Here is a 72,089-nt window from a genome sequence, read left to right as displayed (position 1 = left end):
TAGGGGTCACCAAATGAAATTAATAGGCAGCAGGTTTAAAACAAATACAAGGAAGTTCTTCTTCACGCAGCACACAGTCAACTTGTGGAACTCCTTACCTGAGGAGGTTGTGAAGGCTAGGACTAGAACAGCGTTTAAAAGAGAACTGGATAAATTCATGGTGGTTAAGTCCATTAATGGCTATTAGCCAGGATGGGTAAGGAATGGTGTCCCTAGCCTCTGTTTGTCAGAGGATGGAGATGGATGGCAGGAGAGAGATCACTTGAACATTGCCTGTTAAGTTCACTCCCTCTGGGGCACCTGGCATTGGCCACTGTCGGTAGACAGGATACCGGGCTAGATGGACCTTTGGTCTGACCCGGTACAGCCGTTCTTATGTTCTTATGTTCTTATGATTTCAGCTATTTAAATTTGAAATTTCACTATGTTATAATTGTAGGGGTCCTGACCCAAAAAGGTGTTGTGTGTGTGTGTGTGTGGGGGGGGGAATCGCAAGGTTATTGTGTGTGTGTGGGGGGGGGGGGGGATTTCAGTATTACTACCCTTGCTTCTGGACTGGTGCTGGCAGTGCTGCCTTCAGAGCTGGGCAGCTGGAAAGCGGCAGCTGCTGGCTGGGAGCCCAGCTCTGAAGGCAGAGCCACCGCCAGCAGCAGTGCAGAATTAAGGATGTCACGGTATGGTATTGCCACCCTCACTTCTGCATTGCTGCTTGCAGAGCTAGGCCGTCAGTCAGCAGCCACCACGCTCCGGCCGCCCAGCTCTGAAGGCAGTGCAGAATTAAGGGTGGCAATACCACAACTCCCCTAAAATAACCTTGTGACCCCCCCCCGCAACTCCCTTTTGGGTCCGAACCCCCAATTTGAGAAACGCTGGTCACCCCCGTGAAATCTGTATAGCATAGAGTAAAAACACACAAAAGACCAGATTTCACGCTCCATGATGTGTTTTTCATGGCCGTGAATTTGGTAGGACCCTAACAACGACATATTGCACAACTGCTTGAAAGCACAGTACATTAAGCCACACTCTGGGACTTTCACCGTGCTGTAGATTCACACATGGCTTGCTGTGCTCACCGTTCAGACAAGTCCTAATGTGCCTGAAACTCAGGGACTTAAGTAGACTGAAAAAAGCAGGTCAAGGATACCATCAATAGAGATGGGTTAACAAGTGCATTAACCTTGGTCATGGTGTAAAGTGCTCAGACCAATGTTTTATGGGGGAATCAAAGTGCTCAGGTAACTGAGATCAGTGACTGTTTGTTCTTATACAGTTTTTACAACTCCTGCCTGCAAACATACTAATGAAGGCAGTGCCCTCTGAAAGATAGGGTCACAGTACAGAAGAACGGACATACTGGTGATCTAGCCCAGTATCCTGTCTTCCGACAGTGGCTAATGCCAGGTGCTTCAGAAGGAATGAACAGAACAGGTAATTATCAAGTGATTCATTCCCCCATCACCCAAATCCCAGCTTCTGGCAACCAGAGGCTAGGGACACTTCAGAGCATGGTTTTGCATCGCTGCTCATCCTGGCTAATAGCCATTGATGGACCAATCCTCCATGAACTTATCCAGTTCTTTTTTTGAACCCTGTTATAGTCTGGGCCTTCATAACATCCTCTGGTGCAGTAATGGGACTAGGTAACTTAAAGAGGCTGATTGAACATCAGTTAAACTTCAGAATCATTAAAAATAATCTTTGCAGTATGAACATTTCCTGGAAAGTGATAAGTGTTTTGTTTACCTACAGTAATTTTTATAATCTGGAGCGGTGTCAATTTTTTGGGCAGACAGAAATGTAGACAAAGCCAGTCTATGTATTTTGATCCTTCCACCCATCCGAGCCAAATCCTTAAAAACCAACCAACCCACCCACCTACCAGTAGAATATATATTTATTCAATCATTTTTTCTGGTGTTTGCCAAATTATTTATTTGCCAAATACTTTGCCTGTTATTTACCTGGCAACATACTCAAACACATTTAGTCAAATAATGTATTTAATAAAAAAATATTGGCAAAATAATGGGTTCAGCTAATAGTGTTCAATCCGTTCTGCTCTACTTCTCTATGCAGCTCTTCTATTCTAATTTATAGAGCATCTGTTACTGTAGGATCTGGACATTATATTAGTAACATTCATCAAGGTACATGCATTACATGCTATATTTGCTGTACCAGTCTGAGCTCTAAGGAAGCGTGCTGGCCCATTGGGTATTCACACATCTTAGTATGTGTCCTTTTATTTAATGTTAACAATTATCTTTATGACCTTTAAAGGAAATCTATATTTAGGGTTTGAGAAGACACAATTTTGGGGCTGTAAGAGTGTGACTCATCACTGGTTCTCCCCCTTGTGGCCAGGCAGGGTGTTGCAGGGCCTTCCCCTCAGTTGTTTCTGTCAAATTGCCATTCAGGCCTCCTGGTAGCCCACAACTTCTTGTGACATGGCCCTCAAGTCAGGTCATAAATAGTCCCATCCCTTCCTGGGTAAACCAAGAGTCCAACAAATAGTCCACTGACCTCACATTGGGTCCTCAGCCTGACTCTGGACTCACTAATCCTTGCCCCTGGCATCAGGGAATTTTGATAATCCTTACGCGTCATGTGAGGGTATTTCCTCAGTGGGCCAGTAGGAGAACTCAGGCCTTCCCTCTGCTCTGGGCTCTAGTCCAGGGTCCCTTTCATGAGCAGCCAAGGCCTGATTATGCAGATCCCTTGCTCCTTCCTGGACCATTTCCTACCTTGCCCTGTCCTAGGCTTTTCACATATACTCCTGGGTTCTGTAGGACCAATACAACTTCTTGCTGTGCATAGCAAATGGCTTCCTTTGCTCAGCTCTGTACAGTGTCTAGGCAATATCAACTATTATTGTATATAGCCCATCTGCATGAAGTCCTTTTTACTCTCCAGCTTAGTCCTTCAGAGATATGTAATTTCAGATCTTCCAGGTAAGCAACCCCTTCACCTTCAGCTTTCTCCTACCTACTAGCTATTCTTATAGTATTTTTCTTTTAGGGTTGGTACTGTTGTTGTTATTTAGTTGGATTTCAGTGGCAACCATGGGCCCAAACCAAGATCAAGACCCAATTGTATTAGGCACTGTACAAACACATAATTAGAGACAGCTGCCTATCCCAAAGAACTTGGATTTTATGTGGAAAAGACAGATGAAAGGTGGGAGAGGAAACAGAGATGAAGAAACATGCCCATGGATCACATAGCAGCTCAGGGGCAGAGCCAGGAATATACGTCAGGTCTCCTGAATTCCAATCTAGTGTCCTATGCGCTAAACCACACTGCCTCAATGTGCCAGTCTTCTAAGGCCAACTACCTATCCTGGGTGCGACCACAGGGCACACACCCACTACAAGTAGCATGGAGTGCACCTGTTTCTCCTTCTCCAGCATTGGGTAGTTTGTTCCAAACATATTTTGTTTTGTCACTGAGCAAATTTTAATGAATGAATTTTGAACAACTCTAGCATTGGTACATCCCTAACCCTAATGCCACAATACATTAAATTAGGGTTTGCTGTAACTGTCTTCTGACCTGCGAACCATCTACATTGTTAGACTTTCTGTTTACAGCTCATCGCTTAGTTAGTTGTGGATGAAGTGCTGCCACCTATTGGATATAGTAGGAAACAGTTTTCTACAAATTAAAATCACACAGGACTGTATTAAAGCAATCATCTGGTATGAAAATGTTAAGTGCTATAAGTCTAAATCCCCGCACCGACTTCAAACTAGTCAATACCAGCAGAGCTGGGCAGGAAATGGTTTTCCTGTCCCATGAAAATTTTTGAGCTAATGAAAAATGTTGTGAATCAGGATGAAAAGTTTCACCAAAATAAAAATAAAAAAATATATATTGGGCTAATCAAAATACTTTGTTTTGATTTCAACCATTAAAATTTTTAATTTATAAAAAAACCCCAAGTATAATTAGCTTATCTTTTGAAATGAAGTCATTTTGAACTGGAAAACAGGAATATTTTGTTTCAAAAATGTCAAAATAAAACCTTTTCACAATTTCAATTTTTTTTCCCCAAAAAATGTTTGAGTTGAAAAATTGTTGAAACTGACAAGTTGCAATTGTGATAATTCAGCGTTTTCCAAGGGAAAAAATGTTTAATCAAAAAATTCCCCATCAGCTCTAAATACCAAATAATAGACACATGTATGCAGCATCATTTCTGCTGTGTATCAAATTACATTGCTTTTTTTTCTCAGCAAGACGACACACATTTCTTAATACAAGTCAAAATACCTAAACTCCTAAATACTCTTACAACAACTGCATATTTAGGATAAAAATGTAAGATAAAGGCACATTTAGAACTCTATGCAAGAGTCTCTACTGCTCTGGAGTGTGTCTCTGAGTGTCAGATCCAGTGTCACACTAGAGCAGCAATTTACTCCTCAATGGTGTCAGTGATGCAATATCAGAATTTTACTATAGATAAAACTATCTGCATCTCAAAGATCTTTCCAGATATGCAGAGAGGAGCTGCATGTCACAAGAGGGAAACAAGGAATGGAAGAAGGGGTGCAAATGGATACATGGAAATGGGCTGGATTTCTATTGGTGTAAATTAGCATTGGTCCATTAAAGTCAATGGACCTGATTCTCATTGACACTCAGGCTCATTCACACTGCCAGGGCCTTTATAGAAATGAGAATCGGGTCCATTGAATCTATGCTGGTTTACACCAGCAAAGGATCTGGGACAAAAAACCTATACTCTTCACGTAGCTATGCTTTGGATAGGCAAGGAATACAGAATACGCCACCTGTTCTTACTTACTTGCCTATACAGCACCATGCACACAGCTTGCAATATACAAGTAATAATCATTCTGTCTCAACTCATGTGTAGACAATCTGGGAGGCAGGATGCCACATGAGGAGATATTTTACTAAAATAACTCTTGAAATACCTTTGTTAAATATAATTTTCAGTTCAAAGACACGTGCCTTTGAAAATCTCTTGCTTTGACATGTCAGGTGGAGAGACAGTAATGTGTGAAATGGCATGTGCCAACATGTTTGACATTATGCAAATGACACTTTACAACTCAGACATAAAATAACATGATGCTTATTGGGGAGGGGGGAACTGCATTATCTTCAGATAAGTTTGGAAAATAACAAAAGCATTGTCAAGTAACTGCAATCGATTATTAGACAATCACATGGGATGGAGGGTTATCAAATTCAATTTTTGACAATTACCATTGCTTTGCTTTTGAAGGTGGATTTCTCTTTAATATTTCAGATGCTGTTTTTACTATCTGATTAATTTCTTCCCCTTTTAAGATATTTTCTGTTCTTACTTCCCTCCTGACTTTAATAACCCACTTTATTGTTTTCATGGTGACCAGTTAAATCTTCTCATGTGGCATATTCTGATGAAGGCATTTTAAAATATTATTATTATTTTGATCCTTTTGTGTACATCTAGTATTTTTTTTCCAGGTAGCTGCTCTGTTTGTTCTTCTTTGTTTCCTGCTGAGTTCCAAAGTACCTTTATTTTACAGGTGGTTATTATTATTTTTTTTTTGTATAGTCTTCTCCATAGATACCATCTAGCAAGCTGGTAAATTATTTTTTGTAACCCTGAGTTTATATGATTGACACGATTTCTCTATTTTACTATACAAATACAGCTGGATTGTTGAAAGTTCAGGTGCAGGACATAAGAGAACATGAATAAAGTCACGCTAGACACTTATAATAGTGGAAATCTGAGCTCTTTGCTCCAGTTGAAAATACAGAAGAAAGGAAAAGATTAAATACAAAGGACCTGATTCTACTCCTATTTATACAGCTGAAACTCTGTTGACTTCAGTGGAGTTCGTCCCGGTTTATGCCTATGTGTGTGAGATCAGAATCTGACCCTTTATCTTTTATACAGACTGTGGGTTTGATTCTAATCTATTGAACGGGAGTAATTCCACCGAAGTCAGTGAAAATATTTTGGTATAAAACTTGTGTGAATGAGATCAGAATCAGGCTCCATGTTCTCAGCACAAGCTATTATCTGTGTGTTAGTGGCGGTGCTAACTTACAGTTTGATTGTCTAGATCACTGGCTCAAGGTTATAAAAGTATCCCACTTTTAACTAACATAGTAACTTCTCTTTCCCTCTTGCTGTTTTTATTAATAATTTCCATACACCCATCTTACACACTCTTTCTTGGCTGCCACTGAGGGCTGATAGCCTTGGCGTTGACTGCTTCTGTCTCAGTGCAATTTAGAAAAGGCAAACCGCTGGAGCAAGAAGCATATTGGAGGCCTCAGTGGCAGAGGGAAGACGTGTGATGGAAAGTAAAGCAAGTGTTCAACGCCGGCGTTGGCTGCTGCACTGGGCAGACTGACTCCTCTTCACACATGGATTTGCCAAGTTAAATACAGTTTAACCTCTTAATCCCCCCATGAAATTGGTGGGTTTACAGCTAAAGTCTGAGAGCTGATGCTGCAATCCTTAGGTAGAACTTCCATCAACTTCAATGGGCATTATTATTGGTATTTAAGAGGACCCAGCTGAGATTGGGGACCCATTGTTTCAGGCACTGGCCAAGCACATAGTAAGAGACATTCCCTTCCCCAAAGATCTCACAATATAAATGGACAAGACAGACCAGAGTGGGAGGGTAAACGGCACAGAGAGGTGCAGTGACAGACAGGAATAGAATTTAGGTTTCCTGAATGCCATATTCACTAGGCCACATTGCTGAACAAGTAATTTAGGGTTCTCTTGCAAGCAGTTAACTTTAAACACTGGGGAAAAATTCTGCCCTCTGTTACAGCAGCATAAGCCTGTAGTAACTCCATTCCTATCATTGCAACAGTGTGAATGGGAGAAAAATTTAGTTCATTATATTAGCACAAAGACTTCAAAATATTTTTGAGAGCTATCCATTCAGTTTCTTATATTAATTAATTCTGATTGTGCTCACACACCTGTAACTGCTTTCCACAAATGCTCTAGTGAAAACCTTTACTAGCAGGAATATTTGCAGCACCAATGGATTATGAGCAAATAGTGGAGAATATTCATGGAAAGTGAATTTTGAAAGTGTTACTGTTAGTATTCACACGAGAAATCTGATTCTAAGCGTTATGCTAATCCAGTCAGAGACCAGAAACATACTATGCAATCTATGTAGCCAATCAAAACTAACAAATACGGGTGAAATTTTGAATATCAAATACATGCAACACAATAATCTACAGAGAAGGATTTGGCAGAATTATTTGGTGAACAACATGGAATAAATAATAAATCTGAGAAAGTTTTAAATTGTTTGCAGATACTGTTGAAAAAGAAAAGAGGTGAAGTTTTTGAAATAGATTATTTGCTGCTAATACATACACATATACACAGATTTGTTTGTGAATCCCTTTGCTATCATAACTGAAAACTTGGCTGTACTGTATCTATGCAGATCACAGTAAACCTGACCAACTGAGTGAGTCTACCTTAAAAAACAACAACAAACCACTGACATAGGCAGACAGGAAATCTTTGGGGCAAAAGTTTGTGTCGCCAAATCTTGTATTTCCTGCATGCATGTAGAACCAAACTGTATTTACATTATAGGATTATAAAATAGGATCACTTACGCTGTCCACTTTGTACTACCATTATAGCTTCATGTTGATATTTCCAACAGAGCAGCTGCTTATTTTATTAGCTACAGAGATTCATTGCACATCTTGAAAATGCCCTTTGCACCATGTCTTCATTATAGGATTCAGTACAGCTGAGCAAATATAACTACTGTAATATGCACTAAATACAAGAAGATAATAACACCAGGATAAACTCTGATTATTTATAGTGTACACAGTGAATGAAAAATATAGAAGTTCTTTGCAAGTAGGAAAAAAGGGAAAATGTATTTAAACTCTACCATGGAGGCCTAGTGAACCTTGTTTAAAGGATTACCATTCCCATAACCTCTAAGTAATAGACTTTAGCAAAGGCCTACATGCAATTCCTTCCTTGGTATATTTCAGGGCTGCTCCTCAGTTGGAATTCTTAAATTGTGGTCAGCTAGGAAAAAACAGCTGTTTATTATTTGTCAATTAGCTTCAAGTAATGCACCCTCCACCCAGAACAGCTTAATTTTTTCCACTTACCCCCATTTGTCTCTTGGATGTTTGAAGCAAAGGTTCATTTTGTCCTGCAGCAGAACAGATTCTGTGCTGCTGCTTTGTATTGTCTCACCTAGTCATAAAAAGTATCCTGACCAGAAGGAAGTGGAAAACAACACGTAAAACAAACGCAGAAGCCCAGGAGGAAAGCTACACCCCAAAGACCGGCACTAATAGGAACCAAGAGAGAGCACTCCTCCTCGTTGCTAACTTTTTCCAGTGGTGCCTCTGCAGTTCTTTTGGAAATTAAATTCTTTATGATGCAATTTCTGTTGTAACTTTTCCTCATTCCCATTACAAACAATTCTGGACAGTTAGTATTGACCCAGAATAAACTCTCTGACGCAAGCTTTTTTTTTTTGTACCCAAATAAGCAAATTAAAGCAAAATATAACTCAGAGGCTGTATCGAAGCCAGCTGACATCTTTAAGAGCATACTCTCAAGGAGGAAGTAATTATTAAAGGTGCATTCTTCCATAATGTTGTATTTGAAAGCCCTACCTGAAAACAGAATGATATTTTAAATATCCATCTACAGGACAGTTTCTTGCTGGACAGAGCAGGTATGGGAGACTATGAAGGCAAGTTATGGCTTGATTTTTAAAAGATTGATGGGCAGGCAGGGAAAATATGCTACACTGGCCTTGCTATTTTTGCCTCCTCAGTATTTCTAGCACCAAAAGGCAACCGCAATAAAGAAGGAGATTTCATGATTTCACCTCTAAAGACGTCCCTTGCTGTGGGATTTTTTGCAGTGCTTAAAGTCACTGGGCGTGATTCTACTCCCTCGTTGATTTTTACACTGGCATAAGCCCTGTTGACTCCAGTGCTGTTTTTCTTGATTTACCCTGGGGTGAGAGGAGAATCAGGTCCATTGTGCATGTGTGTGTACATATTTCCTGAATAGAAACATTAAGTGTTGATATTTAATCTACGTCTGGGAAAAAATACAAATCATTTTCCTTCAGATTAAATAAATGCCTTTGACAGTCAAATTTTTGCCACACACTTGCTCAGATTCAGGAGGAAAACTAAAGGCTGAATCATATTTGATAATGCCCAGAATGGTTGATCCTTTAGTAGGATCTTTTATCTTTAAGGACATAGGGCCAGATTCTCTTCTCACATTGCTATAAATCTGGAGTAACTTCCGTGAAGTCAGTAGAGTGATACTGAAAGTAATTAAGTCATTCACTTACCAGTCTAAATGAAATCAGTGTCACTTATCTATTGCCATATATACTTAGTAGCCAATCCAGACAAAAAGAATTTGGTTATTAAAGTGTTTCTGTACCAGTGTTCAGCCATGGAAAGCAATTCACAATTATAAAGTTATAATTGGTATCCAGTGACTTCTTATTCTTGCATGTCGTAAAGGTACAGTGTCTGCTCCCTGATCACCATGCATAGCACCTTGGTACTGCAGAGGGTTGCTACGTGGTAATGCACAGCAAAGATTTCTTAATGATGACATGAGTAGACAGACAGATTAAATAATTTAGTGCTTGTGAAAGGTGCCAGATTAAGTTCTAGAGAATTAAGTCCTCTGTTGATGCCCAGAATGAGGGCAGCATAGGCAACAGCAGTTCAATATTGTCCACATTGCCCTGCCAATGTGCCTTGCCCTAACCTGGAGTACCGCATCCAGATCTGGGTGCCATACTTAGGAAGGAGGAATCCCATGTACCGCTACAGGCTGGGGACCAACTGGCTAAGCAGCAGTTCTCCAGAAAAGGACCTGGGGATTACAGTGGACGAGAAGCTGGATATGAGTCAGCAGTGTGCCCTTGTTGCCAAGAAGGCCAACGGTATATTGGGCTGTATAAGTAGGAGCATTGCCAGCAGTTGAGGGAAGTGATTATTCCCCTCTATTTGACACTGGTGAGCCACACCTGGAGTATTGTGTCCAGTTTTGGTCCCCGCAGTACAGAAGTGATGTGGACAAATTGGAGAGAGTCCAGCGGAGGGCAACAAAAATTATTAGGGGGCTGGGGCAGATGACTTATGAGGAGAGGCTGAGGGAACTGGGGTTATTTAGTCTCCAGAAGAGAAGAGTGAGGGGAGATTTGATAGTAGCCTTCAACTACCTGAAGGGGGGTTCTAAAGAGGATGGAGCTAGGCTTTTTCTCAGTGGTGGCAGATGACAGAACAAGAAGCAATGGTCTCAAGTTGCAGTGGGGGAGCGTAGCGGGGTGGTTGCCCGCTGCAGCCCTGGAAGGGTTAAAGCCAGCCCTGGGAGAGGGCTGAGACTGCGAAGGAAAGCCTGGGCTGATTAGGGAAGGCAGTAACAGCTGGGGCCATGCCCCAATCAGGCCCAGCTGATCCCTATAAGAGGCTGTGAGCCAGGAGCCCAAACTCTCTCTCTGCTTGTAGAGAGAGAAAGGCCTGGCTGCTAGGGAGCCAAGCAGGGTACTGGGAGTGGAGCAGGGCTGGAGGAACGCTAGAGGAGCCGGGGAGCTCCATCCTGGAAAACGTCCAGGCTGTGGGCCTAGCTGAGGGCCTAAGACAAGTACTGGCTTGACAAAGCCCTGGCTGGGATGATTTAGTTGGTGTTGGTCCTGCTTTGAGCAGGGGATTAGACTAGATGACCTCCTGAGGTCTCTTCCAACCCTAATATTCTATGATTCCACAGCTGGGATTTTCAAAAGAGCCTAAAGGAGTTAGGTGCCCAAATCCCATTGAGTACAATAGGAGATGAGTGCCTAATTTCTTTGTGTTCTTTTGAAAATCCCAACCACCATTTCCTCAGTCTACTTTCTTTCAGACAGCCAACACACTTTTTCGAATGAAGGTGTTAAGTGGACCCATTTCTACTTGGAATGCACCGTCAAGTCTTTTCATCCAGATTACCAAACAGCCGTCACTCAGTTGGTGATGACTTTGGGAGACTACCACCTGGAGTTGGATATGAACTAGTATCCATTGGGAGTCCTGCATGAGCAGCTGAGGGCAGAATTTGGCCTAAGAACTATACTGTGTGATATTACAGCATTATAAAATGAAAGAGCTATGTTCAGTTAGAGACAGTTGTTTGTTTCATTTCTGAAGTTCACAGGGGTAAAACCAGACAGTTGTACCTGGGGGAAGAACATAGCAGCTAACTCTTGATTTCCAAGATTGTTTGGATTCATCCTTTAAGAATTCTCCACCTTTCTCACTGCAACAGGGAACTGGATCACAGCCTACTCTCTCCCCTCATATCATTCACATTTGGAAATACCATCAGAAAACTCTATATACTGGCCTGGTCAATTGCTGTGACACAGCACATGTAGGAACTACTTTTCTTTACTGAGCTGGGATAACAACAGGACATCAATTCACATGCCTTTCAATTACTTTTAATGAGCCTGGTCACTGCAGGTGTGCCGTATATTTCACTCCCAGTCATGGCTCAATTTGATTTGTTACTTCCCTCCCTGATTATAGGGGTAATTCCTTTGCTGCAATAACTCCAGTGAAGTCAATGGAGTTATGCCAGCAGAGAATGATTATATTTGACCTACTGTGTTTTGAATAGACCACGTGTTCCTTGTAATAGAATCTTCTGTTCTTCTGCTTGTTTATTGACACAGAATGGTCATCAGCAAAAAGACACCCACCCGTGCACCAAGACACAGTGGTAGCAGAGATACTTCAGTCCAGGTTTGAACCCGCAAGGTATTAAACAAGGTACAAGCCTGCAAGGTGATGTCAGTATATATCTTTCATAGTAACCCAGATGGAAAGTTGAAGTTGAAATTTATCTAGCTAGTGACTACCTTGGTGCTGTAGTTGATAGAGCAGCACCATGCTGTCCTTAAATGCTTATTCCACATTACTGGAAAAAGGGAGCTTACTTTCTTCTGATCTTAAACTGACACACATTTTATTGATGTTGACCTTATCCCAAGGCAATTTCTGAGGAACTCAGGACTGCCGCAGGCCAGCAACATTTCCAGCCAATGTTTCATTCTCAGGAAATTCCCTGGGCCATGGTCATTACTGATTAGTTATACGTGTGTTACTAACACATCAACTGGTGACCTTATTCATTGTGTGTGGCCCTTTGGGCACCAGGGAATCTGTACGGCTGGAAATGTGGTACTCTGGTAAATTTTGCGTGGGAATTTTGTTGGTGCATTTGGAAGGAGCTTTTTGCTGAAATGGCAACACATTTTTCTTCCATCTGCATGTACTTATCCCAGAATCAGAGAGTCACAGAAGCTGGAGAAGGGAAAAGTTGTGTTAGTTCATCTAGTGCATCCCCAGGGTCAATGCACAATTGTTCCTTGTTACAAATTTTTGAGTGATACGTTCACTCTGGTTTTAAATGTCCTAAATGATGGGGCTAAAAATCAGTACTTGGTCCTACTAGTGAAGGCAGGGGGCTGGACTCGATGACCTTTCAGGGTCTCTTCCAGTTCTAGGAGATAGGATATCTCCATATATTAAATTAAATATTAAAGCCTATTCTACAGCTCAATAGTCCTTGCTCTCTGGAAGTTTCTAATGATATTTGGCTCATTATGCCTACTTGTAGCTATCTTGTCCCCCGCACTGCACCCTTCTGATTAATATAGCTATATTGTTGATGGTCGTACCTTTCAAGCCCAGCATTTAGTACGAGATGGAAAAGGACTACAGGATCATCTGTTCCATTGCTCTGCCAATTCAGGATTAAAAATACCGATTAAGCACTTTACATTCTCACAGAACTGTAGAAAACTAATAAATCCTTACATCATTGCTCTTGGTTGAGTAAGTAGCATCATTACCCAGAAGGGGAAACTGACACACAGAGTTGTAGGGCCAGAATTTCAAATGCTCATCACAAGTCAGCTCCCACTCAAACTTAGGGCCAGATTTTCAACAAGTTCGGTGGTGAGCATTTTTGAAAACCTGGCCCTAAGTGACTAGCCCAAGGTCACCAAATGAATCAGTGAAAGAAATGAGGATTTCCCACTTTGTAGCATACACTTTGTCCACTGATCATGCTGCTTCTAAGACATTATCCCTACTTTCTATTTCTAGTGCAGACTAGATTTAAACGACTCTTCTCTGTATTCCAGCAACAGGAAACAGGCGATTTAGGTTGCAACATATCAGGTTTTAGACTCAGTTTTAGGCCTGTTGACCTTCATCTTCCTTCCCGCTGTCAAGAGATCTCATTTCCTTCACCTTGTCTGCATTGCTGGATAACTTCAGGATCCTGGGCAAGTCTGTTAGGCCCAAATTATGATCTCTGCTTTGTGGCTGGCCAAGAATGGCCTATGTGCATTTTGGGTCACAGTGTGAGGGGAGGGCAGCCTTCTTGGGGCTGCTACTACTGGTCCCAGAATCGCTGAGCTGGTGCAGAAGGGCAAGAAACATCCACCAGGTAAAAGGCTGGTATGTTACTACTTCCCTCCTAACCCAAGTCAGAGTTTGGTCCCGGCTCCTTCCTGGGCTCAAAGTAGCTATGCGGTGCCCCTTACTGAGGGCTTGATCTATCTTAGTCCTTAACCTCTCCTTGTCTCAGGTTCTTCTGTGCAATATAATAACTTTTCCCTACCTCACAGGCAGGGCCAGCTCTGGCTTTTTTGCCACCCCAAGCAACAACAAAAAAAACTGCGGCGGGGCGGAGCGGCGAAGCACACACACAAAACACCTGCGGGGCAGCCGGGGCAGCCGGAGCGGCAAAGCAGGAAGAAAAAAAAAAAACCTGCAGGGCGGCCAGAGCCAGGGTGCAGGGGGACTCTCTGTGCTGCAGACGTGCAGCGGAGTGCGCTCCCTCCCCTCTAGCGGAGGGGAAGGGGGAGGGAGCCGGAGGAAGAGAGAGAAGGGGGCGGCCAGGGTTTCAGCAGGGTGCTCGCCACGCGGCCCCTCCCACTGCACTGCCTGCCAGGAGGGCTCTGTGCCGCTCCGGTCAGCTGGGAGGGAAGGACGCGGGCTGCCCTGTCGAGTTTGCTGCAGGGCGCTCCCCTCCTCCACGCCGCCGCCCCCTACAGGGCGGCCAGAGCGGCAAACCAAAAAGAAAAAACAGGGCGGCCAGAATGCCACCCCTTGGAATCTGCCGCCCCAAGCACGAGCTTGCTCTGCTGGTGCCTGGAGCCGGCCCTGCTCACAGGAGTGCTGTGAGGATGCAGTATGTAGTGTGTAGGAATTCAATATATAGTTTGGGAGCCCTCTAGGGGGTACGTCTACACAGCCCGGAGCAGTGAGCCTCCGAACCTGGGTCAACAGACTCAAGCTTGCAGAGCTCATGGTACCACACTAAAAATAGCTATGTGGACATTGTGGCTGGGCTGAAGTTCGGGCTCTGATCCCTAGGATGGGCAATAGGCTTCAGAGCCCTCGCCACAACTTAAAAGCACTGTCTACCCAGCTAGTTTTGGCGTGGTAGCGTGAGCCCTGCTAATCCATCTGGTGCCCCGGGCTCAGAGGCTTGCTGCTGCTGGCTGTGTAAATGTATGCTAGTGAGCTTTCCTCTCTTCTGTTGCAAAAAGCCATCAGAATCCTGCCAGAGCAGTGCATACGTTGTGCGTTTGTGCATAGTTAATAAACATCATTATATGAAATCCAGCAGTGCCAGTGTGGTTTCTCGTTAGTCTTAATTGTTGTGTAGACAGCAAAGCCACAACACAGTGAGTAATGTTTGTGAAGAACTCTGAGTTCCTCAGCGGAGCAGGGACTCTAGAAATGCAGAGTAATGTCATTGAGCTGGAAATGATGATGTGTGAGAGTCAATAACAACACCACCAGCAGCACTTCTAGCCTTTTCCTGGACCGCTGACAGCTCAATCAAAAGCTGTCAAAGTGCCGATTCATATTTAATTTGTCCACTGAGCACAGAGTGAATGAGTTTCTAATCCTATTTCTTGCAGACGTTAACATACACATTATGATATCCAGAAGTTGTGTTTTATGGAGGGTAAAGCACAGCTATGTATTGTCCAAGGTGGCGTCTGATACATCATAGTACATTTCAGCCCCATCTAATACTGGACTCCTTCGTACTCAGCTCCATTTGGAACCAGAGCCACCTAGGAGTAAAACAGAGGTAAACTTTAAAAGGGTAATTAAAAAAAACGGTGAGGAAAATGGCTAACAGAAGGCTAATGGGCAAATTAAAATATAAATAACCATAGAACCAGCCTGGAGGCTATTCAACAATATTATAAAAGAGGCACAGATGGTTTGCCTACTCATGGGAAGAAATATAGAAATTAACTGATCAGTTCTGCCACCCTTACTCACAGGGGGCCAGTTCAAACCCCACTGATGTCAGTGGGAGTCTTTCTGTTGATTACAAGGAGTTTTGGATCCAGCTCACGCAACAGTATCAGAATCTGGGAGCAGCCCTATTGAAATCACTGCTCCTTTTATGCAAAGGGACCTTAATGCAGCCTTGAATTGATAGCAGAGGATTTATTTGGCTACGGTGGAATCTTTGGCCTGTGAAGAGCCATGTAGCTGGATCTTCGAGACTCCCATAGGACATATAGTGCAGGTGGAGGGGATGGGACACGACTGAAATGTGCTGCACTCCAGTGACTCCTGGCAGGCCTAATGTCCCGTAATAGGGCATTGCAAACTGGTGTAACTTAGAACAGCCTTAAGGCTGCTCTAAATTATATCAAGAGCCAAACAAGGTCACGGCCAGTCCCTAGATTAGGGGGTAAGGAGGAAGAAAATGGTATGACCCCACATTGGGGATGGTGCAGAACAGGGGTACTTGAATCTGCGCCACACCACACAAGTTCTCTTAATAAAGAACCAGTTTAGCTTCCTTTCATGTTACTATCCAACATGCAGTACATGAAACAGTATGGAGTGGTCATTTTCCTGATGGAATCCATTCTAAAGAGCTGTTAAATATTGTCACTTCATCTCAGTATCCAGAGGTCACTGCTCAAATCCAGTGTGTCAGGATATAGGTACTGCAATACTGGGTCCTGCATGAACAAACGGGTTAGTGGTCCTCTATCCAGATCACAGTCTCTCCAGTGGGGGGATGTGAAGAGGGAGAGACCTCAGCTGGTCCTGGTTTCTTTGGTGCAAGGCGGGGAAGAGGTCCCAGCTGGTCTCTTTCACTTGGGCTTCTTCTTAGAGATGGGGAAGAAGAGGCGATTGAAGCTGTCAGTGACTGGCCAGAATAGGAACAGCAGCTCCTCCGGGGATTCCAGCCCCCAGGATCTCCCAGACCTGGCTCCCCACTTCCTGGAACCCTGGGCCACCATCTTCTCATGCTGCCGCCTCTATCTCTTCCGCTTCTGGGCCCGCTCTGGGGAGATAGAGAGGGAAATAACAAAACAAAACACCAAGCACCAACCAATTATAGAGCACTGGGGCAACCTCTGATGGATTTAAGACCACTAGAGAATTAATTACAGAGCACAACTGTAGGTGAAATTTAACTGAGATCAGAGGAAGGCATAAAGTATTGGACACTGGCAAAAATATAGTCTAAACCTTTCACTTATGCAGAGAGGCTATGAACTTATAGGATCCCTTGGGGGAAAGAGACTTAGGAAAAATCTCAGACAGTTCAGTTGAAATGACTGCCCAGTGGGATGCAGCAGCTACAAGAAACTCAGATGCTGAATAACCTAGAAAATAGAACAGGTAATGAGGATTGAATTAAAGGATTCAAAAATTATGAAGGAAATACCAGTACTGCATATTCTCTCATTCCTACCCTCTCCCATAATAGTACTGCTTATAACTACTGAATCCTACCATACAAGGCCCTTGAGATTTCCAGTATTTCCTTGTTTCAGCTGGATTAGAAATACACCAAGGGTAAAGTGCTATAGGTGAGAATGGCACTATAAAGGGAAATAAAAGGGTTCTTAGCTTGTCAGTGCAAATGTCAGTACTGAAATGTACAACTCCCTGGTTTCAGATCAGACAGATATCTAAATACTAGCATTTCCCCCATGATTACTTGTGGGAGCAAAGGGGCACCCATAAAATTGAAATGCAAATTTAGACCCCTTTAAAAATGTAGGCCAATATTTTAAAAAATGGCTGCCTAAAGGTGGGCTCCTAAATCCATATTTGGTAGGGTTACCATATTTTGAGTGTCCAAAAAGAGGACACTCCAAGGGGCCCCGCCCCCAGCCCCGCCCACGCCCCCCGCCCCAACTCCACCCCTTCCCCAAAGTCCCCGCCCCAACTCCGCCCCCTCCCCTGCTTCCCGCGAACATTTGATGGAGGCGCGGCCCAGTCTGGCCCCCCCAAACGAGCGGCTCCCTCCGGCGGCCGGCCCTGGCCCCAGCGTCTCCAGCCTGGCTCGGCTCGCGCTGTGGGGTGCCGGCCCCGGGCCAGCCCCCGGCCGAGCACCCCCGGCCCAGCACTGCCGGCCCCTGGCCCGGCCCCAGCCCGCATCCCAGCGCACTCCCGGCCCCGGCCCCGGCCCCTGGCCCGGGCCCTGGCCCAGCACTGCCGGCCCCAGCTTCCGGCCCAGCACCGCCGGGCCCGGCACGGCCCGGCCCCCGGCCCAGCACTGCGGCCCCCGGCCCGACCCCCAGCCCAGCGTACCGCTGGCCCCGGCCCCCGGCCCAGCACCGCCGGCCCCGGCCCCGGCCCCGGCCCCCGGCTCAGCACCGCCGGCCCCGGCCCGGCCCAGCACCACCGGCCCCGGCCCGGCCCCCGGCCCAGCACCCAGCGGCGCCGGATTTTCCCGGACATGTTCGGCTTTTTGGGATTTCCCCCCGGATGGGGATTTGAGTCCCAAAAAGCCGGACATGTCCGGGAAAATCCGGACGTATGGTAACCCTATATTTGGATACTTAAATAAACTAATGGAAGCTGCTGGGTGGCTCAGCACTATGGAAAAATCAGGATCCCTTTTCCTGAATCAGGAAAATCAGGAGCTAAATATGGATTTAAGGTTGTGATTTTGAAAGAAGCCTAAGGGAGTAAGGACATTTGGAACTGGAAATTCAGTGGGAGCTGGGCACATAAATCCCTTAGGTCCCTTCTAACATCCCAGTTTAAGAAGGTCCTCCTTTTAGAAAATTTAGCCTTAACTGAATTAGATCAATTGCTGATCTGGAAGGTAGAAGGTGTCAGACACCAGAGTTGGATAATTTTGTAACCACTGGCAACAAAATGTAACTATAAAAGCTAAAACAAGGATACTGTAATCTTATGAATCAAGCAATGAACTGATCCTTGCAAGAATAATGGAGAATTATTTTTGCTCCGTGCAGAATATTCCACAATTATGAGATTTAAGGCCTTCCTCTGGTTATTGCTGATGAAAAGGATGATGCCAGGATAGTGGGATAATAGCCTAACCTTCTGATCCAGTCTGGCAAACCCCTATATGTCATTCATCTTTTAATTTCTCTAGGTTCTTCTGCAGTCCTGCATTAATGTGTCACTCCACTAGATGTCAATGTTCCCATTGATATGAACAGGCTTCAGCTGTTGTCATCCCTGTAATGCTGGATTAACTGAAAATCACCATACAAAGTTCAATCAGATTGATTAATATTATCCTTACCTTTCAAGCCGTGAGTTTTAGGAAGAATAAGATGATCTCCTTTGTCATAATTTAGTTCCTTTGTGTAGGCCTCACCATTCAATGCACATACCCCCTAGGCACATTTCTTTAATAAACACTATATAATAAATATGAGGAAGGTCATATAAGGACAGCTTCTATTTGTTCAGTGTATGACTTGTGAAAAAACTCAGTCTTAAACTCCTGGATTTCTACTTCCATCAACTGGTAAGACAGTTTTCCCGGGGGAAATTTACGGGACTGGGATTCTTAACAATGACCACCACGATTTTGGTTGAATTTCTGCATTTGGGTCAAGGAATGTTCCTGAGTTTCCAGATTCATTCCTGGTAATTGTCATGAATGTCTATATGGGTATGTGGCATGTACGTAAGTGGTCACTGGCAGTGGATCAGAATTGGGAGAGGATGCTAGCTTTCTGACTGGCTGACTAAACGTATTGGATATGATGTAAACCAAATATGAGCATTTACCCCTTTTGGTCTATCAAGGATCTTTCATTTTTTTCTTTCCTTCAGGTACAGTACAGTGAGGTAGGGTCTCTATCTCTCATCTATCATTACTGCCCGTCCCCATATTATATGAGAGCCTTCCATGTCAACACAATTAACAGTAGCTAAGTTTCTAGTGGACCCCACGGGTTATAATAAACATACCTTTAAAACAGGAAAACACATTAATTGTAATGGTTTGTGGCCCACAAAGTATTTGGGCAAAGATAAGAATGGATATTGAAAGAATAATTTGATGGAGTTTGCAGACCTATATAGGGTAAAGACTTTCCATTTTACTGTAACAATCTCTAGATAATTGATTAATGATATACAAAGGAAGCATACACTTAAAGCTGAAAAGGCCTGAGAGGTGGATTTGGGTATTCTGGGTACATTTGAACTTTTGACAAAAAATAAGGGAGATATATGGTATTTTTGTATAGATAATCCCAGGTTAGAGACATAGGAATATAAGAATTGCTATACTAATTGTCCATCGAGTCCAGTATCTTGTCTCCAACAATGGGCAGTACCAGCTGTTCCAGAGGAAGTTATAAAATTCCCATGTTTATCCAACATCAAGTACTTTAGGGCAGTTTTTTCCTAACTCCAGGCACTTGCTGTTTTATTGAGGATTGCTATTCCATAAACATTTTATTCCCAGTTAACTATAACTAGATAGTCTTGTTGACATAAACACTGAATCCTTCTAAGCTTTTAATTTTTATGATATCTTATGGTAATGTGTTCCACAGGTGAATTATGTGCTGTGGGAAAATGAAGACTTCCTTTCCTCAATTCTGAAAGTTGTTGTCTTAATTTCATTAACTGTCCTCTTGATGCATTATCAGATAATAAATCTTTTCTTGTCTCTATTCCATTTATTTTTGTATGAAGCTATCCTGTCATCTCTAATTGAGCTCCTTATACTAAATATTATTTGATCTGTCGACTTATGGAAAACCTCTTGCATTTTATTAATTTTTGTTACCCTTCTCAGAAGCTTTCCCATTCTTGTTTTATGATTTTTGAGATGGGGTCACCAGATCTGAACACAAAGGGAGAATGTATGATAGCCAAAAGGGCAAATGTGATCCATGGATGTCGAAACAGGGGAATCCTGAGTAGGAATAGAGAGGTTATATTACTGCTGTATTTGGCACTGGTGTGACCACTGCTGGAATACTGTCTAGTTCTGGTGTCCACCATTCAAGAAAGATATTGCAAAACTGGAGAAGGTTCAGAGAACAGCCAGAAGAATGATTAAAGGATTGGAAAATATATACCTTGTAGTGACTGGGGGGCTCCTTGAGTCTAGCTATTTAGCTTATCATAGAGACTGTTAAGGGATGACCTGGTCACAGTCAGTAAGGCCCTACGTAGGGAACAGAAAATCGATAGTAGAGGTCTCTTCAATCTAGCAGAAAAAGGTATAATGAGATCTAATGACTGGAAGTTGAAGCTAGACACATTTAGATTACAAATGAGGCCTATATTTTTAACAGTGAAAGTAATTAACCATTGGAACAACTTACCAAGAGATGTGGTGGATTCCCCTTCACTGGAAAATTTTAAATCAAGACTGGAAGTTTTTCTAAAACATGTGGCCCAGTTCAGGGGTTCCCAAAATTTGATACATGTGGTATGAGACTTTGTTGAAAGTAGTACACTGTAACACGATGGTCTGGCCTCTTTAAGGAGTAGTGAGGGCTGGGTCAGCCACCACCGATTCCATGCCATGGCCCATTTAAGGAAACAGGTATTGACAAGAGCAGCAGCCTCGCTGATGAATGGGACTAGGTTTTAATCAGGTACCTACATCCTTAACATGACAAAACCCAGCACTTAGATGACTCCCAGGAAGAGAAAAAGGGCAGAATTAGAAGGGAGCATCAAAATCAGGAGAGAGGCTCCCTGGGATGGGAACCAGAAGGGGGATTGGTGGGTTGTGGAAGCCTACCTGAATCATAGCATAGGCCAGTGAAGGGAGGGCTGGGGGAACTGAAACCAAGGGGAAAGAGTGTATGAGTCCAAGGATCAAGCAAGGCTCCATGGAATGGGACTGGAACCTGGGTAATGGTGAGCTGGGGAAGCCTGCCTGAATCATAACTCAGCCCAGGAAGGAGGGTTTTGGAATCAATGAACCAAGAAGGAGGATTTGAGAGTCCAGGGCAGGAGAAGCTCTGTGGGAAAGACTCTCCAGAAGGGCCAGAGGCTGTAGTGTTCCCTAGCTCAGCAGGAACTGGAGGGGAAGAGTATTGTGTTCACAGCATACACAGGGAGAAGTTAGATAAAAACAAATACGCTCGCTGGAAGGTTGCAACATAACAATCCTTTATTTCTTATAATTCAGAATGATAATGCACAAGAACTCAAAAACGGAGTGAGAGAAAACAGGCTGCTCCCTAATGCAGCAAGGCACAATCCAACCCTCTTTGCTTTAAGCTGGCTCTTTCCAACCTGGCTGTCTGCTGACTGATTAGCATGCTAGCTTGAGCAGACCTGTTGCATTTGTCTGCTCGAGCGGAGAAGCATGCTTCCAGCTGCAATGTGGATGTACCCTGAGAAGAAGTAAAGCCCTTCGCTTTCAGCCAACACTCCTCCAACTTCTCTACCCTTCCCCTCTGAGCCATTCCAGGTGCACACTCTTCACCAGAGGCCCTGCACTCCAGCCAAACCCACACCCTAAGTCTAACCTCAGAGCATGGCCGGAAATGGTTTTCCCATCCCACGATGGTTTTCATGGTTTCAAGAATTTTCCCATTTGGCATCAAGATGAAACTGGGACCTTTTGAAACTTTTAGCAAAAAACCAGATGGAGAGATGCCCATGCAATCCAGAATAGTTAATAGCTAGCAAGTAGGGCACCCAGGGTCAAGCATCTGGTCTTTTACTCAGGCAGAGAAAGCACTTTTATTGAGGTCTCCCACATCCCAAATGAGTACCCTGACCACCAGGCTATTCTGCGATGGGTCTGCCTTTCTTTCTCCTCCTCTCATTTTTACCAGAAATTACATCCTGGCCCCGAGAAACATTTCCTGACAAAAATGTTGTGGAAAATTATACATTCCCATGAAAACGCTGAGTTTTGACAGATTTTCATTAAAAAAAAAAAAGTTTTGTCGCTAAATTAACAACCAGCTCTAAATCTCATGTCCTCTAACCCTCGCACCCAGACTCCCCCATCCAAACTCCCTTCTTATCTAATTTCCTTCCAGCAAATTCAAACTTTATTTTACTATTTGAAGTTAAGCCTATTAAGGCCTAAAATAAATGTGCACAAAAAGGAGAAATTTGCATGTGGTACTTCAATCATCAGGTTTTAAAAAAAGATGGTATGTGAACCAATAAAACATTGGTTCTCAAGTTCTCTAATTCAAGCAGGAATTAAAGCAGGGAAATCCTATGACCTGTGTTATGAAGGAGGTCAGATTAGATGACCACCGTGGTCCCTTCTCATTTTATATTCTATGATTCTATGAAGAATATTTTCAATTTTATTTTCTATGGTGAAATTTTCAAAAATGTTAGCTGATTTGGGAGCCCAAGTCCCATTGAAAGTCAATGGACCTTGTGCGTCTAAGTCATTTAGGCAGTTTTGAAAATCCCACTCTATGCCTTTCTTAATACATTCTAGCATTGTGTCTGCTCTATTTGACCACTAGTGCACATCAAGCAGTCATTTTCACTGAGTTTCCCATGATGCCTGGATATTTTTCCTGAGTGGTAACAGTTATTTTACAATCCATCAGTGTTTATGAGTGCTTCAAACTGACCCTTCTGATGTGCATTACCTTGTACTTGTCTACACTGAATTTTATCTGCCACTGTGTTGCCAGGTTGTATAGCCCTGTTATTCCTCACAATTTTCTCTAATCTTGACTAACTGTATAGTGCTATTCCTCGCCTCTCTGCACTAATATATACTCTATACCCAGGTATTACAAGCATGCCTCTGCTTATTTTCTTACCACAATGTCTCCAAATATAGCAAAAATGACTTTTTATAGCTAAATCCTCTTCTATTGCCAGGCATTCTAGGGCAACTATTTTGGCTTTTAAGCTTCGCAGATTGATATATAGTTTTTAGTTTTTTATTCTTACCAATGTCCCTATTTTTATTTTACTCTTATCTGAAAAACTGTTAGGTTTTAGTGGCCTATTCAGTGGACTTCAGTGACTTCAACCTGTCCTTCTGTCAGTATAGCTGTATTTCTTGCCATATTCCCTATGTGATGAATAGTTTCTTTTGTGCTATTGACATTCTTAGAAGTGAGGTTTGAAATATGGGGAAAAAATAATACAGTTGATTCTATTTGAAAAGATATATATGGAGAGTGGTGCTGCCAACTCATAGGATTTTGTTGAGAGTCTTGCTGTACTTGATATCTTAAAGTCCCAGCTCCTGGAGATAAATGATCTTGTGAGAATTTGTATAAATCTCAGATTTTATTAAAAAAAAAGTTTCTAGCCTTTGTGGTTGCAGAGAGAAGCTTTAAAACATGACCCACGTGCATCCTAAAGGCTAAGACACCAGAAAGCAAATACATCCCCAATTTATTATTTAAAACAAAATATCATGATTTTTCAGGGCCAAACTCATGTTGTCTGAACCAAAACTCCCATTGACTTAATGGGGCCAGGATTTCACTCCGTGTTTAAACAGAGAACTAGGCCATCTGTACCCTAGAAAGAGTTTGCTGGTATATAGACAGACAACCCTCCCAGTGGAGATAAAGCTTATGCAGCCAACACAGTGCTTTTATAAACCGATATACACCTCTACCTCGATATAACGCTGTCCTCGGGAGCCAAAAAATCTTACCACGTTATAGGTGAAACCGCGTTATAGCGAACTTGCTTTGATCCGCCAGATTGCGCAACCCCGCCCGCCCAGAGCGCAGCTTTACCGTGTTATATCAGAATTCGTGTTATATCGGGTCGCGTTATATCGGGGTAGAGATGTAGCATATACCAGCTCCCTGAACAAAATAAGCTATACTAGGAAAAGGACTTTTGTACTGGTATACAGGGCTTTTTATCCGTATAAATATTTTATAAAGAATCACACCCCTAACTAGCATTCTTACACTGTAATCCTGGCCCTAGAGAATGACCTCCTGTCTGAAATTCCCTCACCTTATTAAGTTCTTCCTACAACATATCCTGGCCCTCTCTGGTAACTGGAGAATCAAGAATTCTATGACTATAACTTATCCCCATATGTCCAGTGTAGAACACTTCCAGATAACAGGAAAACAAGGCAGGGTCCAGTCATGTGGAACCTATTTTTATAATAGCTGGGATCAAAGCAGTCACCCTGAGCCAGAAGGTCTGCATCACAAGATACTGGATGATTTTTAATGCCGCCAAATTCCCCATTGAAGGCGTTCATGTTATGTGTGAGTGTAAAGGTGTGGACAGTCCCTGAGCACCTCTTAGGGCCAAGTGTGGTGCTCCAAGTGTGCCCCAACTTAATTTTCCCCAACAGGGGCAGCTATAGTTTCTTTTTAACCACCCAGCCAGGGCCAGGAGAACCCAAAACACTTTACCCAAGCAACATGTCCCCTTTTTAATCAGGTTTCAGAAATAGAAATCATTGAAACAAAAAGTTCATCATGATCCTGGATCCAAAACTTACAATGCACACACGCAAGGGTTAGGTTAGGCTTCTCTCCAGGTGCCGGAGAGAGTAAACACCACCATTCACCCAGGCCCATTTGTCTGCTTTCTACTTCCCGGCTCTCCCCTCAGCTTCCTGTTCCTGTATTTAAATAGCTCAGGGCCTTTTTGGTTATTCCCAGGCTGTTGGCTCCAACCTGCCCTTTAAAGGAGCAGTACACGTTTTTCACCATACACTCTTTCATGGTGAGCTATCATTTGTTGATTTAAGACACGCATTCTTTGCAGGGGAATGAAACATACATCTTTCCTGAGAGTGGGGACTTGCAGAAGAACAATAGGCTCCGGTCAGTTTACAGGTATATTATGGAAATGGAGGTGGAGGGATGATCACATATTTCCAAGCCTAATTATTAATTCTCTATAGTTTCTTATGGAGATCCAGCCTTTCCCCTGTATCTTGTGTCCAAATTTGGATGGCTGTAATAGGGTCCTTGCCAATGCCATAGCAAGGTTTACCAGAGGCCCTTTTGTTAGTGTGCTCTCTCAGGAACTCAAAGTTAGTTTGGGGCTTGCAATGCACCCAGGTCTACTCATTCATTCTGCTTTGGGTTTTGTTTGTGATTTTCTCACTCATTTTTTTTTCTTTAGGATTTTCTGTGATCACTTTCTCTACAGTTTGCTTTTCTCCTGGATCTGACACACTATTTGTTTTCCCCTCACTCTTTATTGCTATTTTCTAATGTCTCAGAGTTTGGGGTTTGCTTTCTATGATGTTTTGTCCTACTCCACTTTGTTTCTCCAACTCAATTGTTCAGTTTTGAGATAATTAGCCTCCCTTCTGCCTGACACAACTGGAACTTGCTTTCTTTCTGACTCTGTGGAATGTACTGGTGGTCTATAATGAAAGATAGTGAAGTTTTTTTTGTTTTTTTTTTCAATTCACCAAAAAATGTAGTTTCTGGTCAGCTGAAACTGTTCATGAATTTGGGTCAAATCAGGTGAATAGTTTCAGCTGAAAAAAATTGGAGTGAAGTTTATTTGAAAAAGTTCAAACATTTAGTTTCAACATTTTTGCAATGAAACATTTTAACTTTTCATTTCAAAACGACACTTCACTCAGAAATTTAGATAGATTTAACTAAAAAACCCAAAAGGATTCAAATCATGAACAAAATGTTTCATTTGATCCAAACAATTTTATATTCTTCAGTTGTTCATTTTGGTGAGAAATGGAAAAATTGTCATTTCGGGTTGAAACAAAATGAAATTTAATTTTTGGATTTCTCAGCATGGCCACTGAATCAAAAAAATCAATTATTCCCCCAGCTCTAGTCTATAAATCTGTGCAACATATGCATGTCTAAGGTGGAACATTTCTCATATCCAGAGAGATGACACCGGCAGGGCAGGTTTACAGAGCTACTGCTTTGAATGTCTGCAAACTCTAGCAGTGCAGAATGATGGATGAAAAGCTTAGCTTGCATAAACTCTGGATCTGCCCTTTTCTGGGACTGGAAATGGCCGTGAGCTGTTTCCTCACAACTTGTCCAAATGCTATAAATGTAATGTGCTGAGATTACATTGGTAGCTCTCCTACAATAATTCAGGTATACTAACTCTGAACAGTAGGCATCCAGGTGGCTGGAAGTTAGGTGAGATATTAAGCCATTCACCTGACTCACTTTTTGTGGAGTGATGATGAATGTTTCAGTATCCATCATTATTTCTAGAAGGTGTCTGGACAATGTGGTACTTCTGGAAAGAATATTTCAGCAATAGATATTTTCTTGTCAGGTTCCATAGTACTGTACCAGTTTCTGGAGGCATTACTTCAGGACATAGTCATTTTATTGAAGCATTACCCATTGGTAGTGGACATGTTGTTATCCACATATTTCCAAGTATAGTTGTCATAAATGAGGCTATATTATTGTATGTATTAGTCTCCTTGCCTGACAAATTGCTATCCTGTTGTAGCTTACTTCCAGCAGTAAGACCCTACAAAGGGCTCAATCCTACAAAGTGCTTAGCACCTGGAAGGAGTCATAGGATCATAGAAGATTAGGGTTGGAAGAGACCTCAGGAAGTCATCTAGCCCAACCCCTGATCAAAGCAGGACCAACCCCAACTAAATCAACTTCCACTGATGTAATATGTATTTATCAATGGGAGTGGAGTGCTGTTAGCCTCTTCCAGGAAGCAATCGTCACCTTGCAGGATCAGGCCTAGCGAGATGAAGCACAAATAATTTGTGTCCCAAAAAGTAACCATTCATTTACACATCCTTACATTTAAAGCATCTGATGGCTACTGTTTATATTTTAACTGTTCCAGGTATCTGACTCCTCTCCTGTGCTTCTAGGTATATGTCACCTCCATTACTGCAGCATCTGAGCACTTGTGGTATGCTGAGGTGGTGAGAATGTTTCTGCAACTAATGCACCAAAGAGAAGTTGGGCTTGCCATCCTTGTCTGATGGAAAGTGAAATCCTCAAGCTTTCTCTTAGTAAAAACCCCTGCTAAAAATCCTTCCCATTCTGATCCTGTATGGAGTTGCTCAAAGTTTACTCTTGCTCCAAGGCACCAAAACTCCAAGGCAAACTCCAGAACTTAAATACCTTCAGCTTTCATAGGAGACCAGATAAACAGGAAAACAATTTCAGCTATTTTTAATTTCCTTATAAATAAAAACAAACACTACTCCATGAGCGATTCCCCAAAGGTCTATATTGATACAGTAGAAGTACACCTTCTTTATTAAGGCACAGTTAAAGCTGTGGATGGAACGTATGAAAAATACCAAGTCAAAATGAAGTGATCTTTGATTTTACATCTGGATTTTTGAGCCCTCAAATAACTGCAGGTGCAATGTTAGAAGTGAAAATAATTATTGACATATCTTGTAGCATTAAGGTGTCAGAATAACTGATTGCATGTATGATCCAGAGACTGTGCGTAGAAGTATAAATGCTAGTAAATATGCCTGAAAAAGCTGTATATTCTTTTTTTTTCGTATTTAGTTATTTTAAATTATCGAATTAAAATCACAGGGGGACATTTCAGATATGCAGAATGTAATTTCCCATACTGTCATTTAGGCAGGACACTGGGTCTAACACTCCTTCTCTAAGTTCCTAAATGACCATGAGCAATCAGGAGGTCAGATTGTCTCATTTGAAAGGCAGCATTCCATGGCTCTTTCCCACCATGTGGTAAGTAGGCTTTTTTTGGAAGTCTCCCATCTCTGTACTTCCCAATCCCTATGCTACTTAGCTTGTGAGAAATACAAGTCTGCTTCTCTTATCTTGCAGGATAGTCATTCGAAGTTTGGAGGTTTCCTTCTTGGGAATTGTTTCCCTGTCTCCCCTCCCCCCCCCCCCCACTTGTTTTTTTCAAATTTCCCCTGGGGCACCTTTTGTACTTTGTGTCGATTACCCTGAAGTGACCTTTTCTGTTTGGGAGCTTCACCTTCTGCTTGATCCAATGAAATGAACAAATATTCAGAGGGCAGCATTTATATAGGTGGGGGTTACATGCAATGGCCAGCAGAATATCAGGCTTGGCTGTACCATTCAAGGGTACCAAGCTGTATCAAACAAGAGTAAAAAAACCAAGGTATATGACCCTAAGGTCTCACAACATGGTTCCCAGCTCTGTTATGGCACGATTTTTCGTAACCTCTGAGGATAGGATAAGAAGCAATGGGATTAAACTGCAGCAAGGGAGTTTAGGTTGGACATTAGGAAAAACTTCCTAACTGTCAGGGTGGTTAAGCACTGGAATAAATTGCCTAGGGAGGTTGTGGATTCTCCATCACAGGAGATTTTTAAGAGCAGGTTAGATAAAAACTGTTAGGAATGGTCTAGATATTTAGTCCTGCCACTTGTGCAGGGGACTGGACTAGATGGCCTCTCGAGGTCCCTTCCAGTTCTATGATTCTATGATTTACAATACACGGGCTCTAAGTTACTGCGTCTTTCTTCATCCCTGAAGTGTGGAAAAATATTTCAATCCATCTCCTTGTGCATCCCATATAGTTAGAGGAAATGTTCTTTAAATTGCAGCAGACGCGGATATGGGATATATAAAATACAGCATTTGTTTTTGTGTCAGACTTGTGCTAAAGAGTGTTACAGGCTGCTGTAATTTCCAATCTGTTAAACTCATGCTGCACTGTAAAATGCCTTGCCAAAAACATAACACTTATTTGGTTTGTCTTCTGTGAATGGGTCATTTAGAACGAAATGCTGCATGAACCCCTCTGCATAGCTATTGTAAATCTCGAACAAAGTACAGTCCCCAAAGTGCCAATACAGTGTCTCAGACCGTCAACAGTCTGACAGCAGATAGATGCTGTTTCTGCTGCTTTCAGTGCCATTCAGAGATCTTTTAGGTGGGGATGAAAATTGCTGCTGGCCAAGAGATCCCCCTCCTTTGTACATACACTGATACCTGTGGGAGTTTCAATTGCCTTAATGCCCTTTGTAACTAAACAGATGAGTAAGCTCATATCAGAAGAATATTGCCCCTAATTTCAGAGATTTTCCAGCAATTTGCTAGCTCAGACCCCTAGTGATAAATCAGTAAGGCCCTATTGGCACATGCAACTTGGAGAATGGAGAAAATGCTTTCTGTACCAAGAAGAAGGATGAGTCAACACATTAATTACTGAGGTAAAGAAGATCAGGGGAATTGGGTGTTCCCCACCCAACTACTTCAGCCTAGCTGGAAAATACAGTACAATACTCACATGCTGGAAGTACAGGATGGTATTATGCCTAAAGCTGAGAGATCATAAGATCTGCATTGTATTGCTTAGTGCCATCAAGTTATTCTGTGAATCCGAGAGTCACTTAACCTCTGTGTGCCTCAGTTTCACCATCTCGACTGAGAGCAGGAGTGTAATGAGGCTTAATAATTAAAGGCTCAACTCCTTAGGTCCTTACTTAATTAAACCAACTTCCGTTCTTTTCAGTGTTCTGCCTGAGTTCTTCAGTGTTCTACCCTTCTGCGAGAAAACCCTCAGGAGGGGACTGAAGTGAATTGGGGAGGTAATCTCGGTGAGGTACCCCTCATGGCATTTTCTTCAAATTCTTCAATAGAACCCAGGTAAGAAGCAGAGGTTTTGGTCCTCTCAAGAGCACAGATCTCAGGGCATCTGTTAGAGAGCGGGGCTATCTTCATGAAGGCCCTTTATCTCCCTGCTGCCTCCTCGTTCCCTGTGGCTCTTTCCTTCTTACTTGTCAACTTCAGCTGAACCAAGCTATCACAGTTGTTTCATCTTCTAAGTGCTCAGACAGCACAATGATGAGGCAGTGCAAGATAGGAAGAGAGGCAGATAGACACCATAGTGTATTAACTGTTGGGAACTGTTGGCTTTTTAATGGACACTATCATCTTGTCACCACTAAACTGCTGATTTTTTTTTTAATATTTACACGGCATCTTCCTCTGACTATCTTGGGAGTTATGGAACCAGGATTTGGGCCAGGATTAAGTCATGGAAATTGCTTCTTTCTTCATTCAAAGGTCTCTAATTTTTGATGGATACAGCCCCAGTTTTAGGGTGACCAGACAGCAAGTGTGAAAAATTGGGATGGGGGTGGGGGGTAATAGGAGCCTATATAAGAAAAAGACCCAAAAATCGGGACTGTCCCTATAAAATCGGGACATCTGGTTACCCTACCCAGTTTTGCCAGTTGTACCCTCCTCCAATTTAACACAATGTGCAAGAATTTCTTGTTTTCTTTTTGTTTACATGTAAACATCACTTGGTATCTGACTAAAAGCCCTTACATCCTCCTTGCATGGTAGTGAGTTATTGGATTTGAGTTGTGCTTAATCAAGATAATCAAAATCTTTGAGACTAGTATCTATTTAGTCCACCACCAAGCAAAGCATTTAAGCATGTGCTTTGCTGGATTGGGGCCTTACTATGGCTTGGTGGTGGTGGTGGATTTAAACATTTGCATTGCCGTAGATTCTAAAGGCTTCAAGTAGGTGCTGTACAAACATCTAATAAATGACAGTTCCTTCCCCAAAAGGCTAACAGTTTAAAAGCAAAGATTAAATAAACAAGCAGGCTGGGATGGGTTGGAGATGGTGTAGCAATTCTAATAGGATGTACAAATTCTTGGTTGGTCAATAGTAGTGATGCAACATGAATAATTATAGAGTAACACTCAAATAGAATATATTCTAGGAGAGGCTGGTAGCACTGCCTGTTATTGAAGTTGCCCAACACTTTCCATTACAGGACTCTATTTTCAGTTGCTTATAAAACTTATAGCTAAAGTTTAGCTATTGAGGTTGTACTTTTCATGCTAGGTGTCTTCCTCAAGATTTTTTTTTTTTTTTCATTTCAGTCAGAACAGTTCAGCCATTTCTGAGAACAAGGCTAGAGAAAAAGACATGATTTTGCTCACGTTAAAAAATTCTGGCAACCATTTTGTTGAAAAGCTGTAGCATCTGCATGCTTTAGAGTAGGGACTTGAAAATGGGCATGGGTGTAGCCTTTACATCGGGGATGTGTCTTTTGCCATCCCTATGAAAAATCTGCCCAAATTTGGCCAGGTTACAAACTTTGGAAAAAATCTCAGTTAGCATATGCTCAATGCATACTTGCTAGCGCTTAACAGTTAAAATCTCCAATGATTCTGTCTTTACTGAGCATGCTTGAGCCTCTCACGGCTCCTCATGCTGGCCAGAGTGCACATGTACCATTCCCACAGAGCAACTGAGCATACTCCATTCCCTCACAGCTCCTACGTATGACCAGACTGCGCATGTGTCACCTCACAGAGTGACTGAGCATGCTCCAGCCCAGGGATAAGGGGGCTTAGAAAGACTTCCCTGTTATAGCTGGTGCAGGGTAGGATTGGGCTGGGCTCCAGAACTTACAGCAGGGAGCCTCTCTCTCCTGTCCTCTCAATGACCAACCCTATCCTAGCACCCAGGCATGGAGGAGGAACCTGCCTGATTCCAATGCAGATGGGATAGATCAGGAGGGAGGGAAAGGAATAGACTGGGACAGGGAGTTTGGTGAGATCGGGAGATAAACTAACTGGTAGTTGAGGAGGGAAACTGTGGCTGGCTGGGCAAGGAGACTGGATCTGGGAGTCAGAGTTTGGGAACTGAGTCGTTGAGAGAGGAGGCTGGGATTGGTTGGGTAAGAAGACTAGGACTAAGAACCAGTATGTGTGGGAGCTGTGGAAAATATAGTATGTGATCATGTTGTTAAAGAGCTTATTCCTTCACCTTTTCACTTCCCTGGTCCTTCTCACATGAACAGAGAACAACAATACCCCAAGTCCGAATGTGCAAACAATTCAATGTTTATTGGGGTGAACTTCCAGCAAGCTTAAATCCAAGTTCCTTTTTCCTTATTTTCAAATCCCAACTTACTTCCTGTTTGCCCCTAATTTATATAGTAATATTCTTAGCTATACCTTACCCAATCATTCTACAGAAATTTACCTAACCAATCCTAACATATTATAACATGATTAGCTAACCAATTATATCCCACCACCTTAATTAGTTTACACCCAGCAAAATTAATTATACAGCAGACAGAAACAATCACAGAACCAGACAGAGACCATGCAAATAAACAATAGCAAAATGGGAACTATAATGACCAAACAATACAGAAGTGAGGATTTCACAACTACATCTATAAAGACATAAGGGTTTCCCAACTATGTCTATTGATAAGTGAGTTCTTACCAAACAGAAAACTATCAAATTAAATTTCCTTTTACGTCTTCTAGGCTCTTCCCTATCTCTGGAGGTGATAGGCATTATCAAGACAGGATTGTATTCCTAACAGCCCAATTGCACCTCATTTCAATGTGACTAGTTTAGAATGTGAGGATGTGACCATACTCTTCCCAGTTTATGGCTGCTCCCACTGCTTAGCCAAAGGCCTTCGCTTAAGAACAGGGCCTCAGACTGTCACAGTGAGAGAAGGCCCTTACACAGATTCTTTCTTTTATACCTCTATAACTAGCTAAATGATAAACATAGACCTAAATTCTTAAAGTATAGGCCTTTACAGACAGGCCTGAAAATCTATATCCTAACACATGTAATAAAAGACTATCATAATGCACAGACTCAAGGGGGCCAAATTAAGATTGCACAGGCAACCGTACATTTCCTAACTTCTTAATAATATTCTTTTAACATATATTTTATGTGTAATACACACACACACACACACACGATGTTTCAGCCTTTAATTACTGGCCAATGCAACAATAGTCAGTGCTTATACAGTATTTTCGACTAATCTTCCAGGAGTGGCTCCCAGTAAAGAGAAGCAGATAAAGAATTCCAAACAAATGAAACATGAATAGCTTGCACTCTTTGGCCTGCAAACTTGTTTTTTTCCAAGAAGCTAATAAAAGCAATAAAAATATCTTCTGGAAAATGTTATAAAGCGTCCAGCTTAGGAAAGATGTAATTAAGGTTTGGTTGGGTTTTTTTTGGCAATTATCTTTCTAATCCTTTGGAAATAAATAACAAAAGATAATTTATTCCATCTTGTAATATGGAGCAATCAAAGGGCCAATTCTGCAATGTACTGAGCGCCCTCAACTCTGGCAGATCTCATTTGGAGCTGCAGGCACTCAGCACATCTTACAGAAGGCATCCAGAACCTCACAGGATTCAGACGTGCATTGTACGTTATCCAAGTGCTCCAGACAGTGCCGTGCATTTGTACTCAGGGCCCCCAGACATGGAGCAGGGCCCCGTTGTGCAAGGCGCTGTAGACACACATAACAAAGAGAGAGTCCCTATCCTGAAGAGCTACTTCTTTTCATTGTCCTGATCTTTAGAGTGGCTCCCACATGCACCGAAAGAGCAACTAGAGTTTCAGAGCAGTAAGCCTGGCTCACGCGGCAGGTCCCCTTGTAAACCATCCAGAAGATCCCCTCCAAATGCAAGAATTATCCCTCCATATACAATGATGTAGGGATATTTAGGATTCAGTAGGTAGCGACAATAGTGCTTTTCTACTTCTCCCAGCCTGTTTGAAGGGATCGAGGGAAAGGAGAGGTCAGCCCCAAAGCCCAAAGCACTTCCCTCAGCAACAGCATTGTATAACTCAGGGGTAGGCAACCTATGGCACGCGTGCCGAAGGCGGCACGCGAGCTGATTTTCAGTGGCACTCAGACTGCCCGGGTCCTAGCCACCAGTCCGGGGGTCTCTGCATTTTAATTTAATTTTAAATTAAGCTTCTTAAACATTTAAAAAGCCTTATTTACTCTACATACAACAATAGTTTAGTTATATATTATAGACTTATAGAAAGAGACCTTCTAAAAACGTTAAAATGTATTACTGGCACGCAAAACCTTAAATCAGAGTGAATAAATGAAGACTCGGCACACCACTTCTGAAAGGTTGCCGACCCCTGGTATAACTGCTGCCAACTCCCCATGCGAACCATCTAGCAGCTGGTGAATGAAATAAGCTCAGCTCAGCTGTATTGCTCTCAGCCAGCAGGGGGAGCCAGAGGGAGGTGGAGCCCTGCTTTCAAAATGCTGCACTCCCACCATCGTGCCTGCATCATGGTGGGGCAGTTAAAGAACTGAATCCAGAAAGGGTGTGAGAGATCTTTCTGTGGGTGGGAACAGGCTCCCGCAATGGGGATGTGAAGTGAGCTCCTGGCATGGAGAGGGCCCCCCCCCCAAATATTTGATTCTATATATCTGTGTTAAAAACACAGGTGTATTGCACAGTGAATGCAAAAGTGTGATGGTACACAGTGGGCTGCAGAAAGAAGGGGACAGAGCTTGTTCGTTCAGCCGGCAATCTGTTGCCCCCAAAGTTTGGTTCAAAATTACCCCCTGACCCCGGACTTGGCATTGACTTAGTGTGTGTCCTTGGGTAAGTCCCTTCACCTCTCTCCCTCCATTTTCCCATCTGCAAAAATCAGGGTCAGACCTGCCTCACAGGGCGTTGTGGGGTTAAATTGATTTGTCAATGAGCCAGATTCATCCTGGTGTCATTCAAGTTAATTCAGTAGAGAGACACCAGAGATCAGTTTGTCCTGGAGTTTGTTCAGAGCTTTGCGAACATAAGTGCTATATAAGTGCCAGGTATTATTAAGAGATTGATCTTGTTGAATAGCATTAAGAACTGGTTAGAAGAGTGAGTGTGGTTCATGCTGATAGGGTATATAAGAAACACTGCTTGACTCCCAGTTGCAGCAAGAGCCCTGTCTCCTTTGCACGAACAAGCACTAGAATAAAATATGAACTATGAAATAAAGGAAAACATTTTCAGACATAAAAGAAACAAAAAGGCAGTGTTGAAAATAACTCTTTAATCTAGGCTAATAGGTGGATAGATTATTACAAAGTTCAGACCTGTGAGGGGTCTGGTCTGTAGGAATTTTTGTTCACAATAACATGACAAAGTCCTGACTTACATTTTTCTAGGCATTAATATGACTGGTTGCCATGGGAAATGCTGTAGTTATCTGGGATCGCCTTTTGTACGCACACACTGATCATCCATTTATTGAGTTGATAGCACTATTTTGAAAACAGCAAGTAAATATGAAAGGCCTATTATTTTAGCGGTTTGATGCAAGTTTTAGTATAATAAAAATATTATTAGAGCATCATTTTGTTTTAACATTTACTTATTTCTTTTCCACTGAGTTTAGTGGTTGTTTTTCACTCTTTGGAACCAATACAAGCTTAGATGCCAGTTAATACTTTTTTCTTTCAAAGGCTGAAAATAATAATACATGCTTGAGGCATATGGGACAAGATGTTCAAAATAAGTGGCCAGAATTTCAAAAGAACTCAGGACTCTATAAAAATCTAGCCACTATTTCCAGAGAGAAGTGCTGGGAGTGAGCAGCTGGAGTGAGCACCTTTGAAAATCTGGCCCTTTATTTAGGTGCCTCAAAGGGCTCTACGCTCGTTTGGAAATACAGCTGCAGTTATGATTGCTGAGCAGTTGAAACTGGCCCTGAGGTTTTTTGACAATCTGACTCCTAAGTCTGGTCCAAATCTTATTTAATCCAATGGAAAGATTCCCATTAGCTTCAATTCAGTGGGTTTTGGATCAGACTGTACTAAATTTGAATTGCAAAAACAGCTCGATGTTTTGGGTAGAAAGCAGGTAGGAACTAAGATCATAGATGTTGAAATGAATGGAATTTTTAAAGCTGTGCAGTTTAAAAACATATCTCTAGAGAAGTTTAGCTCAGATACTTTCCTCTTTTGCAGTGAGGAAGAGAGAAGTGTCCAACAACATATTTCAAAAACAGTAATCAAGGCAATTTACACACACAGTAATCACCCAGGGACATTTCTACCCTCCTTCCTTGTTTCACAGAACATTGTGTGAGGGAACTTTTGGTTCCACAACTTGTGTTTCCTTCAGCCAGGGGTCCAGATGTAATGGGAAGAGTGACATTCTTTTTCCAAAGATGTTTTTCAAGGTGGAAGAAAGGTACCAAGGTTTTTTTTTCCCCCCCTCTGGGACACTTTTTCAGCATATCAAAGTTCATTAAATCCTTCCAAGAGAACAGATTTAGATGTCTCACAAGGCTAAGTTTTGTGCTTCATAAAAATCTTTCTAGAGCTGGTTGAATGCGGCAAAACTAATGTTCATGTCACAAAACATTTGTCTGAGTTCCAAATGGCTGTTTGGTTTAACCACTTTCTTACCCCTTATTATTAACTATTCTCCAGAATTCATCCCAGCAGACTATTTTGTTCCCGTGAATGTTTTGGGAATGGCTGTCCTTCATACAAACAGCTATTTAGGTATTTGTGCTCAGAAAAGCGTATTTACTCTTCATCATGCATTATTCACTGTTTAGTCATTATTTGTCAGATATATTGTTTCCTGGTCTAAGTAGCCTCAGTCATCAAATCAGGTAGCAGAAACAACACCATGTGACTTAGATGACCAATCACATACCACAAAGACTAGCGAGTCATCAAAGTGAATAATTTGCGAATGACCCATAGGCTGAATTTTCACAAACAGCAGAAAAGTGGAGTCAGTTTGCAGATACCTTATAGCCAGATAAAAGGGCTAAATTCATTGGATAATTTACTTGCAAAACTTAATTTGTCCTGCTCAACTCTAGTTTCATGTTTCCAAAACCATGCAACAACTTCATCTGTGCACTTCTCTCCCTTGGCACAAGGGAAATGTTCTCCGCTCTTTCACCTCCAGCATTTGTCCATGAGGCACTGTTAAGTCTAACCATGTATACCTGCAGCCAAATGCTCATCTAAGGTGTTGATTGGTACAGCGAGCTTCTTTTGTTCCTCACTGACAGCAGAGAAATACTCATCACCATGCTTTCAAAGGACAGGTGACTGTGTAATGAGGAGTATCAGGGAGTGTAGTTCAGTGTTTACATGTACAAAGTACTGAATAAACTTCAGGACAAACCCAGCACACATCACTACTCCTATGTATTTTTATAAAAGCAGAAATCTAACATCCAGTGTATTACTCCTCTGTATCCTTAATTACAATATATTAGTGGGAATTTCCCCCAGATTGCCTTACAGAAATCCAAAAGCATTGCCTTCTGCTTCCCATCACAAGATCCAAGACCTGATTAAACAAAGGAAAGAGTAGAAAAGAATGAACAGTAAGAGGTTTCTTTTCCCCCCTTGAGGTTAGGAAGACTCAGAACACTAACACTTTACAAGAGGGAAGGTGAAAGATAGAAGCAGACCAAAAAAAAAAAAAATTCAAAGCACAAAAATAGTGACAGTTATTTTATTAAAAGAAAGACCCTGAAGATCCTAAAGAGGGAAGACTTGTACAGTAACAATGATGGATGGCCAGCTGAGATGCCCCTGAAACAGAGATAACCTGGCCCCATGCTTCAAATGACAATGCTGAGTCCAGATTAAAAAAAAAAATGTGTATATGCCTCATCCAAAGGATTTCCTTCAGCGAATGGTGCTGCAACTAATGGAAAATATTACTAGATTGTAGGTGAGAATGTTTTTCATTTTCCACACTGTCGAGGTTACTTATGGTTTTTAACATGGAAAACGTCCATCATGTAGCATATAAACACCCTGCTGTATTGTTAGGACAGACAGAATACACAAGGGGAAAAGTAAGTCTTTCAAGACTTTTCCGGAAGGACTAGCTAATGCCATACAGTGCCTTTACGGCTTCATCATGCGGCTATTGCAATTCAAAAACTGCACCATCAAGCCCGTAAGTCAGAGCCCTAGATTGGGGCTGGTTCAGAGGAGGTTTCATCTAAGTGGGAGCTCCACGAAGCATCATGCCTAATCCAGGCTTTTGTTGTTAGCTTGGTGGTGGAAGACATGGGGCTATGAAATTCAACTCTGAGAATGGAAAGCCAGTACCTGCCCTATTGCCCTCTCTCAGGCATTTTGCTAGGTTGGGTAGCTTTAAACTGTTGCTAGGGCTCTGTAAGGGCTCTGCCACTAATTCAGGGTGCCTTGCCCAGGCTTCCTCCTTTCTCATGCTGCCTAATTTGGGGGTTATGCTGTTTTGAAAATCATGGGCTCCTTGCACTACCACAGCCCCGCTTCAGCTGGACTTTCTGCAGCCAGGGGCCCTGCAACCCAGGATACCCCAGCAGGAGCCCAGCAAGTCTAAGCTAAAGAGAAAAATGAGGTTGTGACATGAGTGATCTAGGGCAAAATTTGCCCTGAACTGTTTAGGCTAATTCTGTGGATTACTACTAGGGTAATGGGTGCTCTGGAGGAAGAAGGGCCTCATGGTTAAGGCACTGGAGTGGGACTCAGAAGATCAGGATCAGTTGCTGGCTCTGCAACAAACTTCCTGTGTGACCTTGGCTGGGTCACTTAAACTCTCTAGCCCTGTAAAATGGGGATAGTAGCGCCTCTTTTCCTTTCCTCCACCCGTTGTCTGTCTGGTCTTCAGGGTGGCGAGTGGCTCTTACTATATGTTTGTACAGAACCTACCACAATGGGGCCCTGATCCTGCAGGCTCTACTGGCAGGTAAATGAAAATGCTGAGTTGGTGAAAGAGTCTGGCTCTTCACTGCATCTCTTGATAACCCCTCTCATCCTCTGTTCCCCATCCTCCCACACAATGGCCTTTGCTTCTCTCCTTGTTTTGATCGTTTTGGAATTCCAGCCGCAGTCTCTTGGGCTACCAGCATCAATTCCCTTGCTCGAACAAGAGGCATCCAAAAAAAATAAAAATAATGTTTTGTTTCTCCCAAGTCCAGGAATAAAGAGATAAAAATAGCGGAGATGCACATATTGATTTTTAACCCTGAGCAGCTCGTTTTGGTGTGTGTGTGGGGGGGTTGTATTTATTTTTCTACAGCATTTCCAGTACTGTTCGGGGATCCCCTCTCTCTGCTGCTTTAAGGTCTCCATATTCAAAAAACTGCTCATCATGCAGGGAAGGGGGAAGCCTCATTTGATGCTACAAGTGGAATTAACCCTTTAAATGTCATAGGTCTAATACAAACTGCATTTCATTTATGGGGTGCACAGTAAAATGCACTGGCAAAGGGCTAGCATTCATCACTTTCATTTTGGCCAGATTGTGGCAGTCCCCTGCATGGGTGTGTAAAATATACTATGAGAGGGTAGGTCTTTGTTGCCTTCTAATGGATCATCCATAAAAGGATAAAAGTCTACTACATCTAACAGCATTATTCCTTTAGCTCAAGGGATAGAAACTCAGGCCTTGAACAATGAAGGTTATAGATTCAAACCCCACCCACTGTCCAAGTGTGGAGTTGTTATAGGTGAACAAGGAGAGGGGAAAGTGCAAAGAGCCTTTGTCTCATATTGTGCATTCCTGCTCCCCTTCCACTGCAGAGCCAAGCCACAGATGGAGTCACTGCTGAAAAGTTCTAGCCATAGCCCTGGCCTCTCTGACCCAGCCAGCCTCAGAAAGGAGTACAGGCCATATCCTCCTAAGAGTTGTCTCACCACTTATGCTGCACTGTCTTGCACCGTGGAGAGAACTGGGATGAACTGTGCCTTCGAAAGCTTCCTCTACCCCAGTGCAGCTCTGTTTTACACATCGAAGGCCAGTTTGTGCCTAAAAGAGAGTTTCTCTGCTCTGCGTCTGGGAATGTTGTCACACTTTAGGTGAATTACTATCAGAGGTCAGGCGAGTATTTTAGGGATACCCCGATGCTAATACGTAGAGGCTATTTTCATGCTGAGTCTTGTATAGGGTCCTGACACAGAGTACTTGGTGCCACTAGAAACATTCAAATTTCGACAGTTTTGAGCACTTTTTCCCAAAATATTCCAGGAACTGTCACAGGTTAAAATATTGTTATGCCTTTGCTTTATCCCTGAAAATGAAAAATGAATGTTGAAAGCATTTTTTAAAATAAAAAGTACACTGGTATCTAAGATCTTTTTAGTTGCTAGTTTTGGTCCACTGACAGATTCACAGCTAAAATAACACAGAAAACAAGGGAGGACATCAACAAACTTAGACAAAGAATCATAAAAACACAATATCCTACCTATAAGCCATGTGGATGTTTGCGGCAATTGTTTCAAGGCAAAAGACAAATAACCCCTAATAGGCTCAGAACTTAAGCCCTCTACACAGCTACTACACCGTTCAAAACTGTTTTTGTTTGTTTGTTTTTAAAGAGGAAATTATGAAAGTCAGTATAGGATACTCCATGAATTAAGGCGGATCAGCATAAATAATACATTGATCCTCAAACTCACACTTCCATCTCTTTGGTGGGCTAGTGTTAGGTTACCACCTGCAACATAAAACACAAAGTGCATTAATCAAAACTTGCTTAAGACTTTCTACATTCACTTTCTGTGCTTCTTTAGTTATCTAGCTTTATTGCCAGATGTACAGCTCTTTCTACTCTAGAGGTCAGTATAATGTTAAGAATAGAAAGGACTGATACATACATTTCTTTTCCCACGATGACATCTTCCAAAAGAAACTCTAAATTAGACTGTATCCAATGTAAGATGGCAGAGAAATCTCGTACTGGGGAAATGTACTTGTGAAAGTATAACCTCCAATATGGGAAGCTCAGAGGAAGTTAAAGAAAATGATCATTGAGGCTGTTTGCTGAATGGAGGTTGTGAATGTCCTAGTCATTTTCTGAAGTCATAGACAACAACATAATGTGAGTGGAGATGGGGGGGGGGAGGGGGGTGAATAAATCTCCTAAGGTGAAATTCAGAAGGCTGTCACAAGAGTCCATGCCTCACTGCAGGCCTATTTCTAAAGGCTTAAGTGGGACTCTAGTGTTTAGGCCTTGTGCTGGTCCTGTGCCTTGGTCTTTGCTCCTGGATGAATTAATAATATGAATAATATAGAAGATTATTCTAAATCTTTTTTAAAGTACGTTTCTTTGGGGCAAGGTATGCTCTGTATTAGGAGCAGAGCTGAACAGAGGCCTATCTGTGGTATTTCTTCTGAGGTTTACACCATATCTGTCGAATGCACCTTTCACCATAGCATCTATACACTGACAGTAGCCCACCGAGGTGCCCTGATAATACCTATCAGCAAACAGGAAAGCTAACCCACCAAAATGCCCAAGGACAGTCAGGTAACCTAGTTCATTTTAGAGAGACGTGAATAGTGCTAAAAACGTTCTGCAAATTCTTCTTCCAATTTGTAAATGCTTCAGCAATGTTTATGCCCCTTTTGTGTCTCCTGTATGCAAACATTTAAGATTTAGTGGCATGGATGTTCACAGAGAGCAATGCTTATATTCCTTTGGATGGCTATGAAATAGAAATCAAATTTTACATTTGCACGTGCAAACATTTGCAACCTAGCGGCTGCATGCACATTTAATCAATTAACAGATTCAATACCACCTGGGCAATTCTCTTTACAATTCCCTGCAGGATCAACCAGATACAGTTTTCTTCACTTCCTAAGTTAAACTTATGTAATGGCATTGAATAACAGTCCGATTTCAATCTGGGAGGTAGCTGCATGACAGTGGTGGGTGAGGTGAGTCCTGCATACAACACTTTTAACCTTCTTTTTAAAGCATTCTGGAGTCCTTGTGCTATATAATTGTAAGATATTATTAAATTATGATTTAGAAACGTTATAGGTACAATTCTCTTCCCTAACGCACACTGTGCATATTCTGCACTCTTTCTGTGCACACGGTGCTTCTGTTGACATCAGTGAGTTTCCACATGCAGAATAAGGAAGATGCATCTGGATAAGAGCCCTTGAGGGCTTGATCCATCTATACTCCTTCCTCAGGCAAAATGCCCATTGAGTTTGATCTTGTTGGTGTCCTACCGACTGGATTGTTCTGCCCTGTTTTTGCAGGGGGGTAAGTCAATTAGCATTTTAACAGCAAGGGCCCATGGTAGTGACAATAGCCATTCCCCACACCTTTCCCATTGCAAAGCCATCATCTGCATCAAGGCATGGCATCTCTTTTCAGAAGATGACTAGGTCTCCAGTGGTAACAGATTTTTCCACCAGTCAGAATGCAGTATGTCCCTGATGAGTTTGTCATTTGAACTTCGAATCCAACAGGGAAGCAGAGATGTAAACTCTTCCAGAGTGATTTGTGGCATATTCTCAGCTTCTCAGGGACAGGTTATTAACCAGTGTAACTGTGATATAAGCAGATGTCACTGAGAATATGAATCAGTGGGAAGCACCTGACAAAGACCTCAAGGAAGCAGTTTCTTAATAGGTTGTAAAAGTTAGAGATGTGGCATGAAGTTCCATAGCCCTGTGTCAAAAATAACCAACAGCACCTTTAACTGGGGGATGCTTTACAGCTTTTCAGGGCTCAGATGATCATTCAACTGCAGTCTGTATATGAGGGATTTCCATCTTTCTTTAAAATATGCAATTCCTACTACTTTCTCTGCTTTCTTCCACTGGTCTGGCAAAGTACGAGGCATGAAAACTGCATGCTGAACGACACTGCGTTCATTTTAGTGCCTGTTCTATTAACAGGCATCTCTCTTCACAGCCCTTATTTGGTGACAGTGTTCTGGGTTCTTCTTAAGAAAGGGAGCCATTCAATACAATTGTGAAAAGATTGCACCCTTTCTATACCTGCCTATCTCCTACTCTAATTTTGGGTACCTAGCTTTTAAATATGAGGTGACACAGCAACAGCTGATTTGGATTCACACAAAGAAATTGAGCTGTAGATTGCTGTGTGGGAGGTGGGAGCACTGCAAAATGTAACTAAGGTAGTTTGGTATATATATTAGGAATAGGCAGCTGATCTGGAGACAAGCCCCACTCCTTCAAAACTATTCCAGCAACTTGCTATAATGGATGGAACAAAGATTTTCTGAGTAGAGAATAAGCCATGGAAGAACTGTAACAAAGTCTGATAGCATTTCCATTGTTTTCTAATTGCTGCTGGTCATTTGGGCCAGATTCTCAGCAGGTGTAAATCGGCATTTTTATTGACTAACAAGGCCGTGATGATGTACAACAGCTGAAAATCTGGCCCATTTTTGTACATCATAACCATCAGCATAAATTGAAAGTTTGGTGCTAATATTGCATCATAAAGTAGTCTTCAAATGAGAACAGGACAATCCAACCTACTGATGTACATTGAGGGCATCTGAGAAAATAATAGAAAACTGCAAGTGGAATTGAATGCAGGCAATGCTTTTGTCTGTTTCATCATTGCTTATGTTGCCTGTATAATGCAGCTGGAAGAAATTCAAGGCCAGACAAGATATAATAGCTGTCTCTGGCTGGTAATTTAGGGCTAGAATATCAACTCCCTGGCTCCAGCGTGAAGGAAGGTCTTACACTTTCAGAAGATGCTCAGACTCACACCAGATTGGACCCTTATATTGGTAAATAAATGGATCACATTGTTTATTAAATCTGAGTCATATCATAACAGCAATTTTAAGCAGAACTCTTTCAAATTGATTGGGGTTCTTCTAAAGCACTGATTGGCAGTCTGTTTTTAACAGCTGACTAATATTTATTCACTATCCGATCTCACTGAAATCCAGCAGAACACCCGTGTAACTGAGATTAGAATCTGGTCCATACTATCCCCCTTATTCAACTGAAATTAAATAAGTAATGGAACCACTAACTCACTCACATAAAGCACAGTCCGAGGGAATTGCACAGACTAATGTTGAACTGTATTGGAAAGGAATCTCAATCCTGGATCTGGGATGCAGATAAGGCTGAGGAAGAAACCTTCATAGTACTTGGGAGTCTCCATTCCAGTGATGCAATAAGAGAAGGTTTGTTGGGGGAGGGCAGCCCTGTCTGTGTTATCTGATAAAGAACAGGGGTTGGAAAAGGATAAAAGGAAATGGGGCAGAAGGGAGAAGAAGTATTTTTCCACGACAACAAGGAAGGTACTGACATGCCTGACACTTTTTGTAAGTCAGTAGGCCTGATTCTGATCTCCTTTATCAGGGCCGGCTCTAGGATTTTTGCCGCCCCAAGCAAAAACAGTTTTGGCCGCCCCTCCCCCCGTTTTTTTCTTACCCCACCCCCGCCCCCGCCTCAACTTCGCCCCTTCCCCAAATCCCCAGCCCTGCCTCCTCCCCCCTAGGCTCTCAAGCCTAGGAGGGAGGGGGAGAAGCGGCGCGCGCGCCGCGGCCACTCGGAGTCTCCCCTTCCCTCCCAGGCTCTCAAGGGCGAGCAGCAGCACGCGAATCAGCTGTTTCGCGCACCATGGCGTGCGAGCGGCAGCAGCGGAGGTGAGCTAGGGCGGCTGGGGCACATTTTTAGGGGCGGCAGGGGTGGCATTCTGGCGCCTGTCATGCCGCCCCTAAAAATGTGCCGCCCCAAGCACCAGCTTGTTTTGCTGGTGCCTAGAGCCGGCCCTGTCCTTTATGCTGGTGCAAATCCACTGACTTCAGTGAGTCCGGTGATTTACCTTGTGTGAGAGGAGAATTGGTGTGTGTATGTGTATATATATATATATAAATATATATATATATTGTGACGGGGCAAGGCTAGATGGCTATAGTAAAGTAGTGGGAGACAGATATATTAGCCACAGACTAAACAAATCCCTGTTACCAGGATAAGCAAATGGCAGCTGCTCCAGGTCAATTAAGACACCTGGGACCAATTAAGATCTTTCCCGAAGGCAGGGAAGACAGTGAGGTTGCTTGGGACACCTGAAGCCAATCAGGGGCTGGCTGAAACTAGTTAAAAGCCTCCCTGTTAGTCAGGTGGGTGTGCGTGTCAGGAGCTGTAGGAGGAAGCCATGCTGTTGGAGAAACTGAGCAGTACAAACCATATCAGGCACAAGGAAGGAGGCCCTGAAGTAAGGTGAAGTAGATATTGAGGAAGTGGGGGCTGCTGTGGGGAAGTGGCCAGGGACTTGTAAGGAAATCATCTGCAAACACTTGGAAGGTGGTAAGGTGATAGGGAACAGCCAGCATGGATTTGTAAAGAACAAATCATGTCAAACCAATCTGATAGCTTTCTTCGATAGGATAACGAGTCTTGTGGATAAGGGAGAAGCTGTGGATGTGGTATACCTAGACTTTAGTAAGGCATTTGATACGGTCTCGCATGATATTCTTATCGATAAACTAGGCAAATACAATTTAGATGGGGCTACTATAAGGTGGGTGCATAACTGGCTGGATAACCGTACTCAGAGAGTTGTTATTAATGGTTCCCAATCCTGCTGGAAAGGCATAACGAGTGGGGTTCCGCAGGGGTCTGTTTTGGGACCGGCTCTGTTCAATATCTTCATTAACGACGTAGATATTGGCATAGAAAGTACACTTATTAAGTTTGCGGATGATACCAAACTGGGAGGGATTGCAACTGCTTTGGAGGACAGGGTCATAATTCAAAATGATCTGGACAAATTGGAGAAATGGTCTGAGTTAAACAGGATGAAGTTTAACAAAGACAAATGCAAAGTGCTCCACTTAGGAAGAAAAAATCAGTTTCACACATACAGAATGGGAAGAGACTGTCTAGGAAGGAGTACGGCAGAAAGGGATCTAGGGGTTATAGTGGACCACAAGCTAAATATGAGTCAACAGTGTGATGCTGTTGCAAAAAAACCAAAAATGATTCTGGGATGTATTAACAGGTGTGTTGTGAGCAAGACACGAGAAGTCATTCTTCCACTCTACTCTGCTCTGGTTAGGCCTCAGCTGGAGTATTGTGTCCAGTTCTGGGCACCGCATTTCAAGAAAGATGTGGAGACATTGGAAAGGGTCCAGAGAAGAGCAACAAGAATGATTAAAGGTCTAGAGAACATGACCTATGAAGGAAGGCTGAAAGAATTGGGTTTGTTTAGTTTGGAAAAGAGAAGACTGAGAGGGGACATGATAGCAGTTTTCAGGTATCTAAAAGGGTGTCATAAGGAGGAGGGAGAAAACTTGTTCACCTTAGCCTCTAAGGATAGAACAAGAAGCAATGGGCTCAAACTGCATCAAGGGATGGACATTAGGAAAAAGGTTGGACATTAGGAAAAAGTTCCTAACTGTCAGGGTGGTTAAACCCTGGAATAAATTGCCTAGGGAGGTTGTGGAATCTCCATCTCTGGAGATATTTAAGAGTAGGTTAGATAAATGTCTATCAGGGATGGTCTAGACAGTATTTAGTCCTGCCATGAGTGCAGGGGATTGGACTCTATGACCTCTCGAGGTCCCTTCCAGTCCTAGAATCTATGAATCTATGAATCCTGTTTCCAAAAGGTCAGCTACCATAGCTGATACTATTAGGGTCCCTGGGCTGGAGCCTGGAGTAGAGTGCGGGCCTGGGCTCCCCCCTTCCTCCCCCAAATTAATCACTGAGACCGGGAGACAACAGAGACTGTGCAAGGGAGAGTAGCTTCTCCTCACCTCCCTTGCTGGCTTATGATGAAAATGGCTCAGTAGGCTGTGACCCTTGCCTCTAGAGAGAGAAGAGTGATGTGGAGGGTCACAGTGAGCCTCTGAGGCTAGTGAAATCTGCCAGGAAGCGTGGGACCCACAGAGACAAGGACAGAGCTTTGTCACTATATATATATATATATATATATATATATATATATATAAAATCAGAGATGGGTTCAAGCCCTCAAATTCAGACCTGGATGAAACTTCTCTCAAGTTCAGAGATGTTTAGTTGTGTGTGTGTGTTTGTGTGTGCTTAAAGTTATATGATGCATAACCAGTTTTTCTCCAAATGAATGAAAGCTCTTTCCTGAATTATATTTGCAGTTTCCATAATTCTATGAAAAATTGGTAGTGAGGTATCTGAGTTACTAGTGTTACTATAAACCTAAGGTCCTGTAAAACAGACATCAATAGAAAAGCTCTCAGCATCCATATCAATAAAATAATATGTTGTATTAATCTGTGTGTGTATTGATCAGTATACATGATTTTAAAACATTTATTAAAAAGCCATGCTCCAAAATACAAGATTTATAAAGAGAGCTACTAGTTTAAAAATCACACATTATAAGTTACAAGTGTCTGTGCTTATGGTACTAACAGTTTAGATAACTAAAACCTAAGAGGATTTTTAAAATCCAATGTTCTTTTCAATGATTACATTGTTTGTTTACTTACATTTCTCTCAGCTTCCCTTTTCTCTGTAGCCCGTTTCACTTTTAGCTTTGCAGTGATTTAGTCTGAGTTGCAGCCACTGGAATAAATAAAATAAAATAAACATTTTTATTGGTCCTAGATTTTTTTTTTAAAAAAGCTTGTTTTACCAAAATGTAAAATTGGAGCTAAATTTTAGTTGACTGTGTCTCATTGAAAAGATTATGCCAGTATTTTCAACTCTAAGCATTCAAAAAATCATGAATCAAGCCCCCAAAAAGATGATTTTTTTTTTAAAGTTGGGATTCTTTTTATTTGCTTTCTGATTTTTGAGCCTTTAGAAGTCATGTTTCCAAGCTTTTCTCCTCAATCTTAAGGACTAAGCTTACTTTAAAACACATACAAGTACACACAGATTTTCATATAACATGCCTCCAGGAGCTGAGTTTTTAAGAAAAGCACCAAATAGCACAAAGCTTGTGTTAAAATAGTCAGAACTGGCAATATTATTATGGGCCAAAACTTAGCTTGTGTAAATTGTCATAGCTCCATGGAAATCAAGGGAACTATTCTAATTTACACCTCTTAAGCATCTGCCTCTTTAAATAAATCATATCACATTCCAGATTAAGAAGCTAGAGGAGACTAGAGTCCTTTGTGGACAAATTAATGCATCACTTATTCCTGCACCAGAAACATAGGTATCATGGTGACTAGATGACTGCTTAGGCCGAATTTTTAGACCTGAACTGGATACAAGCCCACCTGACACAAGCCTGAGGGTGATGCCATTTTCCAACGTGATCCTGACCTTTTTCCTGAACCTGAGTCAGCACCTGTGCCCCCTTCTCCTGAGGTGCCAGTTCTCCCCCTCCTGCCCATGGGGTCGGTGTGGCAGTGGTGGTCATGTGTCCTGCTCCTGCCATCCACTGCGCTGTCTGTGTTGTGGAGTGAGGTGCGCTGCGACTCCTGGGCACTCTCACTTTGCATCAGACACAGCGCAGCGAGGTGCCGGCTGCTGGCAGGAGCAGGACACGCAAGCTGCTGCAGCACCAACCCCCTAGGCAGCAGGAGGAGAGCTGACCCAGCCCGAGAAGGTCTGTTTTTATTTCCACCTGACACGACCAAGGAAGACCCAACACTTGTAGTTGAGTCCCGTTGGGTTCGGGCTGAGTTGTAGGGCTCTAATAGCGATGGCTGTGTTAAAAAGACAGAGCGACAGGTTAAGTTTGCTGCCATGTTTTACGTCTTAAAGATATTAAGCCTGATTCTTCTCTCACTTCAGTTTTACACCAGTGTAAGCCACTGGATTCAGTGGAGTTATTCCTCATTTTAAATAATAGGAACTTCAGGCCCATTTATTTAAAGTGAGGTTCACAGAACACTAATACGGGCATTAATTGGAATAAGAGTGTGGGACGCAGCTTCAGCTGATATAAATTGGCATAGCTCTGTTGAAATCAATGGATCGCTGCCTATTTAGACCAGCTAAAAATCTCACCCCTGTATACAGACCTGGGTTTGCTTTCAAATTCATTCTGAGGCACCCTAGTTTGATTTTTTTTTTTTTGACATGAGAGAGGTAGAGCAGCCCAAACCAGCCATCCCCTGCCTCTTATATCTATTCCTTCTACCATTTCTAGCAGATCATCCTCTGCTTCTTCAGGGATAAGAAATACAGAATTGCTGTTGTCACCAGAACCTAGCAGTAAATCTCCACTAGCTTAACAGTGTTACTTAGCGTATGGTTGCTTCCAGCAACACTGAAAATGTGCTCTGTCATTCACCAATGACTCGGTCTGAATACAGAAATTCAGAATGAGTGACAGTCTTAGCAGTAAACATGGCACCTTTTCATAATGAGGCTGCTGCCGTTACTACTGTTCCATATTATAGGTGGGGCTGGTAGCACCACCTATTATTAAGGTTGCCTGACACTTCCCATTATAAGACTCTGGTTTGAGTTGCTTATAGCATTCCCAATTTTTAACCATTTGGGCTGATATTTTACATGCCAGGTGTCTGCCTCAGGCTGAATTATTTTGGAAAATTTCAGCCAAAATGGTTCAGTTGTTTCCGAGAATGAGACTAGGGGAAAATACATTGTTTTGCCCATGTTAAAAGATTCTAGCGATCTTTTCTTTGGCCAGCTCTAGTGCCCCCGTGCTTTGGAACAGGGCCTTGAAATTTAGCAGGATGGTGGCCTTTGTGTCAAAGATGTATCTTTTGCCATCCCTGAGAAAATCTGCCCAAATTTGGCCAACTTATAAACTCTTTGAAAAAAATCCCAGTTCACATGCTCAGTAGAGACTTTGATTTTAGCAGCAAAAAATCTCCAGATTCCATCCACACTGAGCAGGCTCCATCCCCTCAGAGCTCCTACATTTTACAGGACTGATCATTAATCTCCACAAAACATCTGAGCATGTTCCCTCCAGCTGAGGAATACAGGGGCAAAGCTGAACTTTCCCTGTTACTGTAGTGGCTGCTTCAGAGTGGGATGAGGCTAGGCAGTGGAACTAAGAGCAGGGAGCCTGTTCCTGGCACCCAGACAGTGTGGAGGATTAAACTGTCTGATCTGAAAGCAGAGGGGACAAGAGCTAGACCAGGAAAAAGGAGAAGGAGTAGATGGGACAAGGAGTCTGGTGAGATCTGGAGTTGCTGGGCAAGAAGCCCTGGTCTGGGAGGTGCGGGGAGACTGCAACTGGTTTTGAAAGACAATTGGGATGGGTAACAGGTGAGGGAAGGGGGCAGAGGTTAAGCAAGTTAGTTGGGGGGGTGAAACTGGAATCAAAGGAACTGGGGGAATGGGGACATTGGGACTAGATGGACAAGGGGACGGGGATTAGAAGCCTGAGGAATATAGATTGGGACATGGAGAATGGGACTGGGACTAGGACAAGAAGACAGAGGTGGGGAAGAGACAAGACTGGGACAAGGATAGGTTGGCTAGGACAGCGCATAAAGAGTTAAGCTTGAGGGGAACCGATAGAGTCTGTGCCTGTTAGAACACACTGCCCTCCAGAGTCTGGAATGGAACCTTCTAGTGCTAATCCACATAGAGGATGACAACCTACTAATGCTACCAGTTACAGTGTTAGTTCAAGTGGCAGAGGTCTGTGTGGTGGATCTACAGGTTCCAGACCTGCTGATGACTCATGTGGGTGTCATGTTCTGGGTCTGATGTTGTTTAACATCTTTATTAATGACCTAGGTGTAGGAATAGAGAGAATACTGATCCAATCTGAAGATGACACAAAGCTAGGAGGGGCTGCCAGCACTTTGGAGGATAGAGCTAAAATTCAGAGGGATCTTGATAAATTGGAGAACGGGACTATAGACGACAAATTCAACAAAGTAAGGTGCTACACTTAGGGAAGAGAAACCAAATACAGAATGGGGGATAACTGACTTCATAGCAGCCCTGCTAAGAAGGAGCTGAGAGTTGTGGTGGATCACAACCTCAACTGCAATGCAGTTGCAAAAAAAAAAAAAAAAAAAGCAAATGCAGTTTTAGATTGCATTAACAGAGGCATGGCATGCAAATCACGGGAGGTGATAGTACCACTCTACTCAGCCCTGGTTTGGCCTCAGCTAGAGTATTCTGTCCAATTTAGGTCACCAATATATAGAAAGGATATGGAGAAACTGGAAAGGATCCAGAGGCAAGTGACAAAGATGGGATGGAATGCAAGCCATATGAGCAAAGGCTGAAGGAACTAGGTATGGTTAGTTTGGAAAAGAGGAGATGAAGGGGGGACATGATAACAGTCTTCAAATACTTGAAAGGTTGTCATAAAAAAGATGGAGAAAAGTTGTTCTTTCTTGCCACAGAAGGCAGAACAAGAGGCCATGGGTTCAAACTACAGCATAGAAGAATTAGGTTAAATCTCAGGAAAAACTTCTGAACTGTAAGAACAGTAGGACAACGGAACATATTGCCTAAGGAGGTTGTGGAAGCTCTTTCACTGGTTTTCAAAAGAAAGGCTGGATAGCCATCTGTCTTGGATGGTTTAGACAACAAATCCTGCATCTTGGGTAGAGGGGGTAGACTAGATGACCCTTGCAGTCTCTTCTAACCCTATGATTCTATAATGGAATTTGGTTTTTTCAGTGTGCTTTTTTAAAACCTAGGAAATTGTATGTACACACTCTCTCCCCCCCCCCCCCGCCCCGCATGTTAAAAGAACATAAGATGTAAAGTCAAGAAATTAGGAAATGCCAAAATTAGGGAGTCCTGTGCAATCTTAATTCAATCCCCTTGTGTGTGCACATTATGATGCAGTCTTTAATTACATGATCACATAGTATTTTTATGTAATAAAGGCGGCTGCTGTCTGAAGGATCCCTGCCTCCCTCATTGCAGAAGGGGTGTACTGAAGGAGGAAGGGGATTGCAGGAAGACAAAGAATGCTCTTATGGCTAAGGCAGTAGAATACCTTAATATAATTCCCACTCTCTCATCTCAGAGAGGTGTTGTGAAGATCAATTAATGTTTGTGAAACACTCAGATACTATAATGCTGCAATCCATAGAAAAACCTATGAGGAAATTAATAATTCTGTCTTCAGAGCAGGGTTTGAACTGTGTGCTGTAAATAAATCATGGGGCCACACACACTGAGCACTGTCCATCCTGTGCACTGAATGAGGCAGGTAGGGGTCCTTTAGAAAAAATAGTATGTGGTCATATAATTAAAGACTATCCTAATGCATAAGCACAATGGGGCTGAACTAAGATTGCACAGGCATTTTAATCCAGGCATTTGCTAACTTTTGAGTGCTAATCACAGTGAAGTCAATGAGAGTCTTTTCACTGATTTCAGTGGGGTTTTGATCAGGCCCCAGGAGATGACTGAATGAGATGGAATAGTGAATTATTGATTATGAGCCAGACTTGGAACCTCATACTAACCCCGGTGAGTAGTGTTTCACAGGATTAGTCCCTCTTTGGTCAGTTGTAATGGCTCACCTGTGTGGTGAAGGGCTTCGCAACTTGACCCTAAACTTTACTTTGAACTTCACCTTTCTAATTAGGCTTAGATAGTTTTGGTACGGGGAATGTTATAACTGAGCTAGAGGGGTGGGATACAAGAAGTATCATTTTGGACAAGGCTACTTTTTAGCTTCCCAATGAATAGTATGATAAAGAATCAAGTTTTCTTCTACAGCAAACGTCAGACAATATACTTGAGAACTGAAAATATTTCAGTTGGATTTGTAACTAGAAGGCGCTGGAATGCTGATGCTCAGCTAACATAATTGAAAGCTTCAATAGCATATATACCCTTGAATCTGCTCAGCTAAGGGCATCCCTATTGTCCTGATGTGAAGGCCATGAAGCTGAGCAGAGGCGCGATGTTTCAGTGTTTATTAGAGGATATTAAACCATTTCATCTTCTCTCCTTATGAGCACAACCTGAAGAAAACATCATTTCCTTGCTTTTCTTTGTACCTCTGTGCTACTTAATAAACATTAATGCACTGTAAGCAAGTTTGGGTCTTTGTTTAGTTGGAGTGCTGAAAATGCTGGCTCCCCCTATAAAACCTCATCCGTCCCTTTGTACCACTAAGAACTGGCATCATCTGCTCTTCTCCTGGACAGTGCCCAACTCATCATTATATCTTGCTGCCCTTGTTTCCCCCCTTCTGCCACTCAGTTTTTAAATTCTCCACTGTCTTAAATTATATTTGCCCATGTCTGAGCCCCAGCAAATTTAAGCCCCAGTTCAGCAAAGTATATAAGCACATGCCTAGTTTTAAGCATGTGAGTAGTCTCATTGGCTTCACCTTGCTGAATCAGGGTCTTAGTGAGCTTTTCAGGCTTTTAAGAGACTTTTGCAGAAGTTCTACCTGTGTTTTGATTTTCCTATCAAATTCTCACTAGCATACACTAGAATCTTGTTTCTTGGCATTTGGAAATGGATAGCGTTTTGTTTCTGGTGTTTTTATTTAATGCATTATTGATCTCTCGACTTTTCAGACTTCCATGTAAATAGCCCCTTCTCCTAATCAACCTATTGGAAAGAATGGCTGCCCAGTGGGTGTGTGCCACCGTAGGGTCTTCTACCGCAGTTAAAAATCCCATTTCACAATAGCCAGTTGAGACTCCATGGAGTACACTTCCAAGGGATTATGGTACTTCTGAAATGGCCGCCACCTCATACTTCTGGCAAGTATGAGCAATAACCATCCAGAAGTGCGCTCCCTGTTGTGCTGCGTGGCTTCATTGTAAACTGTCTTAATTGCTCCCTTAGCAAGAAAAAGAAAAAAAAGGCAGGAAGTCTAGTAGGAAATTAAGATGACAACTACAAGGTTTGACATGACTTAGGGGTATGTCTACTCTCTTGCATTGGGAGGAGGGGGGAAGGGTATTAAAAGAATAAGCCCATCCCTACCTTCAAAATATGATAATATATGACATTAGTGGTTGAAGTGGAAGGAACCCTGGGTAACTGAAGCTCTAGTACAATATAGATAGAATGAAAAAGAAATTAGTTTAAAATGGTTTGAAGTCATACAAAAATCTCATCCACAGCATAAGTCTCAGTACAATAATATTCTCTAATGTGGCTGAACTCTTCATGCTTTTCATGTAGTTGTGCTAATTGTAGTACTTAGAGAGTGAGCGAATTCTGCTATTGCTTTCCTTAGAGGGAAATGGGGATTCAACAGTTGAGTAACATTGCGAGTGCTCATTAATTAATTTTTAAGTAATGCAGAATGAAAATTAGAATTCTATGGAGTGTGTGTGTATATATATGTGTGTGTGTATATATATATAATATAATTACCCTGAATATCATACATTCATTATGATCATCTATATTGAAATGAATACACATTAATATTAAATGGCCAAAACCTCAAAATATTATCAACAGCTAATTACATATGTTACTATAAATATAATATATACACATCCATACAAATGTATACTACTGTACTATATAACAAGGAAATTTAGTTTATATTTATACTGCATTATGTAGTTCAGGAGTTGGGAAGAGTTTTGATAATTTTTAGAATTAACCTGTATTCATTTCAGTGTAAACAACTGGGAATATGATATTTAATATATACTCCAACCCCCCCTTGAATTTTATCTATACCTTAGGGAGGGAGGTGTGTGTGTCGATATCTGTTTATCCATCCTAAATTAAACCTTTTCCTTTAATAATCATTAAGGAACATAGAAAACCATGGTACAAAAGCAGTGTGATGTTGAAGCTGTATTCTCATGATGTAATAAGGCCTGTACTGTTGCTCTCATAGGCTCCAACATTTAGTCCTTGTCTATGTTGCACCAGTTTAACTAAAAAATAGATTGAGCTAAATCAGTGCAAACCTCTGTGTGGACACACTTGTACTGGATTACAATTGGTAATCTTGTGTTAGCTTACATCTGTAAATTTCAGTTAAACCAGTGCAACTTTGTGTGTACACCAGGCCATAATTGTGCAGATTGTAGTAGCCTTACTCATGGTGGGTAGCACCTCCACAAGCAGTCCAGTTTCAGCCACTGGAACTATTTGCAGGGTCAGACACTATTTAACTTCTAAGGGTATTGGACTCTGTCTCAGGTATCTCAGTGAAATTCCTTGTATTGGCGTCTATGTATCTTTTCTATGAACTATGTGGTTTATTTTGGGAAAATTCAGAATTGTATAATATTAAACTGAACTTTTGTATATGTAACCCTTCTGCCCATCTAAATTGGCAGCAACAAGGGCCGGGTTCTGTATCTAGGGGTTCCGTTTCAATAACGCAATGCAAAACCGGCTCGAGCCCCCACCCAGTGACCTGGGACAATTACATACCACTCCCTGGGCGCCTCTAAGAGGCAATACTTCCCCTCTCGCAAGCACGGAGTCTAAGTAGCAAAAAATGTTTAATAACATGAGGTAAACGACATCAGCATTAAATTGGAAAAACACCACAAACAGGATTCATAACACATACCATGAGCAAAAAACCCACCCCAGCAAATTGGGCTGTGTCCTTTCCCTTTGGTTCTTGAATCCAGCAACCCAAAAATTACCCAGAGTCCCCAAAGTCCAACACCCCCCAAAGTCTCTTGGGTCCAGCAACCACCCAAAGTCCCAAAAGTCCAACAACCCCCAAAGTCTCTGTCCCTGGTCAGTGCAGCCCCAGAGTAAAAGGGGGGCACGCAGAGTGTTAAGGGGCACCTTACGTGATCCAAGGCCGGCCGGCCATCTCTCCATGGGGTTCCGCTGCAGCCTTCACCACGAGCCAGTCCGCTTCCTGCCGTCCCACGAACTGCTCCGCTCTACAAGCCGCTCCGCTCACCGACCTGTGAGCTGCTCCAGCCATCCCCGCAAACAGCTCCGCTCGCCGTTCCTTGGGCCGCTCCAACCGGCCCTGCAAGGCTCCGCGCGCTCGCTGCTCCTCCAGTCGTCCCCACAAAGTGCTCCGCCAGCTGCTTAGCAATATAGCTTCAGGCTCCCCCACAGCACTCAGTGATCTCAGCTGTTAATAACTTTAGCTCTTTTGTGATTTCAGCTCTTAGCAATTTCAGCACATAGTAGGGGAGCCCCAGTGCTGGTGCACCATTGGCCCAAAGTGAATTCAGCTCAGCAGCCTATAACTAGACTCCTAATAGAATCAAAGTTAGCTCTGACATTCAACAGCAGAGAGAGGGGATGGTGCAATTGGTATTTCAAGCCCTCAGAGGGGGGCCCATACCATCAGGTACAAATACCTGTTCCCATCCTCTCTCCATTCACTGGGTTTTGTAACCCATGCCCCTTGTCAAGCAAGTGCTACTTAGGTAATGGTGAAGGACTCACTTAGTCCTTCTGTCATACAACAGTTCCACTGGCCTTGATTCACAGAATCAGGGTAACAAAACTTTATTCGTCCTGCCCCAATAACAGAGAAACTGGGGATCCCACACCAGCCAAAGTAACCACTTTCAGTTGCTGTTGTTTCATGCCAGGCGAGTGGGTGTGCCTATGCAAACAAGATCAGCCCCTGGAGTTCTTTTCCACACTCGCCATAATTTACCACCAGATGTCAGGGTAGAGCTCATCCTGACTCTGCTTACATCTATATATCACTTAAAGTTTTTTTTTTTTTTTTAAAGCAAACTAGAATCCCCATGTAACATTCTCCTTTATGGAACTATATTTGATAAGCTGCAGGGGTCAGATTGATAATTCAAGAGCTCATTTGGCTAAAGATCCAAGCATATTTCACATAGACTTTGTTCATTGTGCCACAAAAAAACTATCAAATCAAGGTTATTAAACCAAGAATTTTTCCTCATGCTCAAGTGACTGATTTCACATTCCCTCCTGTGGGGCTCCCCATCCCAGGAAAAACTAAAAGGTGAACTGACCAAGCGAATGTGTCTGTTCCCTAAATAATAAAAGCCCAAATCCTGTTTCATTAGCTAGGCCTATATGCTGAACCAGACTGAAAGGTACTTTATTCACTGCAGACTGATGTTTACCATGACAACTGTGCCCCTGTTTGCTATAGAGATATGCAGTGGCACAAGTTCCTGAATTATTTCAGTATAGAGTGCTGATTTATGGATAGCTTAGCTCTGTTATCTTAAGGCATGCCTACACTGCCTGGCACTTCAGACTGGGGGGCATGAATAGCAGTATGCACCAGAGTGCTGCGCTGTAACGACCCTGTGTGGATGCTGCAGGTGTGAACTTAAAGGTTCCTGGTTCACTAATAGTTCTCTTCAAATAGGATAAAAAAATCATTTTCATCATCTTCTACTCTTCCTTATTTCAATGAGGACCAGAGACAGACGTGCCAAACTAATGAGAATTCTTATGTCAGTGCAATCCACATTCACACTGACCCAAGATAAGAAATACTGGAAATTTCACAAGGGCAAAATACCAAAACATAAATGAGTAAGAAGTGAGTAGAGCAAAACTGTATTTATTTATTTATTTATTTGCATAAGAACTGCAAATTCAAGTAACCAGTATCCATGACCCATTTGGGTTTCTTTCTTGGTGAAATTCTGAGGGTCAGCACAAGACCTGTGCATCACTCTCAGGATTACTAGGTAAGCATTATGGAGGCCCTCTTCATAGGAATGAATTTCATGCTTTGTGAACATTCCCACGAGCAAATTTTTGTTTCCAAGAATGTCCGTGGAAAGCAAAGGTATCAAGAATACTTGTGCACATGTTCGTGTGAATACACACACATTCTAATATCTGCACCAGAATTGTTCCTGGGGCTATCTTGAATCTCTTTTTTGAGGGACTGTCATTTGGAGGGTCATTCCATCAGAGAACAGAAACAATACCCTGTGACTTCATTGCCCAATCACACACTAGAAGTAATGAATAGTGAATATCAAACAGTGAATACTCAGAAGTGATCAGTTTGCAGATGGGCTGAAAATTGTTCATCCAAACTGAGGTGCAAAACGTAATATTTCAGAAGAAAACCAGGATTGCTTCGCAAATTATTTTCAAGCAGAAAAAGGGGTGACATTAACTGGATAATTCATTTGCAACAAAATATTCGGTTGGCTCAAACCAATGGTCCCTCTCTTATGCACAATTCCTTGGGTTTAGGAAGAAAAATGTGGACTTTGAAGTCTATTGAGTAACACAAATGCATTGTAACCAATTGGCTAGGACTGGGAAAAATATTGAGAGAGCAGGTGCTGTACAGGAGGTTGGCATAGGTTGTACATTTAGGGCAGTCCTCTGGCTGCAAGTCTTAGGAAGGTAGCCTCCCCCACTTCCCCACCCGCACCCCCGCTAGTTTTGGGCATAACAGCAGTCCAATATGGAAGAGGCAAACAAAATAATCCTTCACCCATAAGCACCTTATTGGTCTTAGCAAGGCAAAAGTTATATAGTGTCTGTGAAGAGGGGCTGGATCTTAATTCTCCATGTATTTGAGGGGCCCAAGCTGAGCATCCCAGGTTCTAAAAAAAAAAGCAAAAGCAAAGCAGGTCTCTCTCCACATCTCCAGAGGATCCAGGCAGCAGCAACTCTTTGGCAGCTTTCCTGATAAGCTGCCCTTGCTGTGGAGACCAGAGCACTCAGATTCTGCTTCCTCTGAGTTCCCCACCCTGCACCGGGCTTGGATCCTCTCTTTTAAGGAGTTGCCCCTCTCCAAGTTTGACAGGCCTCACGGATGTGCCAGATTGGGCCTAACTGTTCCCCTTCTTGACTGAGGTGGGAACCTGTCCCACCAAAGAACTCCTGATTCAGTCTTCCCCTTTCTGGCAAGTTGAAGCGTGGAGAGACTGGATTTCTGATATTATCCTTCATATAAACATCCTAATAACCCTTGCCCCATAAACACCTTTGCCTAGGTCTAGAATCAAACCCACAGTGAAGTCTTTCTTGACATTCTCTAAAATCTGGGTAACTTTAGATTTTAAAATGCATTAATTTTCTTTTGCTCTTCTGAGCGTCTCTTTGAGCAGCTAGTTGTCTGCTTCCCTTCACTTTTGTTTAGCCCCTTCTTCTCTTGCTGCCATGATCGGATATTTCTTGTCTCACAGATTGAGGCCAACTAAAGTGGCTTTCCTGATCCCCTGGGATAACAGAGAGAATGGTTTCCTAATGAGAGAATCACCTGAAAGTAAACATTTTAATAAAGAGCATAGCGGGGATCTGAACAACAGGCAAACAGAACTAAAGCCAACTTGCCCCTACGCTCCTCCATATCCATTTTTGATCAGCTTTAGAGAATGTTTTTTTCCCTTTACATCCCATATACCAGTAAGAAGACACCTGAATGTAAGTCTATAATTTCCATGCAGCTCAAGTCTCTGTGCTTGTAATCAAAACACATTCCACTGATGAGGAGGCACACAGCATTATGCAATTCATTCAGATTGTAATTATGGCTAATTTCCCCCTTCTATTGTAGCAGAATGGCTACAGAAATTAACGTGACCATTCCAGACTGTCACTTCCAATGTTTGTAATTGCTTTGCTGAATAACAAGTTGCGTTGGTGGTGGAAAGGAGGGACTCAGGAGAAATGTATTTTGCTTAAAGGTAGGTTTAATTACTGTCAGGATCCTGGAGGATCTGTCACATCCCCAAATTCCAACAGCACAGAGGCAGCATTTGTAAAGCAAAGGGGTTATACAAGGGCAATATTTGTTCCTAGCTGCAAGCACTAAAATACAAGCCCTCCTTCCCTGCCCCTTCAGTAGAGATTGGCCTAGGTAATCAGGCTGGCTAAGGCTAATGAGTCAAACATCTGTAAATTTGGGGATGTTTAGAGGCCCACAAGCAAGGCTGGCTTAAAGTGAAAACTATTCTATATTGATCAAAACTACATGGCATGCCTGGGAGGAAGGAAAAAAATATATACCCAGGGAGGTGCTGCTCAAATAGGTTTTTTTTTTTTTTAAGGGTTGGGGGTGGAACCCCTTGACATCAAATGGTGCAGGTTGGTCAGTCCATTCCATTTTGCCTTAATCCACCACTGCCTGTTGATTCTGTAAACTAATTATTGTCCTCAGCAGTTTTGCCTGAGTGATGACTGGGCAATGATTTCACATTTTGGTCCATGGAAGGAAGTGATGTTCTCTAGGGTATCAAGAGCTTTAACGTCAGAATCTCATGGTAACTAGCTACCATACTGATGAAACACAACAGCAAACACACCTAACTCCATAGTGTAGTCTCTCAGTAGGCTGTCAGGATTCTAACGCAGGGCTCAGCCTGCTAGCACTCTGCTACCACAAGACGACTCTGGTGAGGGTCACAGCTTCCTGCACGAATGCTGCATCAGTGGCACACCCAGCCATGGAACAGGCTGTTCCATTTTTGGGCAGCAGTTGGGTGTACTGTACTGCATGATCGCTCCTCTGCCTGCCCGTGGAGTCACCTAGCCCCCTGCTGGCAAAGTTTCATAGAGTTTGTGCCCAAAAGGGACCATGACATCATTTAGTCTGACCTCCTGTATATCACTGGCTAACCTCAGGGTAAATCTCAGGCCTGGTCTACACTACGAGTTTAGGTCGACTTTAGCAGTGTTAAATCGAATTAAGCCTGGACACGTTCACACGACGAAGCCCTTTCTTTCGACTTAAAAGGTCCTTTAAACTGGTTTCTTTACTCCACCTCCGACGAGGGGATTAGCGATAAAATCAGCCTTAGCGGGTCGGAATTGGGGTAGTGTGGACGGAATTTGACGTCATTGGCCTCCGGGAGCTATCCCACAGTGCTTCATTGTGACCGCTCTGGACAGCGCTCTCAACTCAGATGCACTGACCAGGTAGACAGGAAAAGGCCCGCGAACGTTTGAATTTCATTTCCTGTTTGCTCAGCGTGGAGAGCACAGGTGACCACGCAGAGCTCATCAGCACAGGTAACCGTGATGGAGTCCCAGGATCGCAAAAGAGCTCCAGCATGGACAGAACGGGAGGTACGGGATCTGCTCGCCATATGGGGAGATGAATCAGTGCTAGCTGAACTCCGAAGCAGTAAACGAAATGGCAAAATATTAGAAAAGGTCTCCAAGGCAATGAAGGACAGAGGCCATAACAGGGACGCACAGCAGTGCCGTGTGAAAATTAAGGAGCTAAGGCAAGCCTACCACAAAGCCAGAGAAGCAAACGGAAGGTCCGGGGCAGAGCCGCAAACATGCCGCTTCTACGCGGAGCTGCATGCCATTCTAGGGGGTGCAGCCACCACTACCCCAACCGTGTGCTATGACTCCCTCACTGGAGAAACACACAGGGAAGCGGGTTCGGGGTACGAGGAAGATGAGGATGGAGATAATGTAGATAGCTCACAGCAGCAAGGAAGTGGAGAAACCGGTTTCCCCAACAGCCAGGATATGTTTATCACCCTGGACCTGGAACCAGTAACCCCCGAACTCACCCAAGGCGTGCTCCCAGACCCTGAGGGCACACAGGGGACCTCTGGTGAGTGTACCTTTGTAAATATTACACATGGTTTAAAAGCAAGCGTGTTTAATGATTAATGATTAATTTGCCCTGGCAATCGCGGCCAGTACAGCTACTGGAAAAGTCTGTTAACGTGTATGGGGATGGAGCGGAAATCCTCCAGGGACATCTCCAGAAAACTCTCCTTCATGTACTCCCAAAGCCTTTGCAAAAGGTTTCTGGGGAGGGCTGCCTTATCCCGTCCGCCATGGTAGGACACTTTACCACGCCAGGCCAGTAGCACGTAGTCTGGAATCATTGCATAACAAAGCATGGCAGCGTATGGTCCCGGTGTTTGCTGGCATGCAGACAACATCCATTCCTTATCGCTCTGTTATCCTCAGGAGAGTGATATCATTCACGGTCACCTGGTTGAAATGGGGCGATTTTATTAAGGGGACATTCAGAGGTGCCCCTTCCTGCTCTGCTGAACAGAAATATTCCCCGTTGTTAGCCACGTGGTGGGGGGGAGGGGTGAAGTGATCATCCCGGAGAATTGGGTGTGGGGGGGGAGGGGAGTTAGTTGGGTTTGTGCTGCATGTTAACCTGGAAACCACAGCCCCTCCTTTTACATTGCAAACCCATTTTAAATGGCCAACCCAACAGGTGCTTGGTATGGGAAATGAGAGCGCTACATGTTAAGAAGGTTAAAAAAGCCAAAAGACTGTGTCTTACCATGGCTGCCTGCAAGCCGAAATCTGTTGCCTGGCACTGCGTGAGTGATCTCTCACACCAAACCGGCAGGCCCTCAATATAAGAGGAAAAATGCGACCTTGTAACGAAAGCACATGTGCTGTGTAATGTGAACAGCAAAATTTAACGTGAAAGAGTGTACCCATTGTTCTCTAAAATGTGTCTTTTTTAACCACCTCTCCCTTCTCCTCCACCAGCTGCAAATGTTTCTCCTTCACAGAGACTAGTGAAGATTAGAAGGAGAAAACGGAGGACGCGGGACGATATGTTCACGGAGCTCCAGATGTCCTCCCACGCTGACAGAGCACAGCAGAATGCGTGGAGGCAGTCAATGTCAGACTACAGAAAAGCACAATATGAACGAGAGGAGAGGTGGCGGGATGAATCGCGGGATGAACAGAGCAAGTGGCGGGCTGAAGATGATAGGTGGTGTCAGCTTGCAGACAGAAGGCAAGAGTCGATGCTCCGGCTGCTGGAGCATCAAACTGATATGCTCCAGCGTATGGTTGAGCTGCAGGAAAGGCAGCAGGAGCAGAGACCGCTGCTACAGCCCCTGTGTAACCAACAGCCCTCCTCCCCAAGTTCCATAGCCTCCTCACCCAGACGCCCAAGAACATGGTGGGGGGGCCTCCGGCCACCCAGTCACTCCACCCCAGATGATTGCCCGAGCATCAGAAGGCTGGCCTTCAATAAGAGTTAAAGTTTTAAACTGCAGTGTGTCCTTTTCCTTCCCTCCTCCCCCACCCATCCCGGGCTACCTTGGCAATTATCCCCCTAGTTGTGTGATGAATTAATAAAGAATGCATGAATGTGAAGTAACAATGACTTTATTGCCTCTGCAAGTGGTGCTCGAAGGGGGGAGGGGGGGTGGGGCGGTTGGTTTACAGGGAAGTAGACTGAACCGGGTTGGGGGGGGCGAAGGGTTCATCAAGGAGAAACAAACAGAAGTTTCACACTGTAGCCTGGCCAGTCACAAAACTCGTTTTCAAAGCTTCTCTGATGCGCACCGCGCCCTGCTGTGCTCCTCTAACCGCCCTGGTGTCTGGCTGCGCGTAATCAGCGGCCAGGCGATTTGCCTCAACCTCCCACCCCGCCATAAATGTCTCCCCCTTACTCTCACAGATATTGTGGAGCGCACAGCAAGCAGCAATAACAATGGGGATATTCTTTTCGCTGAGGTCTGAGCGAGTCAGTAAGCTGCGCCAGCGCGCTTTTAAACATCCAAATGCACATTCCACCACCATTCGGCACTTGCTCAGCCTGTAGTTGAACAGGTCCTGACTCCTGTCCAGGCTGCCTGTGTATGGCTTCATGAGCCATGGCATTAAGGGGTAGGCTGGGTCCCCAAGGATCACGATAGGCATTTCAACATCCCCAACGGTTACTTTCTGGTCCAGGAAGAAAGTCCCTTCCTCCAGCTTTCGAAACAGAGCAGAGTGCCTGAAGACGTGAGCATCATGTACCTTTCCCGGCCATCCCACGTTGATGTTGGTGAAACGTCCCTTGTGATCCACCAGGGCTTGCAGCAGCATTGAAAAGTACCCCTTGCAGTTTATGTACTCGGTGGCTTGGTGCTCCGATGCCAAGATAGGGATATGGGTTCCGTCTATGGCCCCACCACAGTTTGGGAATCCCATTGCAGCAAAGCCATCCACTATGGCCTGCACGTTTCCCAGAGTCACTACCCTTGATATCACCAGGTCTTTCATTGCCCTGGCAACTTGGATCACAGCAGCCCCCACAGTAGATTTGCCCACTCCAAATTGATTCCCGACTGACCGGTAGCTGTCTGGCGTTGCAAGCTTCCACAGGGCTATCGCCACTCGCTTCTCAACTGTGAGGGCTGCTCTCATCCTGGTATTCTGGCGCTTCAGGGCAGGGGAAAGCAAGTCACAAAGTTCCATGAAAGTGCCCTTACGCATGCGAAAGTTTCTCAGCCACTGGGAATCGTCCCACACCTGCAGCACGATGCAGTCCCACCAGTCTGTGCTTGTTTCCCGGGCCCAGAATCGGCGTTCCACGGCATGAACCTGACCCAGTAACACCATGATTTCCACATTGCTGGGGCCTGTGCCTTGTGAGAGGTCTATGTCCATGTCAATTTCCTCATCACTCTCGTCGCTGCACTGCAATCGCCTCCTCGGCTGGTCCTGGTTTTGCTTTGGCATGTCCTGGCTCTGCATATACTCCAGGACAATGCGCGTGGTGTTCATAGTGCTCATAATTGCCGCGGTGATCTGAGCGGGCTCCATGATCCCAGTGCTAGCTATGGCGTCTGGTCTGAAAAAAGGCGCGAAACTAGTATCTGACGGACCAGGGGAAGGAGGGAGGGAGGGAGGGGCGAGTGACGACATGGCGTACAGGTACAGGGAATTAAAATCAACAAAGGTGGCTGTGCATCAGGGAGAAACACAAACAACTGTCACACAGAATGCCCCCCCCCCAAAGATTGAACTCAAAAGCCTGGGTTTAGCAGGCCGTTGATTTCACGGAGGGAGGGGGAAGCAAATGAATACAGAACAAATCTATTTTTTACATCTTAAGCTGGCAGACGACGGTGCAGCATGACTGATAGCCCTCGGCATCTTCTGGGTGCTTGGCAGAAAATACTGGGAGCTTGGCAGAAAATAGCATACTACGACTGATAGCCATCATTGTCAAGACAGTTCGCTAGGACTGAGCATGTCTGCCCAGGTGCCCATGATTGACAGCCACTGCAGTACGATGACGACGGATACCAATCGTAATATACCATCTTCTACCAAAAGGCAAGGGGCTGCTGCTGTGTAGCAATGCAGCCCCACGTCTGCCAGCCCCACGTCTGCCAGCACCTAGATCGCCCTCGGCCTCTTCTGGGTGCTTAGCAGAAAATACTGGGCGCTTGGCAGAAAATGGCATACTATGATTGATAGCCATCATCATCAAGACAGTTCGCTAGGACTGAGCATGTCTGCCCAGGTGCCCATGATTGACAGCCACTGCAATATGACGATGATGGATACCAGTCGTAATATACCATCTTCTACCAAAAGGCAAGGGGCTGCTGCTGTGTGCAATGCAGCCCCACATCTGCCAGCCCCACGTCTGCCAGCACCCAGATCGCCCTCGGCCTCTTCTGGGTGCTTAGCAGAAAATACTGGGCGCTTGGCAGAAAATAGCATACTACGACTGATAGCCATCATCATCAAGACAGTTCGATAGGACTGAGCATGTCTGCCCAGGTGCCCATGATTGACAGCCACTGCAGTACGATGACGACGGATACCAGTCATAATATACCATCTTCTACCAAAAGGCAAGGGGCTGGTGCAATGCAGCCCTACGGCTGCCAGCACCCAGATCGCCGATGAAGGCTACCAGTCATGCTGCACAGTCTACCGCCAAAAGGCAGTTAGCTGCTGCTGCTGTGTAGCAATGCAGTACCACGTCTGCCGGCACCCAGATGACATATGGTGACGGTGAGCTGAGCTGAGCTGAGCGGGCTCCATGCTTGCCGTGGTATGTTGTCTGCACAGGTAACCCAGGTAAAAAGGCGCGAATCTATTGTCTGCCGTTGCTCTGACGGAGGGGGAGGGGCCTGACAACATGTACCCAGAACCCCCCGCTACACTGTTTTGCATCATTCAGGCATTGGGATCTCAACCCAGAATTCCAATGGGCGGCGGAGACTGCGGGAACTGTGGGATAGCTACCCATAGTGCAAAGCTCCGGAAGTCGACGCTAGCCTCGGTACTGTGGACGCGGTCCGCCGACTAGAGCACTTAGAGCATTTTATGTGGGGACACACACAATCGGCTGTATACAACCGATTTCTATAAAACCGGCTTCTATAAATTCGACCTAATTTCGTAGTGTAGACATACCCTCACCCTGATATCACTATAATGGGCCCAGTCACTCAAGTTACACTGAAGTATTTCCAGTCCACAGGAGACTGAAGTGTTGGATGCCACACACAGAAAATAGGAGACCGAGGTGCCACGAATGCCCAGGCAATGGCAGGGAAATGATCAGGTGAGACTTGCTCAGATGATTGTAGCAGGCGATCCAAACCCCAATGATAAAGAAGATGAGTAAAAATCCCAAGTCTAATGCCAGTCTAATCCAGAGGAAAAATTGGCTCTAATGCTGCGGCATGCCAGAATCACTGCTCTCTTTTCCTGGAACAGGCACATCCCTTAATGGTTGATTCAAAGCCTATTGAAATCAATGAAGCCCTTTCCAAAGACTTCAGGGGGCTTTGGATCAGTTCGTTCCTGCCGAAACAGGTAATTATGATATTTGTGGGCTTCCTTTAGCATTTTGAGTAAGGCCAACTGGAGCAACTGGTGAACCAGTTTAGTGAGAATGCACATACTGATCGCTTGTCCATGTCTAGATTTAAATTCAAAGTAAACTATTTTCAGGATCCTCAAGTGTTAAAACATTAATTTTTAAGCCCTTTGGAGGACAGGATTAGAATTAAAAATGACCTTCACAAATTGGAGAATTGGTCTGAAACCAACAAGATGACATTGAATAAACACAAGTGGAAAGTACTTCACTTAGGAAGGAAAAATCAAATGCACAACTACATAATGGGAATAACAGGCTAAGTGGTAGTACTGCTGAAAAGGATCTGGGGGTTTTAGCGGATCACAAATTGAATATGAGCGAACAATGTGATGCAGTTGTGAAAAAGGGCGAATATCATTCTGGGGTGTATTAACAGGACTGCCATATATAAAGCACAGGGAATAATTGTCCTACTCTACTTAGCACTGTGAGCCCACAGCTGGCATATGGCATCCAGTCCTGGGCACTACACTTTAAGAAAGATGTAGACAAATTGGAGAGAGTCCAGAAGACAGCAACAAAATGATAAAGGGCTTAGAAAACCTGACCAGTGAGGAAAGGTTAAAAAAAAATTAGGCACACTTAGTCCAGAGGAAAGATGACTGAGGGGGGGCCTGATAACAATCTTCAAATATGTTAAGGTCTGTTACAAAGAGGACTGGGATCAATTATTCTCCAGGTCCACTGAATGTAGGACAAAAAGTAATGGGCTTAATCTGCAGCAAGGGAGTTTTAGATTAGATATTAGGAAAATCTTTGTAACTACAGGGATAATTAAATACTGGAATAGGGTTCCAAGACAGGTTGTGTAATTCCTGTCACTGGAGGTTTTTAAGAACAGGTTAGACAAGCACCTGCCAGGGACGGTCTAGATATACTTGGTCCTGCCTCAGCATGGGGAGCTGGACTAGATGACTTTTCAGGGTCCCTTCCAGCCCTACATTTCTATGATTCTGTGATTCATCTGCTCACTCTGAATTTCTGAGTTCTGACCAGGGCCCCCTAGTGGGAATTCCAGTAGACTTCATTGGAACCCTGGTCACTGTAGGTTTCTACTGGCCTGTATTGGTTTCAGTCAGAGGACCAGTAGCTCAAGAACCCATGTAGCTCTAGGAACCAGTAGCCCCATTGCTTTGTTCTAAAACCTAGTTTGCTAACTGGAACCAAATGAATATTTACCCTAGGGGTAGAAGGTGAAAAGCTGAAATGTTATAAGATAAGCTATTGTCATAGTAGTTCTTGGCAGTAGCAGAAACCCTCTTCTCATGATACTTCCAGTAAAAGATGGACTTTACTGCAAACTTCAGGTCTGGATTTCAAACCTGCAAAGTTCCAGTGTTTGGATCCAAGCGTTTAGCTCAGCCAATATAGAGATATGCCATAACTATGAAATTTAGATTCAGGTCTGCATTGGCTTCCAATTGCTCCCTCCCTTTCAAAGTTTAGAGGAGTTCCGATCTGGGTTTTGAGTTGAATCTCATCTTTATTTTCAGCCCAGGTTTGGAGGACTATGAGGCTAGGGTTTGCTCTTACTTCTACCAGTGTACATTTGGAACAACTCCACTGAAGTCAACAGAGTAGCTCTAGATGTGACCAATGTAACTGAAACCAGAATCTGAACCAAGAATGCTAGGTACATTCCCAATGGGAGTTTTACCGTTCAGATGCTTATGCAAACACAATCTAAACTGTGAACATTTGGGGTTCATTGATGTATTTCACTCCACACATAGTTACCATGCCCTAATTTCATTGTATTGTAAGTCAGTTAAACATGGAACAATTCCTGCTTTGGTGTATGTTTTGAAAATATATCTAAGCCCAACATAATTAGACAAAGAGGCAGACATACAGACAGATTTAAGAATAGATTATTATTTTATTTATTTGCAGCTATTGTACTTTCACCCTTCATTTTATAACCAGAATTTGTCAACCTGAAAGGGCAGAAACAAACACAACAGGAATTTCCAACATGGTGAAGCTTTATTAAAACAGAAGTGATATCAGTGGGTATTATCCAGAACTCATCTACTTCAGCTGAAAAGTAATAAAAGAGAGGCCATCATTTGCAGGTAACAGAGGATTAGGCAAGCTACTGTACCACTAATTCCTGATAAACAACCGCAATAAGATGTTGTAAAGTAAAATAATTAAGTGTCTGAAGAAACCTAAAAGCACGAAAATAAACTTACTGAGAGATGTGTACATTCTTGTTTTAGAAGTAATTACATTACAGCAGAAAGACTTAGCCAGAAATGAAGCTATGGAAGAGATGATTCAGAAGAAATTTATATTACTGCATACTCTGTAATCTTCTACGGTGCAGACAGTCTGATTTATCTGCAGTCTTGTATGATCTTACATCCCTAGTTGTGACTGATGTCTGTAATAATACAGGGCCCAGTTGCGGCCCAGAAATATGCAGAAATGGCACATGATCCCAAACCCAGAGAAGTCAATGGAAAGATTTCCATTTATTTCATTAGGGTTTGGATGAGACCCATATAGAACCAGATGGAGGAATCCATGCTTATTATCCTGGCCTTCTACTGACCCTTGAGACTGATGGGTTTTATGGGAGGCCCCATAGACTATTTTTGAACTTTGCAGAGATTTCCTCCCTCTTGGCTCCTTTCCGTAGATTTTTTTTGTGGGAGAGACCAATTGGACCCACCTTTTTACAGTAACATGGGCTAAAGAATCAGCCTATACAGGCAAATTTCATGAACATCAGCCTCTCCCCCAAACAGAGGTTTGCACTTAAAAAAAAATCCAGAATGGGCCCATGTTGGGGGAGCTCAAATGACATTTTGTGGCTTTACATTCTAATTTAAAACCATTTGTAAGTAAAAACCCACATGTTTCACAAAATTTCTACTTTGAAATTCAGTAGAGCTACACTTAATTTCACCAGCTGAGAATATGGTTGAAAATTCTTTGCAGACAAGAATCAATTTGCATTGGAAACATGCCAAAATTCATATTGTCCTTGTGGAAAATGGCCATTTTCTGTAAATTGCTGGTATTTACATCAGTTGGTATTTCCTAAGATGAAAAATGGCCTGGAAAGAAATGACCAACATATTTCTCTGTAGAAAGTCTACAAAGAGAATTTAGTCACTTTCAGAGTTCTGCCCCTTATAAACCTGCTGTTTGACAAGTGCTTTAATTATTGGGCAAACTCATTGTGATCATTGTCTGCAGAGTTGTAAATGCAGTAGCTGGGAATGGGGGATGGTGCATGGAAGCATGTTTCCGAAAGGGTTCCATTTGCACAGCATGGTACAGAATGCAGATTTTCATTTGGCTTTTTATTATGTAACTAGACATAAGAATTGCTGAATTTTCTGAAAATGACTATACAGGGATCCTCAGATGGTGAACAGCCATGTAACTCCAGGGAAGTCTGTTGTACAGCAGCTGAGGGTCTGGCCCATAGTGTTCTTGGTTTCGGGCATAAGGGCCTGATTCTTCTTCCAGTTTTTCATCGTTGTAAAAACAGTTGGAGGTGGAGTTATGGCTGATTTGTATCAATGTAAGCCAGAGGAGAGCCCCTCCTTCGTTTAGAGAGATGTGCAGGATGGTTTGAAAATTATTTGGGTACCTCTCTAGATGTGGGGAGACTTTGAGTGGCAAGCATTTAAAAAAAAAAAAAAAAAAAAAAGCAAGTCAAAGGAGAAAATGTAGTCGTTCCTGTGACAGACTGACAATATCTTGCAATACCCCGGCCTGAAGAAGTGTTCTGTGAAGCTCCAAAGCTTGTCCCTTTCGCTAACAGAAGTTGGTCTAATAAAAGATGTTACCTCACAACACCGTGTCTTTACTGAATTAAGTTTAACATCTTTGGAGTCCATTGTATTAATAGCGCAATTGTGTACATGTTACTGTGAAACTATATGTATGTAGCTTCTTTAAGAGACTGCAATTTCTGGAAGGTATTAGAAACTTCAAAGGACTTTTTGGAACAATACCTGTGAAGTGGATTTCCTAAGTACCACCGGGGGAATGCAAATGACACACTTTGTATCCATCCTTTTGAAGCTATTCCCTGGGAAGGAAAACCCATTGTCTACTAATTACCACCAGGTTCTGCAAACTCCAGATCAAAGAACCCTAAACTTTATAAAGGATCGACTAACCATGTTATCAGTTTTCAGACTGGTAGCCTGTTAGTCTGTATCAGCAAAAAGAATGAGGAGTACTTGTGGCACCTTAGAGACTAACAAATTTATTTGGGCATAAGCTTTTGTGGGCTAGAACCCACTTCATCAGATGCATGGAGTGGAAAATATAGGAGCAGGTATAAATACATGAAAGGATGGGGGTTGCCTTACCAAGTGTGAGGTCAGTCTAACAAGATAAATCAATTAACAGCAGGGTACCAGGGGAGGAAAAATAACTTTTGAAGTAGTAATGAGTGGTCCATTACAGACAGTTGACAAGAAGGTGTGAGTAACTGTAGGGAGAAATTAGTATTGGGGAAATTAGGTTTAGGTTTTGTAATGACCCAACCAGTCTTTATTCAGGCCTAATCTGATGGTATCCAGTTTGCAAATTAATTTCAGTTCTGCAGCTTCACGTTGGAGTCTGTTTTTGAAGGTTTGTTGTTGTTGAAGAATTGCCACTTTTAGGTCTGTTATTGAGTGACCAATGTATTTATACCTGCTTCTATATTTTCCGCTCCATGCATCTGATGAAGGGGGTTCTAGCCCACGAAAGCTTATGCCCAAATAAATTTGTTTGTCTCTAAGGTGCCACGAGTACTCCATGTTATCAGTGTAGTTGTTCTGAGCTGAAGCTGTGATGAACTTGTCACTACAAGCAGGGGCGGCTCTATGTTTTTTGCCGCCCCAAGCATGGCAGTCAGGCGGCTTTCGGCGGCATGCCTGCGGGAGGTCCACTGGTAACGCGGATTCGGTGGCATGCCTGTGGACCTCCCGCAGGCATGCCGCCGAAGGCAGCCTGACTGCCGCCCTCACGGCGACCGGCACACCGCCCCCCCGCGGCTTGCCGCCCCAGGCATGCGCTTGGAGTGCTGGTGCCTGGAGCTGCCCCTGACTACAAGGAATCCCCTTTGCGTGGGGTTTGAAGGACTGCTTCTGCCAGAATCCATGTTAGGGGTTAACTCTGGTAAATTTATTAGTACACATATAAGTTCTTTTATTGTTCTAAATGTAGTGCTTTTTACCTTAAGAATAAAGCAAGCTTAAGAACATAAGAACGGCCGTACCGGGTCAGACCAAAGGTCCATCTAGCCCAGTATCCTGTCTACCGACAGTGGCCAATGCCAGGTGCCCCAGAGGGAGTGAACCTAACAGGCAATGATCAAATGATCTCTCTCCTGCCATCCATCTCCATCCTCTGACAAACAGAGGCTAGGGACACCATTCCTTACCCATCCTTGCTAATAGCCATTAATGGACTTAACCACCATGAATTTATCCAGTTCTCTTTTAAACGCTGTTATAGTCCTAGCCTTCACAACCTCCTCAGGTAAGGAGTTCCACAAGTTGACTGTGCGCTGCGTGAAGAAGAACTTCCTTGTATTTGTTTTAAACCTGCTGCCTATTAATTTCATTTGGTGACCCCTAGTTCTTGTATTATGGGAATAAGTAAATAACTTTTCCTTATCCACTTTCTCCACATCACTCATGATTTTATATACCTCTATCATATCCCCCCTTAGTCTCCTCTTTTCCAAGCTGACATTGCATAGGAAGTGTTGTGTGCTACCTTATAACTGTACCAGTTACACCTGTCTCACCCAGAAGAACAATGGCTGGGGAGCTGGAAGCCTGAGAGTGGGTGCTCTTGCTGGACCACTGAGGGGCAATACAGGTGCAGT

This window comes from Emys orbicularis, chromosome 9 (genome assembly GCF_028017835.1).
Source record: "Emys orbicularis isolate rEmyOrb1 chromosome 9, rEmyOrb1.hap1, whole genome shotgun sequence".
NCBI classification, from domain to species: domain Eukaryota; kingdom Metazoa; phylum Chordata; order Testudines; family Emydidae; genus Emys; species Emys orbicularis.
The sequence above is the reverse complement of the archived record's forward strand: the minus strand, read 5'-3'. Positions refer to the sequence as shown.